General features: G+C 43.7%; 1 protein-coding gene across 1 annotated transcript; it reads right to left on the reverse strand.

Annotated features, from left to right (window-relative positions):
- Positions 1-15419: 15419 nt before the first annotated feature.
- ppp5c (protein phosphatase 5, catalytic subunit) lies at positions 15420-52208 on the reverse strand. The gene is made up of 13 exons (XM_078536698.1): positions 52039-52208; positions 46615-46856; positions 41824-41971; positions 37470-37591; positions 35344-35409; positions 34227-34325; positions 31503-31608; positions 27794-27936; positions 24480-24567; positions 23776-23816; positions 21712-21890; positions 19953-20034; positions 15420-19407 (listed from the first exon to the last, which is right to left on the reverse strand). Exons 1-13 carry the CDS (start codon positions 52121-52123, stop codon positions 19345-19347), a joined length of 1464 nt encoding a protein of 487 aa, XP_078392824.1. The 5' UTR covers positions 52124-52208; the 3' UTR covers positions 15420-19344.
- Between the last annotated feature and the right edge of the window lie 19881 nt (positions 52209-72089).

Genomic DNA, 72089 nt, shown 5'->3' on the forward strand with positions numbered 1-72089 from the left:
CCCAAAGTGCTTTGCAACCAATAAAATACTTCTCGGAATGTGGCGACTGTTGTAATACAGGAAATGCGGCAGCCAGTTGGCAATGCGACAATGTTTTGTTGATTGAGGGATAAATATTGGCCAGGACACTGGGGAGAACTCCACCTGCTCTCCTTCGAAATAATGCCATGGGATCTTTTACGTCCACCTGATAGGGAGTTTAATGTCACATCCGAAAGGCAGTGCAGCACACCCTCAGTGCTGGCACCGGATACAAAAAACACACATTACGCAGGCTGAAAAACAAAAATCACACCTAAGGAAAAACTTTCTTATCACACCTAAGACTAGGGTGACGGTTGCATGCTTCTAGTTATCCAACATCCATGGACTCTCAGCAAGGACAAACTGACACCCCGGTGAATCACTGTGACAAACATCACGGACAATGCTGGCCCCAGTCACTTCGAGGCAACACAGTGAGTCAGACACTGACTGCCTGCATGGCAGCTAACTCCAGCCAGAAGACTAAACACCATTAAACAAGGTAATAAAGAGCAACTTTCAGATAACGATACAGTTGGTCTCTATCGAGCATTTAGTATTGGGCAACACCGCAATGAAATGCACCCCACCTTTAAATTTATGTTACCCACGGTTTGGAATAGTCTGGAATGCTCATTTTCAAATAAGAGCTATCAGGATAGGATTACAGAGGGCATTCCGAAAAGGTTACTATCAGTCTGGGCCTTGACAGCTACATAAATGCTGATAACAGCCTTCCTGATAAACTGTGCATTCCTAAAAGAGGTTTATGCCTGAATTTGCCTGTGGCTGAGTTTGATACAGAATGGTTCCCTCCCACAGCCTTTTGGTCTCTATTTTCTAATCTATAACAATGCGGTCAACATGGTCCATTATGGTGTTGCCCAATACTAAAATGCTTGATGGAGACTCTGGCTGCATCATTATCCCACAGTCGCTCTTCATTACCTTATTTAATGGTGTTAGTCTGCTGGCTGGAGTTAGCTGGCGCGGACGTGGTCAGTGTCTGTGACTCACTGGCCTGAGTTTCCAGCTCGCCAGATGAGGGCAATCAGCGGGACAGGGAGTGGATGGGAAAGCCCGCTCTAGCTGCAAAACCTCTGGCTCACTCCGCCGGGCTGCCCTTGCCTGTCTTGTAGCGAAGAAATTTGTGTACTCTTTGGAGCGATGCATCTGTCACCAGCTTGATGCAGCTGTGCAGGGCGGATTGTGACACCCCGCAGGGATCTCCCACAGGCCCCTGGAATGAACCTGAGGCATAAAAATTCAGGGCCACTGGCATTGGCCACCTAAGCAGTTTGAGGCTATCTCGGGGCCGATCATGCCACAGATAGAGGTGACTGTTTCTCGGGGGGGTGGGGGCGGTTGGGCGGAGGCTTCTTCAGCACTGGACACTGTCGTGTCAAGGGAGCTAGATCTCAGCTTGTAGACTCTTCCACCGAGTATTGGTACCTTCTCCTGCCCCTTCTCCTTTGCAATGCCTGCTGGCCTTCGACCCCTTCAGGTTGTACCTCTCGGTCTTGAGGGCAGACTCTGTTACCCCACCTGTGGCCAACTGGTCTCCTCTCCCTTCTTGTCCTCTTCTTCCTCCTCATCTCAGTCCATCCCCCCCAGCAGAGTACAAGATGCCCCATCTCCAATCTTATGCTTGCAGAGATTTGACCTCAATTACGAAGGGTTGCGTCTGCAGAGATTTAAACCTCCTAACACACTGCCGGTGAACAAACCGCTTCGCGAAATGAACACACACTCGCACCTCAGTTTGAAACTCCTACCCCCTCACCCCTCTATTCTTTCTGGGCCTTATTATCCCGCCCTGGATCCAGAAAGTTGAAAAGACGTGAATCCCGCCTGCCCGATTGCTCCCCTGCATCAAGTGTAAAAGCGCACAGGCCTCTCAGAATTTGAATCAATTGGACATTTTAATGGCCTTAACTGGCCCTTTAATTGCCAGTGGGTGTGCTTCCTATATTTTCACTCGGCCGCCAACCAAACCATCGCAAGGTGGCACCCTCCCTCCCGTCGTCATCACGCGCCATTTTGCACCATGTTGGGACTGGCGCGCGCATGGGCCCACGTGGAATTCTGGACAGTGCTTTGTGGAATTGTGATTGGGAATTGGGTGGATTGAATGGGGAGCCAGCATTGTCCATTCTCGATGTTTGTCACTGTGACTCTTAGTGCCAATTAGTCCCCGATTGAGGGTCCATGGGTGTTGGGTGACCAGGAGAGTGGGCATGCAAATGCCACTCCTAATCTCAGGCGTATGTGATTTTTCTTTTTCACCTGTGCATCGTGCGTTGCCTGTATCCAGTGCAGTACTGAGGGAGACCCGCACTGTCGGAAGTGCTGTCTTTCAGGTGAGACACTAAGTGGAGGTGCCACGTATTCCCAAGCTTGAAAAGCACTTTCCTAAAGTCATCCCACATTTTACTCTAGTGTAAAGGGTTAATGGAAATAAACAATCTACATCATCAGTGATGTAAGATCACATGGCAACTGAATCTGTTGAGAGATGGTTTACGTGAACATACAGACATACATACTCTGATAATTATGGTTTTATTTAGTGTGTAACATTCCTTTCAGAATAATGCTTGTTAAGCAAGATCACATGATCTTTAGTACCCAATAGGAGAGTAGCGCGGGCTACCTCAATAGCCAGTAAGTTAGTTGTGTAGAGATAGAGTTTGAGTTGAAAGCACACATGTAGTTGCTGCTGAGTACCTTGTAAATAAACTTAAAGTTTCCATCTAAGAAGTGTCTGTTGATCAACTCTATCAATAGTACCAACTCGGTCACCACTCACAACACATACGAACATATGAATTAGGAGCAGGAGTAGGCCACTCGGCCCCTCGAGCCTGCTCTGCCACTCATGGCTGATCTGAATGTAACCTCAACCCTACCTCAACCTCAACCTCCTGCCTACCCCCGATAACCTTTCACCCGCTTGTTAATCAAGAATCTATCTAGCTCTGCCTTAAAAATATTCAGAGATTCTGTTCCACCACCTTTTGAGGAAGAGAGTTCCAAAGACACTCAACCCTCAGAGAAAAAATTCTCATCGCTGTCTTAAATGAGCGACCCCTTATTTTTAAACAGTGACCCCTAGTTCTAGATTCTCCCACAAGAGGAAACATCCTCTCCACACCACCCTGTCAAGACCCCTCAGGATCGTAAAGGCTTCAATTAAGTCGCCTCTTACTCTTCTAAATTCCAGTGTATATAAGCCTAACCTGTCCAGCCTTTCCTCATAAGACAACCTGCCCATTCCTGGTATTAAGTCTAGTAAACCTTCTCTGAACTGCTTCTAATGCATTTACATCTTTCTTTAAATAAGGAGACCAATACTGTGCACAATACTCCAGATGTGGTCTCACCCATGCCCTGTACATCTGAAGCATAACCTCCCTACGTTTGTAATCAATTCCCCTCACAATAACATTCTATTAGCTTTCCTCATTACTTGCTGTATCTGCATTCTAACCTTTTGTGAATCATGCACTAGGACCAGATCCCTCTGAATGTCAGAGTTCTGCAATCTCTCACCATTTAGGTAATAAGCTACTTTTTTATTCTTCCTGCCAAAATGAACAATTTCACATCTACCCACATTATACTCCATTTGTCAGATGATTGCCCGCTCACTTAACCTATCTATGTCACTTTGTAGCCTCCTTACATCCTCTTCACAATTTACTTTCCTACCTATCTTTGTGTCATCAGCAAATTTAGCCACCAATCCTTTGGTTCCTTCATCCAAGTCATTTATATAAGCTGTAAAAAGTTGAGTCCCCAGCACTGACCCCCCGTGACACACCACTCGTCACATCCTGCCAACCGGAAAAAGACCCATTTATGCCAACTCTCTGCTTCCTGTTAGCCAACCAATCTTCTATCCATGTCAAAATGTTACCCCCTACACCATGAGCTTTCATTTTCTGCAATAACCTTTGATGTGGCACCTTATCAAATGCCTTCTGGAAATCTAAGTACAGTACATCCACCGGTTCCCCTTTATCCACAGCACATGTGACTCCTTCAAAGAGCTCCAATAAATTGGTTAAACATGATTTCCCTTTTACAAAACCACCTGTCTGATTGTCTTGAATTTTTCTAAGTGCTCTGCTATAACATCTTTAATAACAGCTTCTAACACTTTCCCTATGACAGGTGTTAGACTAACTGGACTATAGTTTCCTGCTTTCTATCTCCCTCCCTTTTTGAACAAAGGAGTAACATTTGCTATTTTCCAACCTAATGGAATTCCCCAAATCTAGGGAATTTTGGAAAGTTAAAACCACTGCATCAACTATCTCACTAACCACTCCTTTCCACACCTTAGGGTGAAGTCCACCTGGACCTGGGGATTTGTCAGCCCACAGCCCCAACAATTTCCTCAATACCACTTCCCTGGTGATTGTAATTCTCCCCAGTTCCTCCCTTCCTTCCATTTCCTGATTTACAGCTATTTCTGGGATGTTACTTGTGTCCTCTGTAGTGAAGACTAAAGCAAAATACCTGTTTAATTCATCCACCATCTCCCTACTTTCCATTATCAATTCCCCAGATGCACTCTCTATAGAACTAACACTCACTTTGTTTTACTCTTTTCTTATTTAAATATTTAAATTACTATCTGTCTTTATATTACTAGCTAATTTTCTCTCATACTCTAACTTTTCCCTCTTTATAAATCTTTTTGTCATCCTTTCCTGTTCTTCATATTCTTTCCAATCTTCTGATCTGCCACCAGTCTTTGAGTAATTATATGCTTTTTCTTTAAGTTTGATACTGTCTTTAACGTTTTTAGTTAACATGGATGGTGGGCCCTTCCCTTGGAATTTTTCTTTCTCATTGGACTGTACCTCTTCTTTGTATTCTGAAATATCCCTTTAAATGTCTGCCACTGAATCTCTATTGACCTATCCCTTAACCTCATTTGCCAGTCCACTCTATCTAGCCCTACTTTCATGCCCTCATAATTGCCCTTATTTAAGTTTAAAATACTAGTCTTGGACGCACTAATTTCTCCCTCAAAATGAATGTAAAAGCCTTGTGCTAAGCCTTATCCTGTACATAGAAGGATGTTCAATAAAAGTTAAAGTTTACCCACATCCTCACCTCCAGCAGTCTCTCTCGATCCTGTCCAAGGACAGCATAAAGCTCAGGCCCACAACGATGATAACAGGTTTAACAGGCTGAAGTTTTAAGACCTGCTGCACCACCCCTTGTGAAGTTCCTTACCTCTCTCCGTCTCCCCCCTGTTGTAAGATCACCTGATTTCAAATTTCTAAATTAATCCCATCTTCACAAGCTATGGAAAAGCAGGGAAGCGATGCTAATGAAAACAGAAAATGCTGGAAAAACCCAGCAGGTCTGACAGCATCTGTGGGTTACTAGTCCAGCGACAATACCACTACGACGTCACCTCCCCCTCACAACAACCCTCACTGCATTGAAAAAATACTTGGATACGCACTTGAAATGCCGTACGCCACGGGGCTACAGACCTGAATCACAGAACCACAGAACTGTTACAGTGTAAAAGGAAGTCATTCGGCCCATCTGTACTGGCTCTCCAAATGAGCAATTCCTCTACTGCCATTTTTTAGCGATATTGGTTGAGGGATAAATATTGGCCAGGACACCGAAGAGAACTCCTTTGGTCTGCGCCAGGTAGTGCCATAGGGTTTTTAAAAAAAATCCACCTGAGAGGGCAAGCAGGTTTAACAAGTTAACAACTCACCCAACGAGGCAGCAACCTCTCGGTGCTGCACGGAGTATCAGACTGGTTTATGTATTCAAGTCTCTTGAGTGGGACCTTCTGACTTACTCTGGTGACTGCTGCACCACAGTTGAACCCTCTGTAACTCTTGAGCAAGAGCTGCATGTCAACAAAGCTATGTAAGCAGGCGTTACTTTTAAACCAACCTTAAAGGCCCACTGCACACAGTGAGCCCAGAGCAATCGGGCCTCCTGTGTGCAGAGCTGGGCAACACCAGGTTTGCGTTTTATAAGTTTATTAGTTGCAGGAAGCTTGAGGTAGATTGCGTTCTGCAGCTTGAGTGCCTAGGGGGCGGGGAGGGGCGGGGTAGGGTGAAGCGTGTAGGGGGAGTTAAGAGTTGCAGATTCGTGCAGATCAACTGAGCACATTCTTGTCCTGACGAAACGCCAGTTGTCGGGCAGAGGAGGGCAGGGTCCAGTCAGCATTTGACCTCCCGGATCCTGAAAGCTCAAGGCTGGAGCGCAACTCAGGTTCCAGAACGCATACCAAAAACAACCCACGTTCATGCTGAAAATCTGAACTGAAATCAGTAGGGGTGTGGTGAAATCTCTGCTGGCAATAAATAAAAGCAAGTCAGCCGCTGAGCGCAGAGACAGGTTAATGTTGCAACTGAGCACCTGGGGATGAAGAGTGGGGAGAGTTCTTGTCTTTTATTCATTTATGGGATGTGGGAGACTCTGGCTGGGCCAGCGTTTATGGCCCATCCCGAATTACCCTTGAGAAGGAGGTGGCGAGCTGCCCTCTTGAACCGCTGCAGCCCCTGTGGACTGCAGTTCAGTCAGGGCTCGTCACTTCTGATCACCGTTTAGGGACGTGCGGAGGAAATTTGTGCAGTTTGTCGGATTAGGACGAGATCAGGTGCTGATATGATTCCTGGCACAGTCGAATAGCTCATCCTTTTTGGTTGTCTCGCCTGGTACTGTTGTCTTAAGAAAGCAGACTCTTTAAGGGTCCAGTGATTATTGTAACCTGGCAGGAAGGGCCTTTGAGCAGCAGATCTCTCTCTTGATGAAATCTGCTCTCGAAGAATTTTGAGGCAAGTAAAGGATGTTGTGAATGATGAGAATCACCCCCTGTCTCAGTATTAGCGCTGGACGCGTTCAGGGAAAAGTATACAATAAGATGCAGGACAAATCGGTTCCTGAACTAGTTTGTGCCCTTCTCTATAAGAACTTTTAACAGGGAGTGTGATGTATCACAGAATCACGGATCACAGAATCGTTATGGTGTAGAAGGAGGCCATTCGGCCCATCATGTCTGCACCGGCCTGCTGAGCATTATAACTTAGTGCCAATCTCCTGCCTTTTCCCCGTAACCCTGCACATTGTCTCTATTTAATGCTCTCTGGAATGCCTCAATCGAACCTGTCTCCACCACACTTCCAGGCAGTGCATTCCAAACCCAAACTACCCGCTGTGTGATAAGGTTTCTTCAGTGTGGATGTCGATATGTACTCAGGGCAGGTCTCGCTGCCTGATTATTTTAATGCGTTGGAATGGCTTTTAATATATACTTAATTAAAGTTAAATCTTTGTGAAAGGATCGGATAGAGGAAACTGGGCCTCTATTCTCTAGAGTTTCGAAGAATAAGAGGTGATCTCATTGAAAGTTACAAAATTCTTACCGGGTGTGACAGGGTAGATGTGGATAGGATGTTTCCCCTGGCTGGGGGTACAGAACCAGGGGGTACAGTCTCAGGATAAGGGACGGGCCACTTAGGACTGAGGTGAGGAGGAATTTCTTCACTAAGAGTGTGGTGAGTCTTTGGAATCCTCTAACCCAGAGGGCTGTGGAGGCTCAGTCATTCAGCATGTCCAAGAGAGAAAGCGACAGGTTTCTGGAGACTAATGACATCAAGGGATATGGGGATAACACGGGAAAGTGGTGCTGAGGTAGATGATCAGCCATGATCCAATCGAATGGTGGTGTAGGATCGATGGGCCAAATGGTTCCTATGTTCCTAATTATTTTTTTCTTTTATTGTTATCATTCATTTATATCTATTATTTTGCAAATGAGCAATGTACCCAAAACAAATTTCCCATTTGGATAATTATAAAGTGAATTGGGAGGTGTGAACAACAGTTTCTTGGGCCTGGAGGATGGCACCTTGGGCAAGGCCAGAGGGCACCCAGTTGTACAATATTCCAGTTCGCATCTGTGCCACCAGGAAAGAAGATTTAAAATGATTAGGAAATGCCTTCACTCAATCCCACCAGTGGGAGAGGGGATTATTTGCTCAGGGTGGGGGAAGAAGGGTTGGGATAATGGGCGCTGGATGACTCTTTGAAAGAGCCAGGAGACTCAATGGGCCAAATGGCCTCCTACTGTTTTGCTGTATTCCATGAGCCTTTGAAATTTTGTTTCATAAATATAGACTGTACAGCACAGAGACAGGCCACTCAGTCCCAACTAGTCTGTACTGGTGTTTATATGCTACACAAGTCTCCTGTCAATCCATCTACCTCATCAGCTGTTCAACATATTTTTCTATCCCCTTTTCTCTCATGTACTCATCTAGTTCCAATGCATCAACTACTTCTCACGGTAGCTAATTCCTATTCCCGCTTTTAAGACGTGGCAGGTGATATGTGCCAGGTGGACCAAGTCCACAAGGGAAACTTGGCCACGGTATCACAATAGTTTTGCAATTTGTATTTATTACCAGAAAGCTTATGCACTGAATTCAGAAGAATTGAGTCCACGAACACCTTTAGAGATTTTAAAATTAAGTTAAAACATTTATTAACAAAAGGAAAAATAAACATACACAAGATTACGGTTATTACGGTTATTTAGTCTTAGCAATTCCCAGAATTCTTAATTAAACAGGCTCCCAAATATACACCCCCTTTAAGGCAACAGCCCAAAATAGATTTGAAATGATAAAATCAGCCCAGCAATGTTACCACAGCACCCACTCGACAGTGGAATTCCACAGACTCGTACGCAACTTTAGTTACTGGACACAACAGACTTCTGCTAAAAACAAAAAACTACTGCGGATGCTGGAAATCCAAAACAAAAACAGAATTACCTGGAAAAACTCAGCAGGTCTGGCAGCATCGGCGGAGAAGAAAAGAGTTGACAGCGTAGCTTTCGATCTCACACGGCCACACTCCCTAGATAGTCTTTCACCCCTCTTTATATATGTTTCTTTCTCTTTAATCTGTAAATTCCATCGTTCTACAGGCCTTCGGAAATTTACTTTTCCCCATAGACAAGAATTTTCCTTTCGGCGAGCGTCGGGCGGAACTCCCGACCTCACCCCGCGTCATTTGCATTTTCAGGTCGGCGGGGGCGCAGCCAAGTCAGCTGTGCGCCCGCCGACCTGTCAACGGCCTATTGAGGCCATTCAAAAAGCAATTAGTGGGCCTGCCCGTCCAGCCTTAAGGTTGGCGGGCAGGTCGGGGGCGCTGACAACCACCTGAAAAAGCATCACACCTCTTCCACGGGCGGGATGAGGGTTCATGACTGAATTTTAAAAATTAAGATTCGCTTTTACTTAAAGTTATGTCCATGTCCCAACTCATGTGACATTGTCTAAGGGGACGTGGATGGTAAGTGAAATTTTCGAAAGGATAACTTTTTCGCTTTGGGAGCCGATCTTCCTGAGGCAGCACTTAGTCTCCAGGAGATCGGAGCGCTCCCTCACGCATGCACTTCCGCATTTACCATTCCACCCCCCCACCCCACCACCCCCGCCCGCACAGGGAGCGCATAGCTCTTCCTGTCGGATGTCACATTAGGCCCGCCCACAAAAAATGGTGGCGCGCCCCCGATCGGGGGCACCGATCGGAGGGCCGCCCACCCACGCCCACTCCTGCACTAAAATTTTGCCCATAATATAAAAATCTTTCATGTTGTCAATTTCCTTCTGGGAAAAATAAAATTGACTTATTAGCATTTCAAATGCTTTTTTTACACCTAACTGCTTTTGTTCATTTCAACCTTGCAGTCTATCTGACTCTAATTCAATTAAATCAGTCATACTGACAGAACCATCCACATCCACACCCATAAGCCTACAATGAAAAACATCATAGTTTTGTGACACGATTAAATGAATAAAGAAATCTGTACCACTTGAGCGCTGCTGGGAAAAGAGACACGTTTGTTGAATCTTTTTGTCTTGTACTCATCAGGTCAGACCCAAGAATGCCAAGTTTCAAAGGGAGCAACAATTTACACTGCCTGAGAAAAGGATGCTGATTGGTTGGCAAGTCGACCCTGATTGGTCGAGGCGTTGCCATGGAGAATACACTAGAAAGCTATTGGCCCCCAAGCTTTTGTTTAATTCAAAAAAGGCGTAATGCCCGGACATGTTCCTTTTGCCTGCAGAGGGCAGGTTCCTGTGTGTAAAGATGTGGAGCTTCTAGCAGGTGTAAGTGAGCCACATTCTAAACCAATCGTAATAAACAGTTTTTGTCTGTCCTCACTTTTCTGATTGGTCATACATAAAGGTAACCTGAGCTTCTGTTCTCACATAAAAACATTTGTATGCGAAACAGTTTTAGTGATATTTTATTCCAACAGCCAAAAGCAAAAAGGGAGCAAATGCAGTCCCATGAACAGTTTTACACAATGGAGAGGTCTGGACTTAAACCATGAGAACCGGTGTCTATAAAGTTTGTGACAGGGTGTGATCTCAATTCCTTCATCCCTGCAGCTTAAAGGGTTTGTTTCCCACCTTCGCTTCTCCTAAGTGTTGATGTGTCATTCCGCAGTTCAAGAGCAGTCAAGTGACACAAGGTCAATATTGATTTTTGACTCAGCCTTTAGAAGTTTCTGATCCAAGTGACTCCCATTCTACTTTGTACTGCAGCCCCTGTGGAACAGGAAGGGCCTGTCTTCAACTGGGTACGAAAGGACCTGTCAGGTGGCAGTGGTCCTGATCAGGAGGAGCAGGGAAAGATCGTACAACATCCTCAAACGACTTTTTCACGACTTCCCAAAGCACTTCACAACCAATGAAGTTCTTTTGAAGAGTAGTCACTACTGTAATGTCAGGAAACTCAGCAGCCAGTTTGCACACAGCTCCCCCACCCCTCCCTCTCTGCTTGTAGCTGCTCCTACCAGGAGATCTGCTGTCATGGTTCACCACACCTGTCTGTCTCGCGCCTTCGTCACACATCCACTATAACTCTCCTGAAACCGCTCTGTGCCGTCCGTCATCCGACTACACCTAGGTCGACCCCTCCTTCTGCTGCCCTCCACTCTCCCTCCAGGAGAAATCTCCGTAACTTTTCAGCTCTGATTAAATGGACAAGATACGGACATTTTCCTTTCTGGATGTCGCTTTTTAACAGTTTTTTTTTTGCTCCTGCAATTTCAAGCACCTCTTCGTTTGTCTTATGGTCTGATATGGAATCTTTAGCAAACATCTTAGCATCCACATCTCAAAGGCCTCGGTTTTCTTCCACAGATCTTTATTGATTGTCCAGGTTTCTGAGGCAGACAGGAAGGTGCATAGAATGTAGCATGAGTTTTGTCCTTGTTACAAGTGCACAGCAAGCTCCCACAAACAGCAATGTCATACTGATCAAGTAATCTCTTTCTGTGACGTTAATTGATGGACAAATATCGGCCAGGACACCAGGGAGAATTCCCCCCCGCTCTTCGAAATAGTGACCATGGGATTTTTGCTGTCACTTGACAGGTCAGTGGTTTGACATTTCATTTGAGAGACAGCATTCCAACTGTTGGTTTACCGTCTCAGCCGAAAAATGGCATCTCCAGTTACTGCACTGGTGTGTCAGTCTGGAGTATGCACTCAGGTACCTAGGACAGAACCTGAACCCACAACCTCCTGAAGCATGAATACTATTTAGGATGGTTGATCTCAGTGGAGTGAAGGAAATGTAGAGGAAATTTGATGGGGGTGTATAAGATTATGACGGATAGAGCGAAGATGGAGAACAGTCACTCCCCATTAGCTGGTGGTGCAAGGACTTTGGGACACCGATTTGAAGGTTTGGGCAAGAGATGTTGGGGGAATGCGAGGAAGAATTTTTTTACGCAGTGAGTGGTAATGACCTGGAACTCGCTGACCACCAGGGTGGCAGAAGAGGAGATGATGAATGATTTTGAAATGAAATTGGATGGGCGCTTAAGGGAAATAAACTTTCACAGCTACAAGGATAGAACAGGGGGGAATGGCAACTGATTGAATTGCTCTACTGAGAGGTGGCATAGACTTGATGGACTGAATGGCCTCTTTCTGTGCCGTAATGACTATCAACTGAGCCACAGCTAACTCTCCTGAATGGTATTAGGGGCTTTCCCTTTTCTCCTTGGGATGATGGTTCCATTCATATTTTATTATGCTAAACACATTGCTGCAAAAAGAGACCTGCCTAAGCTTTTCGTCTTGCACTCACCAGGACACTTGCAAGAATACCAAAATAAGTGGCAGTCGTTTGCTGACTCGTTCCCCAGGGCAATGCCTTGACCAATCAGGGTCAAGCTGCCTGGTTTAAATTTCAAACAATGCTTGGCAGTTAATGGTCAGTCACCATCAGTGGTGCACTCTCCACAGCAATGGCACTTGCCAACTAATCAGCACTCTCTCCACATACAGTACAAATTGTTGTTTTCCCCTTATATTGGTATTCTTGCGAGTGTCCTGATGCTTAGACATGTCCATTAGTGCAGCAAAGCTCAAGTTCTGTACTACCAAGCAACAATATGCTTAAGGTACAAGTCTAGTCAATAAGCCAGTCAGCTCTGCAACCATGGGGGGCTGAACTTACATTCATTTGGCACCTTGACTTTCTGATAAAGTTCACTGGGTGGAAAGAACTCAAGCCAGTACCCACACCCCTCCCACCCCAAAAGTTGAGGGGTACTAAAACCAATATGGACATCTTATGGTGCAGTGGGTAGTTTTTAAAAAATTTGTTCATGGGATGTGGGCTTCACTGGCCCGTCCCTAGTTGCCCTTGAGAAGGTGGTGGTGAGCTGCCTCCTTGAACCGCTGCAGTCCATATGGTGTAGGTACACCCACAGTGCTGTTAGGGAGGGAGTTCCAGGATTTTGGCCCAGCGACAGTGAAGGAACGGTGATATATTTCCAAGTCAGGATGGTGAGTGGCTCGGAGGGGAACTTCCAGGTGGTGGTGTTCCCCATGTGTCTGCGCCAGAAGCTCTGAATTCGAGGGCCACTCCAGGACTTGATGGTCAAGGATGATGTTTTCATAACGTGGCCAAACAGGTTGAGTGTCAGCCTGCAAATCCTTCCAACACACACCAACGGCTGGTGCTAAGAGTGGGAGAGATTCTTGGTCAGCCGTGTGATGGAAAGAACATTGGAGCCTCTATCGTCACTATCCATAGCTCCAGACTGCAACATACATATAAAAGGGCTAGAATTTTTAGCTTGGCGGGCGCACGCCCAACCGGACCGAGCGTGAAATGACGCGCGACAATGTCGACCGAGCGTGCCTACATCACAGCGCAGCTGCGTGATGGTTCGGTCGCCCAGCCGGCAGCGCGCCCACCGACAATTAAAAGGCCATTAAGTTATCAATTGTAGTTAATTTTTCCACAGGTGACGGCCAAGCCGCTCCCTGCCTCAGGGAGATTATTAAGCGATCCCTCGCTCTCGAATGTGCGAAGTTCGCGCTAGGCCTGCTCTCTCCACCCCCACCACCCCCCAGCCCGCCCGTGTAGGCAGCACTACCGCTCGTGTATAACGCTGGGCGGGCCTTAATTGGCCTGCCAGCATGAAATCCGACCACCGCTGCCAATCCCACACGCCAAGGGCAACATTCTGCCCCATTAGTTTCTTTCCCCCCTCTTTTCAAGCATTTATCCAATTTCCCTTAGACAGTTAATATTGAATCTGTTTTCACCCTTTCAAGCAGCACATTCCAGATCACAATTTGGAGCGTTAAAAAACCACTCTCTTCTCCCACTGATTCTTTCAGCCAATTATCTTAAACCCACCTTCGCTGGTTACTGATCTTCCTGTCAGAGGGAAGTTTTTCCTCACTTGATCTCTCAAAATCACTCACAATTTTGCACATCTTTATCAAATCTCCCCTTAACAGTCCCAAATCTCTTCCAAGGAACCAAAGCACCTCATCCCTGGTATCATGTATCACTTGCCTGGATGAGTGCAGCTCCTACAATACTCAAGAACTCAACACCATCCAGGGCAAAGCAGGCCTCATGATCGACATCCCATCCACTCACCGTAAACATTCACTCCCTCCACCACCGATAGTAGCGGCAGTGTGTACCATCTACACAGTGCATTGCAGCAACTCACCAAGGCTCCTTCAATAGCACCGTCCAAACTCGCAACCTCTACAACCGAGAAGGACAAGGGCAGCAGATGGATGGGAACACCACCACCTGGAAGTTTTCCTCCAAGTCACTCACCATCCTGACTTGAAAATATATCGCCATTCCTTCATTGTCGCTGGGTCAAAATCCTGGAACTCCCTCCCTAACAGCACTGTGGGTGTACCTACACATGGACTGCAGCGGTTCAAGAAGGCAGCTCACCACCACCTTCTCAAGGGCAGTTAGGGATGAGCAATAAATGCTGGGCCCAGCCAGTGAATGTCAACATGTCAAGAAAGAGTGAAGAAAAATTAACCTATTTAATGGGTGATGATGTCTCCAAGCATACAGGATTTAAACATTTGGCTTCATAAGGGGGCTAGGTTAAAAATCCCTATCAATAAACTGGTTAAATGATTGGGGATAAACATGAGCATGTGTAATGGCTGGAGCATTTGAACTGTTCCCCCCTTGCCTTCAGCCAAGTGTAACAGCAATCAGCTGCTTTTATGTGGAGCATGATGCCACATCCCACTCCGGCTCCCTCAACACCAGCTCTGCCCCATAACCTTTCCCATTAGTAAGCTTCACGGAAGAACCATTTGGGGAGATCAGGCAGCACGAGGTTGCACCAGAGAGAGTCATTATCTTGTAGCAATGTATTTGGACACAAATCCCACACTGCTTGTATTTATATAGCACCTTTAACGCAGAAAAAAACACCCCAAAGAGTTTCACAGGAAAATTCCGGAACAAATTTGATCCCGAGCCACATGAGGAGATACTCGGACAGGGGACCAAAATCTTGGTCAAAGAGGTAGATTTTAAGGAACATCTTAAAGGAAAGAGGCAAAGAGGTTTAGGGAGGGAATTCTTGAGGTCGGGTCCTCTGGCTTGGCTGCCAACAGTGGAACAACTAAGATCAGGGAGGCTGAAAAGGCCAGAATCAGAGGAGTGCAAAAATCTTGGGAGGGTTGGAGGAGATTACAGAGGTAGGGAGGGAGGGGAGGCCATGGAGGGATTTGAAAACAAGGATGAGAATGTTAAAATCAAAGTGCTATTTAACCAGCGAGCACAGGGGTTAATGAGTGAATGAGTTTGATACGTGTTAGTACACAGGCAGCAGAGTTTCGGGTGACTCATGATTATGGAGGGGTACAATGTGGGAAGCCAGCCAGGAAGTGCGTTGGAATTGTCAAGCCAGGAGGGAGCAAAGGCATGGATGAGGACGGGAGCAGGTTGGCTCAGATAAGGAGAAGGGGTGGCACTCACCCACTGAAACTGCCCATTCCCTAAATGACTCAGCAAACGACAGGTTTCTTGCAATCTTTATTTTATTCAACATATTGCTGCCTCCTGGCAAATACAGTCTTCAGGAAGTTGCAAGCCTTCAAACACCACAATACACGTTGTCATTAAATATAATTCAGAATTCTAACATTTGAATAAATTTTTTTGACAGTGACATTTTGATGGCAAACACATACAATTATAAAACTCTTGTGCCTAAACTGAGCACCAGGTCGTCAAGTCTCCCCCTCCCCCCAACCATTTCAATTCAAACTCAAAAACCAAAATCAAAACGGATAGCAGGTTTTAAAGTCCACACGGCTCTTGCCTGCAGGTCACCACCTGGCCTTAGTACGAGGGGAGTGCCAAAAAATACCGAGCCAACGAGGAGGGGGCAGAGAAACCAAGAGAAATCCATCACACACTGCATCAGCCATTGCTCCCTCATCATTAGGAGAGGCTGTAACTGTGCTCTCATAGCGACCAAAGTGCTTCCCAGGCGTGTGGAAAATTTCAGGAGGAAAATGGTCATGTAATTAAAAAAAAAAACACGTTGTAGGACTTTCTAGAAGCTCTGAATGATTGTCACATTCCCCATGGGAGTAGGTCCCCCCCCCCTCAATTTGTATAGATGTCAATGAAACATGGGTGTGTCTCTGGAAGATCAGCTATATCCAGAAGGAATATCAAACAGTGGAAGGACTGGAGCGTTTTGGCAAAGATAACTTGGGAGGGGGTGAGAAATTTCCGATTGTCAACTGAAGATATTTTCACTCAGTTGATCCATGACAGGTTTCTTTGACACAACCTCCCAAATCAGTGACTTCTGCCCTGTGGAAGGACAAGGGCAGCAGGCACATGGGAACCACCAAGTTCCACAGCGTTCTTACTTGGGAGTACATCTTTATTGTCAACGTGTCAAAATCCTGGAACTCCCTCCCTGACTGTACTGTGGGTGTACCTACACCACAGGGGCTGCAGCGGTTCAAGTCAGCATCTCACCACCACCTTCTCATGGGGCAATTAGGGATGGGCAATAAATGCTGGCCTTAGCTGTGACACACACATCGTGTGAATAAACAAATAAACCCCTCCCCCCCCCGGCACCCACACCCTGAAACAGGGTTCTATCCAAGATCAGGGATTGCCCTGTGCTCGATGTGGTCTGAGTGTGCTCCCTCTGCCTACAGGGGCTGAAGTCAGATCCCCCAGACACTCCTCACCCTCCTGCCTCTGTCACTATTAAAGTTACTACATTTTCAAAAGGTGTTGCGAAGAAAGTGTTTCTCTCTGCCTAGTTTCAGATGGCAGAGTAACCGTAAAGGATGTAACACATCCTTCAGTTACTGGTGGAGACTGACGTGTGGGACACTCCCGGACTCCAAGGCCGGGCTTAGCTTGGCTGCATGGGAACAAACTGCCAGCACCAGCCAGTATACGACCTGTGATCTATACAAAACTCCTTCCTGTTGACCCCTGCTTATTTGGCTCCACTCTTCCCGAGGGTCCTGTGCACACCCGAGCAGGAAGGGCCATTGGGACTGTGCTGAAGTGTGAACCATGAAGAAGCCACTGTCAGTGCAAGGCAGTTTAAGCTTCCTTTGTTGGCAGTGCCTATTGTAGAGAATGTAAAGCTGCAGGGATCTTGATGTGCACGTGTTAAGATAACGTGCATTTGTATAGTGCCTTTCACAGCCTTGGGACGCGTTCCTTGACATTGAAGTGCAGTCTCGGCTGGGCGGGCAAAAGCCACAAGCTAATTTGCACAAAGCAAGATCCCAAAAACAACAACAGAACAAATGACCAGTTAAATGTTTTTTTTTTAAAAAAAGGTGATACTGGTTGAGGCATGAACGTTGACCAAGGAGAACTCCTAACCCTTTGGACCCTTCCATGAGATCTTGTATGCTCATCTGAACCAAGTCTGGTCATCTTGGTTTAACATCTCATCTGGAAAGCTTGATATTATGGGAACTGATCATTAAGCTGGAATGAAACATCTGCTCCACTGGACACAATTCTGTTGTGATGTCTAGGTTAGTCCTTTACTGAAATATATCGGGAACTAGAAGTATCAGCTGCAAACTTGGACTTGGGGCCGTGTGTTGAAGATTAAGAGGTCACACGCAAGTGGCCTTGGCTGTAACAACTCTCGGCAGGTTTCAATTACAGGAGCTCTACACAGCCAGGCAGGAATGCGTGTGGAGGGAAAGCCAGGAGGTTTCTAGCAGAGGGGCATCTTGGGTCTTAGGGCCTTGAATGAAGTACAAGGACGTCTGTTTGGTTGTAGTACAGAAGGCGGAGGGAGAAAGAGGAGGAAGTGGATAGAATAACGTTCTAAGATAATAATAGCTGACCTCCCACTTAAAAGCTAAACTGCAGAAATAGGTCAAATGAACAGAGGGGACATATTTAGGGGCTGGTGACCAGTTTACCCGAAACACTAATCTCCATCACTGGGGACAGGTGATTCAGTCCAGGTAGGAGTATATTCAAGGCTGAGATCGAATATTTATGGCGATAGGGTGGGAAGGTGAAGCTGAGGTGGAAGATCAGCCATGATATTACTCAATGGCGCAGCAGGCTCGAGGGGCCAAATGGCCTACTCCTGCTCCTATTTCTCCTGTTCTTAAATCATTGCTTTTTGTGCGAGCTTGCTGTGTGCAAATTGGTTGCCGCCATTTCCTACATTACAACAAGTGACGGCACTTCAAATCTTACTTCAGTGGCTGCGAAACACTTTGGGACATCCCGAGGTGGTGACAGGCGCTATAGAAACGCAAGACTTTCTTCCTAAGTTGGTCACGGTTCTGGAGGTAAATGCACGGGTTCTCTCCCAGATCCTTGTGTCCCTGCCTCACTCCCCAACCCCCATAAAACACAGTTCACCACTGGGTGAAACAAACTCTCTCCGGACCCCCGTGTCCGCCTTTCATGAATCGAGCTCTTTGGCTTCTCAAATAGCAAGTTCTACGTGGTGCACATAGGATTTAACCAGAGCAGGTGGGCCCCAAGGTGTTTTAAGCCTTGCTCTTGGCTGCTTGCGAGTGTAGCCCTGGACCCAGGACAGGCAGCTCCCCTGTCAACTTGCAATCACTCGCGAGTTGCTGATGGTTACGGGATCTGATTTTTGGGGTTCAGCGCGGCCAAGGACAGCCCTGAGCCCACGAAACTCAAAACGGCACAAACCAGCCAGAACGCAGGTGAGAAATCGGGGTGCCGGGGGCTCCGAGGGCCGTGTTGTCGGGAAATGTTGGGGGGAGTCACGGGCGCTAGTTTGAACGTCCCAGGGCTGAAAAGGGTACGTGCAGGAGTTACAACCCGAAATTCGGAGGCGAGAAGCGACTTCTACCAACAAGCTTCTTTCCCCTATGCAAACGTGCACTGCTTCGCAATTACATTAATACTTATATTTTTGGATCTTGCAATTTTACTGGTAGGTTGCTGAGGGCCTGGTTTTGGGGGATCAGAGGGGGACAGAGGAGATTCTGGGGGATCGACCAGCGAATCAGAGACTACGCATCAACTTTACCCCCCACCCCGCGTCTATTATGAAAGTAGGGGCTGAGAACAATCACTAGGTTGGTTAACTGTGGAAGGGTGGAGGGTGAAAGAGAAACTACAGTAGGCGAGGAATTCAAATTAATTTATTCTGCAGAGCCTAACCGATCTGGGTATTAAGAATTTGGCCTGAGACCATGCTTGCAAGGGCACGCGTGTTGGTACGCATGGAGACAGCGCTGGAGTCACGCGTGCTTGCCCGGGCTGAGTGTGTGATTTACACTCTATGCACTATGAGGACCCTGCACGTCATGGAGCCCAAGTCAGCGAGGGCCTGGGAAGGCGGGAGACTTGGTTTGGAGATGGCAGAGCGAGTGAGGAAGATTAAATTAAACCCTGATGCCCCATCCACCATGGGAGGGGATACTGTCCAAACCAAATGCTCGTATGCTACATCATCCCCATCTGCAGTAGTGAGTTCGCATACGCCATCGGCTTAACATTCGGGTGAGGCTGGAAGAGAAAGAAACAGGGTTATTACATGGTTAAAACTACACACTCCCCAACTTCTACCTATATGCACAGTATCTCCATCTTGTGCGCTCTCCCTCTCTCCACCTCATTGCTCCTTCTTCTACACAATTTGTTTCCAAGGAGGCTAAATGGTGCAACACCTCTGATGTTGGCGTAGTGGAAATGTCACTGGATTAGTAATTCACAGGCCCAGGGACATGGGTTCAAATCCCACCTTGGCAGCTAATTAAATTCAATTAATAAAATCTGGAATTGAAAGCTAGCCTCAGTAATGGTGACCATGAGACTATCATTGATTGTTGTAAGAACCCACCTTGTTCACTAATGCCCTATAGGGAAGGAAATCTGCCGTCCTTACTCCACGGCGCATGTGACTCCAGACCCACAGCAATGGGGTTGACTCTTAAATGCCCCTCTGAAATGGCTGAGCAGGACACTCAGTTCAAGGGCAGTTAGGGACGGGCAACAAAAGTTGGCCTTGCCAGTGACACCCACATCCCGTGAACGAATATAAAACAACTCACCACAGTTTTAAATTGATGGAAGATGGGTTTTAAATCAGAGCCTTTGAGGTGAATGTATGCTCCTTGGTTTCCCATTTGATCACTGGAAGAGAAGGAGCATTCATTAAGAGAAGGCTGCAGGCAGAAGCAGTTACTATACACTAGGACTGGAGGCCAGTATGCACTGGTGTGTACACTGCCCGCTGGCAAATTAGCAGTGCGACATTAGTTCACAGAAGGTTTCTTCATTGCCTCTCCCAGTGGATAACACAGCTGCGAAAGGGAGGGGAGGAGGAGGTGTTTAGTCACGATACCTCTGCCCAACATGGAACATGTTTGATGAATCAGCTCTTCTCCTACCCGGCCATTCCCATTACTCTTGATCTGTACCGAGTCCAATGGTTTTAGCCGAGGCAGAGTGCGGGTGCCCCTGGGTTTAAGGAGGGAAGCGATCAGACAAGATTCTCAAGGCTGATGAGGAGACGGTGGTGTAGTGGTAATGTCATTGGATAGTAATCCAGGTGCCCAGGCTAATACTAGCAAGCCACTCAATTCAAAGGCAATTAGGGATGGGCAACAAATGCTGGCCTTGCCAGCGACACCCACACCCCATGAAAGAATAAAGATCAAAATTCAGCGACGCTGGAAAGCAGCAGCATTTAGATGGTAAACTGCCAGAATTTCCTGTCACTGCTCGCTATCGAGACCGTTTGGGTGAGCTAGGGTGAAGCTACTCCAGCCAAGAGGATGACTAATTCCACAGTCTGGCAAATTTGAGATTGGGGGGTGGGGTGGGGTGGGGTGCTGCGTTTCACTAAATGAATTTGTCACTGAGTAAAGAGTCAAAATCCTGGGACCCCACCCCCCCACCCCGCCCCCCAACACCTAACAGCACTGTGGGTGTACCTACACCACATGGACTGCAGCGGTTCAAGGCGGCGGCTCAGCACCACCTTCTCAAGGGGCAATTAGGGATGGGCAAATAAATGCTGGCCCAGCCAGTGACGCCCACATTCCGTGAATGAATAAAAAATGTTTCTTTACTCAGGGAGCTGTTGGGAGTATGAAGTGCTTTATTGCGGGGACTGACTGAAGCAGAGAGCATTCATCTGTTCAAGGGGAAATAATAGCAAAAATACAGGAGGAGGCCACTTGGCCCATTGTGCAGAGTGCAGCTCTTTGAAATTTGTTCAATTATCTCCACTCCTCCTGCTCTTTTCTCACAGCCCTGCAATTATTTTCCCTTCAGGCAATCTGATCAGTTCCCCTACTGAAAGTTCCTATTGAATCTGCTTCCACCGCCCTTTCAGCCAGCGCATTTGCAGGTCACAACAACTCGCTGTGTAAAAAAAAAACTCTTCTCTCCCTCGCTGCTTCTTTTGCCAATTATCTTAAACCTGCATCCCTCTGGTTACTGACCCCCCTGCTGGTACAGATAGCCTCTCGCTATTTACTCAGAGAAAATCTTTCATGATATTGAATACCTTAATTAAATCCCCCCCCACCCTTAACCTTCTCTGCTGAAAGCTAGTTAAACACTCGGCGCAAAGGAGGATACGGCGTCGCGGGGAGAAAGCAGGGCAAGTGACATTAGTTTTGGATTGCCCCGATACAGAGCTGGCACCGGCAGGATGGGCTGAAGGGCCTCCTTCTGTGCACTCCACGGAGCTAGCACCTTCAGGAGAAAAACCGGGCGGAGGAACGCAAGGTCTCTGCCCATCCTGGGCAGAACAGGCTCCCTGTGCTCCAATGAGTCACTGGAACAGTGCAGAATACTCACCAATAGTTTGGTGCTGAGAACACAGTGATACATTTGCCATTATGTGTAACCTCGTAGCCCTCTGGTTTCACCTCGTGGCTCCTGATGATGTAATCCAGTTTATTCTCTTCTAGGAACCGGGTGGTGACGTCGGGCCCAAACTGGCAGCTGACGCCACGCTTGCTGACCGACCTTCCGTTCTGGAAAAGGTAATGGAGACGGGACGCTTTCACTCTTGGGCACCGGGCAAGATACGGGCGAAAACAAGAGCCACCCAACGACAGGCAACAGCCTGGTGCCCCAGGGCTTTATTGGTGGGAGCCAGCTGAGAAAATGCATCGTACGTGTGGCACCTCAGAAAGCCCAGGTTTGAACCCCCTCCCCATGCCCCCATCCCATTTGGTGATGTCAAATTGAGTAGAGGTTGGAGGTGCCACAATGGTTTATAGTGTGAGGAGCAGGAGTAGGCCATTCGGCCCCTTGAGCCTGCTCCGCCATTCAATAAGATCATGGCTGATCTCCGGTCTCAGCTCCATCTCCTGCACCATCCCCAACCCCAAATACCTTCTTTCCCTTTAGTGTCCAAAAATCTATCAATCAGAGTCTTGAATATACTCAACAAATGATCTCTGGGGTAGAGGATTCCAAAGATTTGCAATCCTCTGACTGAAGAAATCTCTCCCCATCTCAGTCCAAAATAGCCGATTCCTCGTCCTCAGACTATAGCCCATAGTTCTAGACTCTCCAGCTAGGAGGGGGGCAAACAGCCTCTCAGTATCTACCCTGTCAAGCCTCTCAGAGTACACTCCAATGAAATCCCCTCTTAGGGCTCCTAGTCTAGGGAAGGAAAGGTGGGGTTATTCAGCCTCTGACCACCTCCCTTGGAAAGGGCAGGCATGTGAACGAATCAAGGACAGGACTGAGCTTGGGTACGAGAGTCCTGTGGCTAAACTGAGCGCTGACACTCACTGCCTAGCTGTGTGTGGCTGAGTCTTAGGGAAGCACAACTTTGAAATCATGTTCCCTTAATGTCGTAGATACCTCCAGCTGCTCATACTAACAAATCTCAGTGTTCTGATTTTTATTCACTAAATGAGGCAGCCATGCTAACCACCCTTTACCAACGGCCAGGCCCACATAACTTAAACAGAACAGGAAAACTGTTAAAGCACATTGTGCAGATGGATGGCCTTCGATTACCAAGGTTTTGGGGCAGTTACATATGAATTAGGGGCCATTTGGCCCCGAGCCCACTCCAAATTCAATAGGGTTATGGCTGATCTGATTGTGGTCTCAACTCCACTCTCCTGCCCCTATAACGTTTGACTTCTGTGTCAATCAAGAATCTGCCGAACTCAGCCTTAAAAATGTTCAATGACCCAGCCTCCACCGCTCTCTGGAGAAGAGAATTCCACAAACTAACCCTCAGGAAAAACTTCTCCTCATCTCCGTCTTAAATGGGAGGCTCCTTATTTTAAGACTGTGTCCCGTAGTTCTAGTCTCTCCCACAAGGGGAAACATCCTTTCAGTATTCACTCTGTCAAGTCCCCTAAGGATCTTGTATGTTTCAATAAGATAATTCTTCTAAACTCCAATGGATACAGGTCCAACCTGTCCAGCCTTTCCTCAAAAGATGGCCCTTCAACTCAGGAATCAGTTGAGTAAACCTTCCCTGAACTGCTTCTCATGCATTTATATCCTTTCTTAAATAAGGAGACCAAAACTGTACCCAGTACGCCAGATGTGGTCTCACCAATATCCTGCATAACCATAGCAAAATATTCCTACTTTTATATTCCATTCCCCTTGTAATAAATGACAACATTCCATTTGCCTTCCTAATCACTTGCTCTATCTGCATAGTAACTTTTTGTGATTCATGTACCAGGACACCCAGATCCCTCTGTATCTGTGAGTTCTGCAGTATCTCTCCATTTAAATAACATTCTGCTTTTTTATTCTTACTGCCAAAGTGGACAAGTTCACATTTTCCCCACGTTATACTCCATTAATTCTGATCTAGGCTTACACATAGAAGGGCCGCCAAAGGTTTGAATGCAGCATGCCCAGATTCTGGACTCTTACCTGAGGCTGCGGGTCTGACCAGAGCAAGTCACACATTGGACCTGTGGCAAAAGAGCAAACGAAGCAAACAACAGGTTTAAAAATGTAGAGAGACACAATAGTCAGGAACAGAGAAACAGCAAGCCTGATAATGAAACACTTAGGTGAGAGAGAGGAGATGAGGGGGGAAGAGAGAAGATAAATGAGGCGGGGGGGAGAGGACAGGGTAAAACAGGGGAAAAAAGCGAAAAAGCAAAAAATAAGTTTGCCTGTTACTTGTGTGGCCAAGAAAAATTGTTATAAGGAACAAAAGTCTCTTTATTTGTAACCAAGCAATGTGTGTGTGTGACTGGTAGAAAGATAAATTCTACCTGAGTGAGTGGAATACGTTTGAGACTAAGGCACATTTCATTCTGCGTACATTCCTTGAGGGATTAAATCTGCCTCAAAACAGTGACGTCAAAGTTTGACCTCTGCCCGTAACCCCTCTTGCAGTGTAAACATACATGTTGAAGTTTACAAAAAAATAAAAATCTGGCTTAACAAACGAGCTTGAATTTCACGTTTCCACTGCCCCCCCCCATCACCGACACTGATCAAATTAATGACTTACGTCCCACTGTGGTAAAGACCCGGTCCTGGGTGCAGGCCACCAGTCATGGAAGCCCTGGGCATGTAAAGTGATTGCGAGTCCCGTCAGAGCACCGCAGGTTGGGATTTCATACCTGAATCTGGAGGTTGCCGGTTCCGATCAATCTTTTTGATGTCTTCGAGGGTTATGCCGTCTTCACTGAAGAGTCCACCATGCATAATCTATTGGACGGTGAATAAAATAATCTCGAATGAAAGGCTGTCTCAGTGAAACATACGTGATTCTGAAGCAGTTTGAGAGATTGTTTCCGCTGGTTGGGGAATCTAAAGCACATTGTGGGGGTGGGTCACAGGATAAGGGGCTGATCATTTAGGACTGAGATGAGGAGAATTTACTTCACTCAGAGGGTTGCGAATCTTTGGAATTCTCTACCCCAGAGGGTTGTGGATGCTCCATCGTTGAATACATTTAAGGCTGGGACAGACAGATTTTTTGGTCTCTCGGGGAATTCGAGGGATATGGGGAGTGGGCAGGAAAGTGGCGTCGAAGCCCGAGATCAGCCACGATCGTATTAAGTGGTGGAGCAGGCTCGAGGGGCCATGTGATCGACCCCTGCTCCTATTTCTTGTGAAGGCTGCATGGTCCAGCATCATCCAGAAGCCACCCCACCCAATGGGAACTAGTCGAGTGGCTTCTAAACTCAGCGGTTCAGTTTGTTTTTATACAATATTTATTCCTCAATCAACATCACGAAGGAAAAATGGATTACCTGGTCACAATAACATTGCTATTTGTGAGATTTAGGTTGACACTCCAGTGCTGTACTGAAGGAGTACCGCACTGTTAAACCAAGGTCCCGTTGTTCTCTCAAGTAGACATTATAGATACCTCAACACATTTCAAAGAAGAGCAGGGGAATTATCCTGGTGTCCTGGCCAATATTTATCCCTCAAATCAACATCACTAAGACAGAGAAGAAATCAGTTAACGTTTCGAGCCTTCATGGCCCTTCGGCAGAACTGGAGCATAGTTAGAAGAAGGGAGAAATATAAACTGGTTTAAGGTGGGTGGGGCGGAGGGGGGGGGGAGAGAGACATTGAGGGTGTGGTGATTGTGGAGATGAGCAGATAATCAAAAGATGTCACAGACAAAAGGGTCAAAGAGGTGTCGAAGGTGGTGATATTTGTCTGAGAAAAGTGCTAATTAAGAATGGAAGACAGGATATTCAAAGTACAGCTGTAGTGGGGGTGGGGTGGACAGACTAACAAGGTTTTAGTTTTAGATTTAAAAATAATGGAAATAGGTGGGGAAAGAAGAATCTATATAAATTATTGAAAAAAAGCGGGGGTGGGGGGTGAGAAACGGGGTGGGGATGGGGAGTTTAAGATCTAAAGTTGTTGATCTTAAACTTTAGATCTTAAACTCCCCCTCCCCCCATCTCTCCCCCCCCCCCGCTTTTTTTTCAATGATTTATATAGATTCTTCTTTCCCCACCTATTTCCATCATTTTTAAATCTAAAACTAAAACCTTGTTAGTCTGTCCACCCCACCCCCACTAGAGCTGTACTTTGAATATCCTGTCTTCCATTCTTAATTAGCACTTTTCTTAGACAAATATCACCACCTTCAACACCTCTTTGACCCTTTTGTCTGTGACATCTTTTGATTATCTGCTCATCTCCACAATCACCACACCCTCAATGTCTCTCCCCCACCCCCCCACCCCCCCTCCGCCCCACCCACCTTAAACCAGTTTATATTTCTCCCTTCTTCTAACTATGCTTCAGTTCTGCCGAAGGGCCATGAAGGCTCGAAACGTTAACTGATTTCTTCTCCACCGATGCTGCCAGACCTGCTGAGTTTTTCCAGGTAATTCTGTTTTTGTTTTGGATTTCCAGCATCCGCAGTAGCTTTTAGCTTTTTGTTTTTATCACTAAGACAGGCTATCTGGTCATTATCACATTTTGTTAGTGGGAGCTTGCTGTGCACAAATTGGCTGCTGCAGTTCTTACAATAGTGACTACACTTCAAAAGTACTTCATTGGCTGCAAAGCCCTTTGGGATGCCCTGAGGTCATGATAGGCACTATATAAATGCAAGTCTTTCTTTTTCTTTATATTCCACTGATCTCCTGATTGGCCTCCCACCCTTCACTCTCTGAAAACTTAAGTATATCCAAAACTCTGCGGCCTGCATCCTAACTCAGACCAAGTTCAGTTCATTTATCACCCCCCCTGCACCCATTGACCTACACTGCACCTCAATTGTAAAATTCTCATCTTTATGTACATCCTCCATGGTCTAACCTCTTCCTGTCTCTGTAATCCTCCCTAGCTCTACAATTCACCAAGATCTCTGCGCTCCTCCAATTCCGTACATACCTAATTTCCACTGCCTCACTTTTGGCGGCCGTGCCTTCAGCTGCCTTGGCCCTAAGCTCTGGAATTCCCTCCACAAATCTCCCCTCCAAGACCCTCCTCAAACCTACTTCTTTAAACAAACTTTTGGCCACTTGTCCTAATATCACTTACGTGGCTCGGTGTCAAATTTTGTTTGATAACCTTCCTGTGAAAGGTATTGGGAAGATTTTTTATTACACTAAAGGCGCTATAAAAATGCAAGCTGTTGAGGGGACCAGATCAGGAAGATCTGGCATACTCCAAGTTGGCCAAGTACTTGGTACTGCCAAGTAAGCCCTGCATAGGTGGGGAGGGTCTGGCTCAGCAGTAATGTCCCCCACCTCCTATAGTTGAAAAGCCTGGTGAGCTTAACTCTCTACACATATGAATAGCCACTTTGGCATGGTATCAAAGGGGAACCGGTGCCTGCAGAACTGGATCCCAGTGCCCTCCTGGCAGGCACTCCCCATGCAGGACTGAGGGAGTGCTGCAGTGTCAGAGGTGCAGTCTTTTGGGTGAGATGTTAAACCGAGACCCCCACTCACTCCATCTGCTTGCTCAGGCGGATGGAAACATCCCACCACGACTGTTCTGAAGAGGAAGGGAGTTCTCCTGGTGCCCTGGGCCCAATATATTATCCCTCGATCAACATCTCTTTGAAGAAAGTTATCAAGTCATCATCATATTGGTGTGCGTGGGATCTTGCAGTGTCACAAATTTACTGGCACATTTCATCCCACAGTGACTACACATCTGTTCCATAATTAATGACGTTATAACATTGCTGACCATTATCTCATTGCCCCTTGTGGGGACTGGCTGCATGAAAATTGGCTGCTGCATTTCCTACATTACAGTAATGACCACACTACAAAAGAAAAAAAAAGTACTTCACTGGTTGTAAAGCACTTTAGCATGGCCTGATTTTGTCAAAAAAAAAAGCACTGTAGGCATTTGTCTTTCTTTAGCGGCCTTTTCTTGAGAATCTAGACAGTCGAGAAACAAGCAGTCCGAACCCAATGAAGCAGACAGACCGAGGTTCACTCACCAATACTTTACTGTTAATGCACTGAGCTAGAGGCAGCCACTGGAAGACCTCGCTGAACAGCTCAAACATCTGTGACGTATATTTGGCTTTCACCTCACCCTCAAAGCCGTACATTTGGTTCATGTTGTCCGTTTCGTGGTTACCTACAAGGACCAAGAACAAACCTCCCATGAGCCGCGGATGCCGCTGTTTTATTGTGACACGCCACCGTCAACTTTGATTCCAGTCCCCTTGGCCTCTCAGAATTTATCCGCTCCTGCTTCCCTTCCTCCAGGTGTCACAAGCTATTTCTTGCTGGAGAGCTAAGCTTGCTCTTGGGCATCCTACCGGGGCTCAGCCAAGGAGAATACCGCAGTTCAACTGTGTGGGTGGGAGAGGGGAAGAAACAGTCAGGCAGCTTTCAAGCCGCTCCAGAATATTATTCAGTGACCCTTGCCGATCCCTAACCTAATCTAGAATTAGGGGTCACTGTTTAAAAATAAGGGCCGCCCATTTAAAACAGATGAGGAGAAATTTTTTCTCTTAGAGGATCATGAGTCTTTGGAATTCTCTTCCTTGAAAGGCAGTGAAAGCAGAGTCTTTGAATATTTTTTAAGGCAGATCTAGATAGATTCTTGATAAGCAAGGGGGTAAAAGGTTATCAGGGGTAGACAGGAATATGGATTTGAGGTTACAATCAGATCAGCCATGATCTTACTGAATGGCAGAGCAGGCTTGAGTGGCCTACTCCTGCTCCTAATTCGTATGCTCGTATATAACCTATACCAACATAGTGCAGAGTCACGACTGGGCTCAGCCGCAATCTCTCCCATGGTCAATCAGCAAAAACGCTAGATTTGCAAAGAATTTGCATTTCTATGGTGCTTTCACAACCACCAGATGTCACAAAGAGCTGTACAGCCAATGAAGTGTAGTCAGTGTTAATGCAGGAAGACAATGTGTGCACGGTAAGCTCCCACAAGCAGCAATGTAATAATGACCAGATAACCTGCTTTTTGTGATGTTGTTTGAGGGATCAATATTGGCCGTGGAATCTTTGAGGTCCACCTGAGAGGGCAGACGGGTTAACGTCTCATCTGAATGACGACACTGCCAACAGTGCAGCAGCTCTTCAGCACTGCACTGGAGCATCAGCCTGGATTTTTGTGCTCAAGTCTGAGGAGTGGGACTCGACCCCACAGCCACGTGGCTCAGAGGCAGGAGTGCCACCTTCTGAGCCATAGCTGACACTAAAGGCATTAAACGGCCGCCTGAGCAAGATACCGGGGTGGGGGGGGAAACGGTAGGAACGGAGTTCCTGTGGTATGATATCCCGGAGTTGGGAGGGGAGACAGAGGGGAAAGGCCGGGTGGGAAGAAAATAACACCAAAAATAGAACTGACCAACTCATCTCGACCCAGCTAATGCTCTTTCCTGTTAGCTCACTATCTGTCTAAATTTATTCCTCATTTATTTTTGCGCCCTATACTCCTTCCATAGCTCCCTTTTCTATTTTTGCTCACTTTTCTGCTATTCTTCTCCCGCAGCCTGTGTATCAGGGGTTCGCCCACTGGGATTAGATTTCATTACGTTACACTTGTCACCAGCCTGTGCTTGAGAGTTGTGACCCTGTGGAGAGTTGAGTGCTGAAACATGCTTTTGACTTCAAACACAACTCAATTTAGAATAGTTCAGTGGGTAGCACTTGCGCCCGGGTTAGAAGATCGTGGATTCAAGCGCCACTCCTGCCCCCTGCCTCATCCACTTGAACACATAATCCAGGCTGACCCTCCAGTGCAGTACTGAGGGAGTACAGCACAGTCGGAGTTATTATCTTTTGGACAAGAGATCAAATGGAGACTGCTTCTGCCCTCTCAAGGAAACATAAAAGCTCCCACTGCGCTATTTCAAAGTGCATATGGTCTCCAAGGTGTCCTGGCCAATATTTATTCTGTGTAACTGTTGTTTGAGGGACACAGTTTGTTTACATAACAACAGTGTGACTGCACACCTGAAATATTGGCGGTAAAAGTACTTTGGGGTGTTCTCCATTGAAATACTTCATGTAGCCACCCATCGGTTCCCAGTGGCAAGGGTGAGCTTAGACATGCTCAAAATGTTTTCATCTGCATTAACAACTACTCTCCAGGCTATATGGCAAGCTGCAGTGGAGCAGTCAAGTTGTCAGTCTCTTCTCTGTTATTGTTCTGATACTACTCCCTGCCTCTCAGCTTATAAAACCACCTCCCAAGTTGCCTTCCTCTGGTCTCTTTTCTAACTCGACGCCCACCAGCCCCGAAATTTTGCCTTTCCACATGTCCCAGTGTCCAGTTTCTGTCTTAAAACGCTCGCTGTCTGGAGTGGTAAACACTAACTAATTTAAACAAATAGAGAATTGCCAACATTTGAATTCCACGCCCCCCTCTTATTTCAAGTTACTACACATCCCCCCACCCTTTCAAGGATTTTAATTTTCCTTTTCTCCGTTTAATCTCTCTTATTTTCTCCCACTTTCAATTAATTCCCGTTGATGCCAATTTTCTGGTTGATGTGCTCCATTTTTGAAATGGGAAGTGATTTTTATTTTAATGAAGAGCTTTTATGCACCAAAACAGCTACACCGTCACACCAGCTCACTGGCACCTTTGTCCTATAGAATCAAAGGAGGCCATTCGGCCTGTTGTGCCTATGCTGGCCCGCTGCAAGGACATAAGAACTAGGAGCAGGAGTAGGCAATTCAGCCCCTCGAGCCTGTCCCGCCATTCAATACGATCATGGCTGATCTCATTTCGGCCTCAACTCCAATTTCCTGCCCTCTCCCCATAACCTTCCAACCCGTTGCAACTCACCTAGTCCCACTCCCCCACCTTCACCCTGTAGCCCTGCAAATTTCTTCTTTTCAGGTAGTTACCCAATTCCCTTTCCAAGGTCTCTGCTTGGCACATCAGGGCATGTACTCATGGCACGGCAAACCTCATTTAAAACATTCCTGGTTGGATGGGTCATTTTTCATCAAGGAGCAGGGGTGAAAGGGAAGCTGATTTGAGTTCATGTAGACTCTGCCCCAGAACCAGAAAGGACCCCATTCAAGATCAGAGGGTCAACATACACCTTAAAATAAAAACAGGTTAACCTGATCATTTATTTTTTATTGCTGTTTGTGGGATCTTGCTGTGCACAGTTTGGCTGTCGTGTTTCCTACATTACAATAGTGATTACACATTTAAAAAGTGCTTCATTGGCTGCAAAACGCTTTGGGGTGTCCTAAAGTGGTGAAAGGCTCCACAGGAATGCAAGTTTAGAGGAGGCGATGGGGTAGTGGTAATGTCACTGGACCAGTAATCCAGAGACCCAGGCTAATGCTCTGCGGGCACAGGTTCAAATCCCACCAGGGAAGCTGGGGGAATTTAAATTCAATTAATAAAAAGAGATGAATAGAAAGGTAGTCCAGTGATGGTGACCATGGCAATTGTGATAAAAGCTCATCTGGTTCACTGATGTCCCTTTAGGGAAGGAAATCTGCCATCCTTACCCGGTCTGGCCTACATGTGACTCCAGGTGCAGAGCAACGTGGTTGACTCCGAACTGCCCTCTGAAATGGCCGAGCAAGCCACCCAGTTCAAGGGCAATTAGGGATGGGGGCAATAATTGCTGGCCTTGCCAGTGATGACCACATTCCACAAAAGAAGAAAAGTTCTTACCACAGGACAAAAGGGAAAATAAATCTTACCTCGGAGAACATGGAAGTGGTTTGGCAAAAGTAGCTTGAACCCAAACAGGACTAATATAACCTCCACGGAGAATGACCCTCGGTCTACAAAATCTCCATTAAATAACTGAGCAACATACAGATTAAGGAGTAAATACTGGATTAACAACGGAGAACATTAGACATGAAACAGGACTTGGTTCTTGCATTATACAAGGGGTGAGGAGTAACGAAACACCTCGCTGGGTGTGGTGGATGCACGCAAGCACCCTCGGCTCCCAAACTAATTTAGGTTCTAGCCCTATTTCTAGTGGAAGACCTGGAATATAATTTAACAGGTTATAAATGTTTCCCAAGGCAAAAGCCAGAAGGGAGTGCCAGTGCTGTTGCCGCAATTTCCACATCGCTGGGTATTTTTGTATGTAGCAAAGGCCCAAGGCCCAAGCAGCCATTGTGTTGCTGTTGTTCTAAATTTTTTATATTTGGTCATGGGATGTGGGCGTCGCTGGCTGGGCCAGCATTTGTGCCCATCCATAGTTGCCCCTTGAGAAGGTGGTGGTGAGCCGCCTTCTTGAACCACTGCAGTCCATGTGGTGTAGGTACACCCACAGTGCTGTTAGGGAGGGCATTCCAGGATTTTGACCCAGTGACAGTGAAGGAACAGCGAAATATTTCCAAGTCAGGATGATGTGTGACTTGGAGGGGAACTTGCAGGTGGTGGTGTTCCCATGCGACTGCTGCCTTTGTCCTTCTAGGTGGTGGAGGTCGCGGGTTTGGAAGGTGCTGTCGAAGGAGCCTTGGTGACTTGCTGCAGTGCATCATGTAGATGGTACACACTGCTGCTACTGTGCGTCAGTGGTGGAGGGAGCGAATGTTTAAGGTGGTGGAAGGGTGCCAACCAAGCAGGATGCTTTGTCCTTGAGTTTCTTGAGTGGTGTTGGAGCTGCAATCACCCACGCAAGTGGAGAGTATTCCATCACACTCCTGAATTGTGCCTTGTAAGATGGTGGACAAGCTTTGGGAGTCAGGAGTTGGGTTACTCTCTGAATTCCAGCTTCTGTTCCCGTCTTCTACTCATGGATAGATAGGGAATATAGACTATTGTGCAAACTGTGCCACTAAAACCCACTCTCTGATACAAATGCTTCAAGCAAGGCTTACAAAGAGTAATAGAGCGGTATGTATAGAGAAGTGGCCAGCTTCTATCTCTAGTCGGTGTCAACATATCTCAACCAGGCTGCTAAATCTGGCCTCAGAACCCCTGATCTAAGAAATGAGAGTGGTTTGGGGGGGCGGAGAAGAGAAGGGAAACCAACTGGAATCCCTGCTTCTAATCACTATTTACTGAACTTGCCAGAAAGGGGGCTGTGGTGGATGGAGGTTGAGAAAGAGAATGGAATCAGCTGTGAAGCCACCCAAAGCCAAATAGTGTGCTGATGCTCAGATGATATGTGGTCAGTTGGTCAAAACATCAGAATGGTGACACTTATAGAACAGGACAACAGCAAGTGGTCAACACTGGTGGAGAAAACTAGCAAGGAGAAACAGAGAGCTGAGATGGGAGAGACACCATGACCTGGACACCAGCTTCTCATCAGCAATATGAGAGTCAGGCCCAAAGACATAACGCACTGTTATCCGTTAACCAGTATTACTGTGGAATATACCCACTTATTTCACTCATATGCACTCAGTGGTAACACTCTTAAGGCAATAGGTTTAAGCCTCATTCCAGGACTCGAGTACAAATCTTATACTGACACTCCAGTGCAGTGCTGAAGGATTGTTGCATCGTTAGAGGTGCTGTCCTTTAAGGGGAATGTTAAAGTGAAGTCCTGGCTGGATGTAGAAGTGCTGCAGATGCAAGGTCAGGCCCAGCCTGGATGTTAGAGAGGCTCACTCCCATAATACAGGGTGTTGGGGGTGCTGAAATCAGCAGACTGCCCACCAGATTTAAATAAATAATTAAGGGTCAATTGGCCCTGATAATACTCTGCCCAACGCCATAAAATGTTTGGTGTCGGCAGTCGGGCAGCCCAGTTTTTAAAAAAAAATTCCAAAAGGCAGGAAAGAAAGGGGAATACTATCTTTGGGGGGGGGCTGCCCTTTGCGGACCAGGGGGGCAGCCCCAGTAAGATGGAACCCCACCTTTCTTCCTACCCACATGCTGCATCAAGCGCACCACCTGCCCAAACCCTCCCTGCCCAAGACCCCAGACTTTCCTGTCTCCGGGATCCATTGGGACAGCTTCTTCCTCGTTGCATTCTGTCCCCCAACATCCACCCCGTAATATTCTGCCCAAGGCTTGTACGGACGGAGAGCTCGAAAACAGGATTCGGCTGGAGGGCACCTTGCTGGCCAGCACGGACACGAGGGGCCAAATGGCCTTCCATTTCCATGATTCTATGCCTGTTTGACATAAACATGCAGGGCTCGCCAAAGATTATAGGGGTGTGTCTCAACGTGCTGCTCTGCATTTATTTCTAAACCAACATCAACTGTTACAGGTTAATAGGTCAATTATCTTGTTGCTGTTTGTGGAACCTTGCAAATTGGCTGTTGCGTTTCCTACATAACACTAGTCAATGTACTTCACTAGCTGTGAAGCGGTTTAGGACATTCCGAGGATTTGAAAGGTCCTACATAAAGACAACTTATTTATTTTCTATCCCTCCCAGAATTACACTGGGGCCACTTATACCTCACTCACATTACCAGGGATTTCCCCCAAGGTGAAAAGGATACATAAGGATTAGATTCTGAAGGTAATCCGTTGAGTTCAAATATATTCAACAGGTCATAGTACTGCCCGTGAATGTCTCCGCAAATGGTAATGGACTCTTTCTGAAAGGGAACAACAACCAGATGAGTACAAGTAACAGACGCACAGATACAGGCAGATGAAACGCTGTCCTCCCAACAACTTAAAAAAAATCCATAGGAGTCTCTGAGGTCTCGAGGAGTTTATGCAGCAAGGATTGCAACCCAGCAATGTCTGACGACAAGATCATTGACCAGAAACGATAACTTTGTTTCGCTCTCCACAGATGCTCCCTGCCCTGCTGAGTATTTCCAGCATTTTCTCTTTTAAGGCCAGAGTGCTTCTTGGTGCCAGCATCCACTGTGTTGAACAGAGCGGCAGTTGGTTGGCATGGGGGTGGGTGCCTCACTGACTTCAGTATGTGTTGTCTGGGCTAAATCAGTCACAGTGGCCCCTGCTATAAAATGCGTGGCGACTACAGGGTTGGCTTTGGCTGTGATGTTGAGTCCTCGCATCAATGCCCAGGCACTCTCAGGAATGTGGGAATGTGGACGAGGCACAGGAGCGCTGCCACTGCCCAGGAATGGTTTCTGGGAAGAAGAAAACTGAGGGGAAAAGAATAGAATTGCACAAAGCGTGCGGCATGGGTTCAGGCCGTGCAGCACCACTGCTCCTCGGTTCAGCTCCGGAAGATTCCTCCGTCCTACTTCACTTAACCCCACCTGCATATCTTTCTATTCCTCAAATCGTGTCGAGTTGCTTTTGTGTTTGTTGTCAAATCAGCCTCGGTGGAATTTAAGCGCTTGCACAGGAAAATTGGGAGTATACATGTCAATTTACCCACCTCCTCTTGCACAAGAACAGATCTCAACACTGAGGTTGCTCTGACAGATCATTTTGAGTTACCGTTATTCTCTGTTTAGTAAAGACTCGATGATGCCAGAATCACATTGCACAGGGGGAATGCATTCGGTCCATTGGGCCCATGCTTTGAAAGAGCTATCCAATTAATCCCTTTCCCTATCATTACAGCGGCAGAGCCATTATTAGTCCCAACGCATTTGTTTGCATGGAGGGATTGTTACCCGGCATAGCCCTTACCTCACCCAGCGTGATCTCTACCAAGCTGGGTAGTTTCGACAGCACTTCTTTCACCTGGACCAGAATCTGTAAGGGAAGGAGAGATAAGTCAGCCACACGATGCAGGAAACGGGGTCAATGTTTCCACCTGAAAGGATCCATGCAGGCCACGTTCTGTGATAAATAATGCACGTGCGGGGTCGTACAAAAAACATAAAAGGCACATGCACGGAGAGAGAGAGAAGTAAAAAAACAAATCACATAAAATTTTAAAAGGAAAATTGGAAGGGGCTAAATATGAAAACAGGAGCCTTAATCAGAAACTCACAAGACATGGATATATGGGACCTGGGTAAATGTTACAAACACTAAATCATATCAGAATTTGACCTCCCATTTAGTGAAGGGAGTTGCGGGGGTGGGGGTGTGAGTGGTGTTAAGAACTCGAGAGCTGATGCATATTTTCATACTGACTCAGAACACAGGGAAACTCACTCAGAACACAGGGAAACTCACTCAGAACACAGGGAAACTCACTCAGAACACAGGGAAACTCACTCAGAACACAGGGAAACTCACTCAGAACACAGGGAAACTCACTCAGAACACAGGGAAACTCACTCAGAACACAGGGAAACTCACTGGCAAGTTTACAGGTGCCTGAAAGCAACTTTCCCAGTGATATGATGCAGTGGTATTTACCTTCTAAATATAGCTGCTCTAAAAAGAGTGCTTAAAGGTTTGAAGACAGTGGTTTGAAAACTTCCCATCAAAATTAAGTGGGAGCGGGAACATGAATCAATATATTAAACTTTAAAATTATGTGGGGTAGGGAGGGGAGAAGGAGAAGGATTAAAGGAGGGAAAATAAAATGGAAGAGGGGCAGAAAATTAAGAACTGGGTTACTAATTAATAAGCACATTTCTTGTAGCTTTACTGTTATAATGTTAGCGATTCAGGGTCACAATGTGTGAGCTGCAAATAAACCAATAAAACAGGCGTTAACTATGACAGCTTGTATTTGTTACAGTGCCTTCAATGTGGTAAAGCGTATCGGGCACTTTGCAAAAATGCAATCAGACAAAAGGAGAGAGCCTGCTGTTTCTACGATCCTGCCAGTACTGTGCTGGTTAAGACATGCTATTCGGGACTTGCCATCTTGTGCAGTTGCCACCCTGACATCTCCTGGTTACAATGTGCTACCGCAAGTCTTGGAAAAGGACTTAACAGCAGAATCATTCATCAGAGAGAATCCCCGAAACTTCTGGGCTGCCAGATGCTGCCCCTCGGGTGCAGGGTTCAATTCGAGTTTGAAATGGAATTTACAGCCATTCGGCCCCTCTGCTCCATGCTGGTGCTTCTGCTCCACACGAGCCTCCTCCCACCCCTCTTCATCTAACTCAATCTCTCTATCCTTCTCTTCCTTTCTTCCTCATGTGTTTATCTAGATTCCTCTTAAGTCAGCTATGCTATTTGTAATAGCCAGTTCCACATTCTTACCACTCTCTAGGTAAAGAAGTTTCTCCTGAATTCCCTAATGGATTTATTGATGACTATCTGATATTTATTGTCCCCTGGTTTTGGTCTCGCCCACAAGTGGAAACATCATCTTTAAGTCTACAGTAGCAGACCCTTCAGAAATTTAAAACCCTCTGGCCAGATCACCCCATAGCCTTCACTTTTCTAGAGTAAGGAGCCTCAGCCTGTTCAGTCATCCAGGTAGCCGGAGCCTCTCAGCTCACCCTAATGTGGAAAGCCGGCAAGGGTGACAAAATCCAGCAACACAAAGCTCAATGATGATCACCGTCTAGGAGGAACAGGCATTTGGGCAAGATGCCACAAGGCATCCAGTGCCCAGGGCATCGCTCCCCAGCCAAGGTGGGCAGAGGGGGGGGGGGGGGTGCAGAAAAGATTGCACGATGGTTTGACATTGAGAACATGCGAACACAAAGTGCAATATCGAGAGAAGTCAGCAACAGCCAAGAGACAATAATGAGAAACGGAAAGGAAAGGGACTAAAGCCAATTCGCAGGAGAACCTTACCCTAGGGCAAACTGGCCCCTCTGTCGATATCTACATCTGTCTTTCAGCGAATGTCCAGGTTATGTTGTTACCTACCCCAATAGCACAAAGCAAAAGCTCTTTACCTGATAAGCACATTTCCTGTGCAATTTCTTCTGGTCTTTAAACCACTGCATCAGGTCTTTCATGAACTGTAAAGTGACTTTCCCATCTTCCAGTTTGGGGCCAGTATAATCATCTTCGATTGCTAAATACAAAATAAAAGCCAGGAGACTGAGAGGCTGGAACAAGTACAAGATCAAAACATGAGTTAGGCAGAGTGGGAGGGTCGGCACAGTTTACCTATGATAATGCCTTCCTTCCTAACTTGTTGAGGGTTCTCAGCCATCGGGATAGGCTCATGGAATGGTTTTCTTTCATAGGGGAAACGTACAGAGAAAATATGATTTGAGCATTTTAAAATGCTGCAGGAACTAAGATTTTGTGCAGGTGGGTGGTTTTTTTTTTAACTCATTTGCCAGCATTTATTGCCCATCCCTAACTGCCTCTTGAGGTGGTGGTGGTGAGCCACCTCCAACTGCTACCGTCCACGTGGTGTAGGTACACCCACAGTGCTGTTAGAAAGGGAGTTCCAGGATTTTGACCTAGTCGCAGTGAAGGAACGGCGATATATTTCCAAGTCAGGATGATGCGTGGCTTGGAGGGGAATTTGCAGGCGATGGCGTTCCCTATCGGCTCTGCTGTCCTAATTCTTCTAGATGTTAGAGTTGCGGGTTTGGAAGGTGCTGCAGTGCATCTTGTAGATGGTACACTCTGCTGCCATGGTGCACCGGTGGTGGAGGGAGTGAATGTTTAAGGTGGTGGGTGGGGTGCTTTGTCCTGAATGGTGTCGAGCTTCTTGAGTGTTCTTAGGAGCTGCACTCATCCCGGCAAGTGGAAAACATTCCATCACACCCTTGGCTTGTGTCTTTCAATGGTGGAAAGACTTTGAGGAGTCACGAGGCTAATCACTCTCCACACAATTCCAGCCTTGATCTGTTCTCATAGCCACACTATTTAGGTGTCTGATCCAGTTAAGTTTTAAGTCGAGATGTTGATGGAGGAGGATTCGATAATGGTAATACCGTTGAATGTCAAGAAGAGGTGGTTAAATTCTGTTGTTATTTGAAGTCAATAGGAATTGGAGAACTCGAGGGCACAAGTATAAAGTACAAAAGCAGGGGGGGCAGTTTTGGTGGCACAAAGAGTTACCAAACATGCAGTATATCGGTAAATATGAATTCACTGCAGTCTTTCAAGAGTCACAGAGGGTCCTGAAAGCAAAAGTTACCTCAAGTTACTGAAAGTAGTAAGAGGTGGTGGGGACTTTTGATGAAAGTGATCCACAGACCCCTGGAGCTTAGCTGGATTGAACAGCTGCTGCTCCTCACAGGTCTAAACTTGTGTCTGTTTTCTCTGCCATTCAGGAGATTGCTAAACTGTGCTGAGGAATGGGAGCGGGGTTGGAGGTGAGGTATGGCGGGTCAGGAACGTGTACAGATCACCTGATCATTTCCTGTCCTTTCACAGGTTTGTGAATGTCACGCCCGCAAAGGTCACCACCTGGGATCACACGTGAAGGCCAACACAGTTTAAAAATAAGGGGTCTCCCATTTATGATGGAGATGAGGAGAAATTCTTTCTCTCAGGTGGGTCGTGGGTCTGTGCAACTCCGTTTCCCAGAGAGCAGTGGAGGCTGGGTCACTGAATATTTTTAAGGCTGAGCTAGATAGATTCTTGATTGACAAGGGAGTCAAAGGGCATGGAAGGTAGGCGGGAAAGTGGAGATGAGGCCACAATTAGATCAGCCATAATCTTATGGTCTTATGGACAGACCAGACTCAAGAGGCCGAATGGCCTACTCCTGCTCCTAATTCGTATGTTCATAGATAGCAGAGTAACCAGCACCTGTAGAACCAACAGTACAGGCGAGGGAATTAACAGAATTAGCAGGACAGATGAGAGACTGTGAAGATGAATCAAGCAGCCACAGCATTGCAAAAAATAAAAGCCTGTTGCTACAAGCCACCTTCACTCACCCCTGACTTAGGAGAAATAACAGAATAGGCACAATAGCATAGTGGTTATGTTAATGTACTTGGAGTCCAGTGGCCCAAGTTCAAATCCCACTTACAGTTGGGCAATTTAAATTCAGTCAACTGTATAAATCAGGAATAAAAAGGTAGTCTCAGTAACAGTGACCATGAAACTACAGTACCAGGCTGTTGTTACAAACCCCATCGGGCATCTTTCAGAAATCTGCCGTCCTTACCCGGTCTGGTCTATATGAGACTCCAGAGCCACAGCAACGTGGTTGCCTCTTTAACTGCCCTTGAAATGGCCCCAACAAGCCACTCAGTGGTTCAAGGTAGCAGTTCATCGCCAGCTTCTCATGGGTGATTAAGGATGAGCAATAAAAGGCTGGCTTTGCCAGCAACATCCTAATTCCCTGAATGAGTAAATTTTTATAAACTGCTTGGGGCTGGGGTGGGGAAGCCACTGTGGATTGTGTGGCATGTCATCTACTTTGGAACAGCTAATGAACCAGGAAAGATAATGCTCTGATCTCCAACGTGGCTAAATGTCATTTCTGAGGGGAAAATGGGAAGCTATTTATTCACCCAGTTATCCTTCCAGCTGCTCTCTTATAGCAGCCGGTAAGTATTCAGGCTCGTTTCTGAGGCAGGAGCTCTCAAGTCCCACACCTTTGGAGGTTATCCTGTGCACCTATCCCCGTTTATTTTTAGATGAGTTAAAGCTGCAAGCTTTACAACTTCTGATACAATGTCAACAACTCTCAGCAGCCATTGGAGGCACCAGCTGAGAGAGAGATTAGAGAGAGGGGGCAGCAGAAGTGCACGCAACCAAACACGGCGAGAGAAAAAGCCATAGAGAGAGGGAAAGAGAAAGGGAAAAGACAGGATGCAAAAAAAAAGAGACCTCAGTTACTTGTCTTGCCTAGAGTTACAGACAAGCACACAGGCACAGAGAACATGGTGGCCAAGATAGGGCTACAACACTGCAGTCCCTAATCTGACGACCCACACTTACTGGTAACGAGCCTCTGTCCTGGGATCTCAGACAGCAAAAAGGAAACTTTAATCGCTTGCACCGGAATTTAGATGGAAACTCCTGTCGCAATCACCACTCCAATCGGGCCTCGCCTGAAGGTGCTGACACCTGTTGGTTCCATGGATGTCACACACACACACGTTCGAGCAGTAACCACCAGACAGTGGTTTGGACACGCATGGACACAAACTGCACCCCCCCATGGTCTAGCCGCCTGAGGTTAGCTGCCACAGACTGTGGATAAAACCCTGAATTTTCTATGCATCGGGAGAAACACAGGGAAGGTCTCCTGTCAGATTATGCCACTGTCTGCATTAGAAAGGAGACCATTACCAATTCCCTGACGCTCCAATGCTCAAACCTTTTGGCTGAAAGGGGCCTTTTCAAATGGATTCATAATCATGAACACCCCCCACCCCCACATCAGTATAAGTTATAATACTAAATTCTAATAGTTGTTACTCCTGGACAAGCTTGCATTTTGGCATCCTTTCTTCCAGTTTTAGTATTTAAAACATTTCAAAAGCTTTCCTCTCCTACCACCAGCCTTGGGAACTGTGGGTCTAGCTGGTGATTTTCCTGTTGTTCACAGGAATTCTCCATATGAGGTGAGGCAGCTAGCCTACTCTTCGCTGCACATACGGCAGCTGCAGTCGGCTCCTGCCAAGCCCGCCACTGATTCACCGTAAGGCATCCCAGGCCCCTGTGCACTCCAGTTTGAGAAACAAAGCGGGCGAATAAGGCACACCACCTGACGTGCCACTCATGACAATCAGACGGGAAGTTCCCAGGTCCAATCCCAGGCCTGAACTGAGCTGAGTTTTGGAACAGGCAGGGTACATAAGCCTCGGGACCGGGAGGGAGAAGAAAATTAGCCAGGAGTTCACGTGGTGAAGCCTTCCATGGGCGAATACCTCAGCAGCATTTCTGCTAAAAAAACCCCAAAGAGCAAAACACAACTCGGGTGTGCTACATGAGGGTCCCTGGTGCTTGCACCCCACTCTGTGCTTTCAGGAAGCGTGGCAGAAGTACAGAAGGTGAGATGAGGAGGCTTTTGCTTTTACACAGTGAGTTGTTATGATCTGGAATGCGCCGCCATGGAAGCAAATTCAATAGCAACTTTCAAAAGGGAACTGGATAAATACTTGGGGAGTAAATATTTGCAGAGCAATGGCGGAAAGAGCAGGAGAGAGGGACTAATCGGATAGCTCTTTCAAAGGGCTGGCACAGGCATGGTGGGCTGAATGGCCACCGTGGGCCGTATGGTTTTAAGATCTGTGGAGAAAACAAGTGTGAGCTTCATTCAACCCCAGGTCCAGCGTGAAATGTGGAGTCGCATTTTTAAAGCTAACCGTCTTAAATACTTACTCATGCTCTCTATGTCTAAAGAGTCCACCACTGATCTCTTCAGCTCATCGTTTGCTATTGCACGCTCAAACGCTTTCTGTTTGACAATTTTGTTACATTCTTGGTATTTCATTTTAGCATCTTTATCATTTGGCTTCACCTTAACCACCTGCAATGGAACAGAGAGGGACAAAGGTTATATCCGACTGCATATCCTGTAGAGTTCAGGGTTCATTATGCAGCAACAGACCCTTCCCGAAAAGGCAAGTTAGCCCAACCCACCCATGCCATCACTCTCCAGAACAAAGTCTAGAGCGAGAAAGAGCCATTTTGCCCATCGAGGTTGCTCCTTCCAAAGTCACTACTTCCTGCACCACTGACCCCCCCCAACCCCCCCCACAAACCCGTTGATCCCATTGTCATCCCTTAACTGCAGTCAAGAGAGGTGAAATCCAGGGGTTAGGGAGCTGGCTTTGCAGTCAAGAGGTGACAATCTCAGCCGGATTTTTTTCTGTTGTTGTTTAAACTGGCTGGCGCCAACCGTGTGAGCAGCGACCCAACAACATACACCGAGACTCAAGTACAAGACCATCACACCTGCAGCTCAAAGCAAGTCCAGCTCATTCACATCTGAGCATTGTCAACGGGCTTATTTCAGGCGCTGGTATCGATCTGCTTCTGGAGATCATGCTTAACCCAGTGTATGATCCACTTTGTGCATGACTCTTAAACCATCTGAACTGGTTCCTACCACCAGGAGCAGAGCAATAAGCACCAGATAACCACCCGTGCCGTGCAGCTCAGATTGTTCCAGACTCAACCTCTGCCTAGAAGGACACAATCTGCAATTGGGTTGCTGGGGCATTCCCACAGTGCGAATAGACACCGTATGAAAATGGCATATAGTTATCGTTGCACTTTAAAAATACTTTATAAAAATATTCATCATTATGCTTCATTGACATTCTAGACCCAACTTTCCAGGTGGATTTTTTTTTTAAGGGTTAACTACCTCACTTGGGACTGTCCTGAGAGACAACCAAATGCCTGATTGGAAACGATCCGATTCTTTGAAATGCACAGCACCCCATTAACCACCAGCACTTAGGAGCTTAAAAAAACCCCAAAAACTTCGAATCAGACGGTCAACTGCAGAACTGTTCGAAGCCAACAAGCAAGAAAGCAAAGGTATATTTAGAACTCACCTTAAAACTAAAGGTATCAAAGATGGATGTGAGTTAGTGGCAATTTTGTGAGGTAGAGTGGAACTGACAAGCCTGCTGCTAAAATAAGTCACAAATACACTCAACTTGTATTTATAACAGCTGACTGTATGTGGAATGATTCTCTATTAAGCTTTTACTGAAGATTCATCACCCGCATAGCCCCACTATAAATACCCTGACAGTTCTGTGCATGCACCTGACTATGTGCGGCAGCAACTGTTAAAAGCTTTGCCAGCATTTCTAGAATTTGTTGGACGGCGCTACACTGAATATGCAAAACAAATCGTCACAAAGGACCAAGGTTGGGAGTCAGTCAAAAATGGAATAGTCTGGACTTACATCTCCTTTTTCGTTTTAATGAACTCACAGTGCAACAACAGGACTGTCTTACTGCACGGCTTCCCTCGCTTCGGAGCAGAGAGGTTGGTGTGGACAAGTGGGAGGCCATCTTGCTTAGACACTGAAGTCACGGCGTTTCCAAATAACAACTGCAGCCCATCCTACAGATCGCTTCCCCTCATACCGCTCTCTGTGTGGGTTTAGGGCTTCAAGTTCCACACATTTTTCTCTCCTGTTTAACTGGTCAAGCCCCTGCAAAGATTCAGTTGTTTATGGAAGCCTGTGGCTAGCCAGGGAATTATTAGCCAGGCACCCTGTGATTCACGTTCAAACTTGCAGAGGTTGGGGGGGGGGGGGGGGACCCGGTTGGGGGGTGGGGGAGGAGATGTGGTACAGGCAGACAGAAGTCAACACTCGTACTACGTCCCCTGCAGTCAAGCAACCGCACAGGACACAAAGATAGGCAGGAAAAGTATGTTGTGAAGAAGACATAAGGAGTTTGCAGACGGATATAGATAAGTTGAGCGAGTGGGCAAAAATCTGGCAGGTGGAGTATAACGTGGGGAAATGCAAAGTTGTTCACTTTGGCAGGAAGAATAAAAGAAGTAAAGTGTTACTTAAACAGAGAACGACTGCAGAATTCCCAGGTGCAGAGGGATCTAGGTGTTCTAGTGCACGAGTCACAAAAAGTTAGAACGCAGATGCAGCAAGTAATTAAGAAGGCTAATGGAATGCTATCCTTTATTACGAGAGGGATTGAACATAAAAGTTAAGGAAGTCATGCTTCACTTATACAGGGCACTGGTGAGACCGCACCTCGAATACTGTGTGCAGTTTTGGGCTCTTAATTAAGGAAAGGTTGGACAGACTGGGCTTGTTTCCACTGGAGTTTAGAAGAGTGAGGGGTGATTTGATTGAAGTATACAAGATCCTGAATGGCCTTGACAAGGTGGACATGGAAAGGATGCTACCTCTCGCGGGTGAGTCCAGAACTAGGGGAGGCACTGTTTTAAAATTAGGGGTCGTCTTTATAGGACAGAGATGAGAATTTTTTTCTCTCAGAGGGTTGTGTGACTCTGGAACTCTGTCTCAGAAGGCAATGGAAGTGGGGGTCACTGAATATTTTTAAGGCACAGATAGATTCTTGTTAAGCAAGGAAATCAAAGGTTATCGGGGGTAGATGGGAACGTAGAACTCAAAACACAAACAGGTCAGCCATGATCTTATTGAATGGCGGACCAGGCATGAGGGGCTAAATGGCCTACTTCTGCTCCTATTTCACAGGTTCGCGTGATCACCAATGATCACCTGATCCGGTTCTGTGGAACACAACTCCAACATGTTAGCATATTTAGGAAAAGAGAAAGTGAGAAATAGAACCAAGAAAAAAAAAACAAACTTGGGTTTCAGAGCTACAACAGAAAAATAACAAGGCGGAAGAAATGTGCACTCTCATATCATGCGATGAAGGGGTTATCATATGAGGAAAGGTTGGACAGGTTGGGCCTGTATCCATTGGAGTTTAGAAGAGTGAGAGGTGATCTTACTGAAACATATAAGATCCTGAGGGGACTTTACAGAGTGGATGCTGAGAGGATGTTTCTCCTTATGGGAGAGACTAGAACTAGGGGACACAGTTTAAAAATAAGGAGTCTCCCATTTGAGACGGAGGTGAGGAGAAATTTCTTCTCTCAGAGTGTCGTTAGTCTGTGGAATTCTCTTCCCCAGGCAGCAGTGGAGGCTGGGTCATTGAATACTTTAAGACTGAATTAGGCAGACTCTTGATTGACAAGGGAGTGAAAGGGTATTGGGGGTAGACAGGAAAGTACAGTTAGAGCCACAATCAGATCAGTCAGGGTCTTATTGAATGGCGGAACAAGCTTGAGGGGCCGAATGGCCCACTCCTGCTCCTAATTCGTGTGTTTGTATCGCCTATCGCATCCCCAGGATGGCCCAAAGCCTCATAGTCAATGAGCTACTTACGAAGTGCAGTCACTCACAGGGGCATGTAGTGTGCACAGCAAGGTCCCATAAACAGTAACAAGATAAATGACCAATTAGTTCGCACTGGTGATGTTTAAGGGTAAAGCTGGTGGTTTAAGGGTCAAAGTTAAACAGGACCCTGGGAGCCAACCCTGCTCTATTCTGGAAAAACGCCAGAAACTCTTTTATGTCCAGGGGTCTGAAGTAACCTCGCACCAGAAAGCTGACACTTCTGATAATGATAATGATAATGTAGCACACCCTCGGTGCTGTGCTGGGGTGGGGGGGGTCAATCGAGGTTAAATGCACCAGTCCCGCAGTGAAAGTTAAACCCACAACCCTCTGGTTCTGGAGGCGAGGGCGCTACCCATGGTGCTAAATGACTAACAAACAAACTTCCTCTTCTAAAATTCAAGATTTGAAACGACCCCGCTCCAGCCCTCAGTAAAATCTCTGTGGGGACTTAGATTCCCTGTCTTGTGGACTTCAGGGATTTATAATCTGACCTCACGTGCTCCCATTTTTAGCCCATGCAGAGAGTGGGGGGCACTTGGAGCTGTCCTGGTGTAACTGGACTTTGCCACATATCCAGCCTTGATTTTTTTAAAAAAATCTTAAGAAATGCTTTATTTTAAAACTGTAACAGACACCAGGAAACAACAAATTCAATGAAATGATAAATGATACACAGCTTGGAACATTAGTTGTGGGGAAGCCAGGCTGCTCAAACCCAGCAGAGCACTGAGGGAGAGGGAAATTCCCTAATTCTATTAACGTACGCAGGGCAGCTCTGCAGCATTTCCTTGTCCAGGTTTGTTACAGTAATCAGGAAGCAGAGCTTTCATTCGAAGGGCAGTGTCCAAGCATTTCTGAACAGTATAAAGAACTGACGCTTACAGGTCTAGTGATAGAGGTGTGAGCAACTTGAGGTGAACATATGAGCATGGAGCAGGAGTAGGCCATTCGGCCCCTCGAGCCTGCTCCGCCATTTAATAAGGTCATGGCTGATTTGATCATAACCTCAAATCTGCATTCCACTTACTCCCGATAACCTGTGACATCTTTTGGTTATCTGCTCCTATCACTGCTTGCTTGTCACTACAACCAATTCCAAAAGGTATTAAGGGATATGGGGCAGAGACAGGTGTATGAAGTTAGGGTACAGGTCAGCTATGATCTCACTGAATGGCGGGGCATGCCTGAGGGGTTAAATGGCCTCCTTCTGTATTCTTTATCCGAACAAAATCTGTAGATTTCCACTCACCGTATCGTAGTCTTTCAGCGCTGCCTTAAACTTGCCCAGTGCCATATTGGCTGTGGCCCTTCTGTAGTATCCCTTAATGTATTTCTTATCCAGTTCCACTGCCTTGGTGGCATCTGACAAGGCGTAGCCATAACATTCAGTCCGTAAGTATGCCAAGCTGCGGTTCCCGTAATAAATAGCATTCTCTGAGTTCAGCTCAATGGCCAGTGTATAATACTTAATGGCATTGTCGTAATCCTTATCTGCAGGGGCAACAAACAGGCTGGCTTTAGAAACTGACAACAGGCAATGCAGCTAACTAGAGTTTGCAGTGTTAACCAGGAATTATTCACAACTGGTGTCTAACATTGTGCACAGTAACTGTATTAGAAACTATCACTGTTGAATTAACTTCAGCTCAAAACCCAGGCTTGTTACAGATTGTGTATGAAGTGCAAGACAGAACCCAGGCCCAACAGCCTCAGCTGGACCTTCTAAACTGTAGCCCCCTGCCTATGTCCCCACCACCCAGCTTCAATTTTGCTCCCATCTTTTTGCAAGGTTGCAGAATCGCAGTGGGCTGCGGCACACACAAGCACCAGCCCTGGCTGCCCACCCTTCCTCTGCGACTTTGGAGCGCTTGCTGCCTGTTCCACCATGGACAACCTCACCATCCAGCTGCATTCTGCCCTCAGCCAGTGCTCACGTGCCCTTTCCAAGCTCGGACCACTGGCAGCTAATTAGGAATAGAAGACCCAATACTATACTGACAGGCAAGAGCGGAATTAGCCCATTACTGGGACATGGGACCCATCATTTTTAATTCACATTTCCACATTAAATGTGGCACAAACTGTTCAAGGAGCACACCCAGGGGAACGTAAGTGACTTTATTAATTAAATTGTGTCGTGTCTCTTCAGAATCACCCCCTTCTGGTGGGGGCCAGCGCTACTGACAGCATCCTTGCCTCATAACAGAAGGTTGTGAACCCTGGAATTCAGCATGTGTTGGGAACACAGGAATAGGAGTAGTCATTCCATCCCTTGGAGCCTGTTCATTCATTCTGAAGCCAGCTGGTGAAGTTGGAAACCGGATGCCAATCTTTTACTTAACACCAGCTTTATTTACAGAATCGATATCATAAAGGTCTGCTTCCTTCCGCACCAATACCCAATGGCCCAGTAGTTTCTCTTTACCCAGCTCACTCAGGGAGTCTAAGTTGCCAAGACAACATGCATTTTTACATGCATGTTGTAGTCTGGAGCTATGGATAGTGATGGTAGGGGCTCCAACTTTCTTTCCATCACATGGCTGACCAGGAATCTCTCCCACTCTTACTGCCTGCCATTGGCATGTGCTGGAAGGGTTTGCAGGTTAATGCTCAACCTGTTTGGCTGCCTTCCTTGGTTATTCAGTCCTGGATTGGGACTCAAACCCGGAGCTTCTGGCTCAGAGGCAGGGACGCTACCCACTGCACCATAAGTCTCACTTAATACTCTTGTGAGCAAACAATAATCAAACTAACAGGCCCTTAAAGGGCACTGTAACAAAAATAAAACTTGAAAGGAAACTTATTAAATTAAAATAATATTCTGTGTTCAAGGTGCTTAATTAATGTCCTCTACCTGCATATATTAATCTTAATAACTGAATTAACATACCAGTAATACAGCCACCACTCAATCAGACTGTGGCTGATCTCCAGACCACAACACCCAATTACCTGTCTATGCCCTAGCACTTGAGTACAGGGTGCTGCACTGTCAAAGGTGTCAGCTTTTGAACGAAACGTTAAAACAAGGGTCCATCTGTCTGTTCAGATGGATGTGAAATATCCTGTGGCATTACCTGCACAGAGTTCCTTCAACCTCCTGGCCAACACTGTCTCCCTCAACTAACATCATGAACAAGAGGGGAACCAATCATTCGTTTTTGTTAATCTGTGGGAAATGGCTGCACACAAACTGGCTCCCACTCTTGCCTAGTCACAAGGGCAGGCAGGAAAATGCAGCTAACACGTAATGGCGATGCACTCGCCAGAATATCATATTAATTCCAGAGGCTTTATCAGAATGGTAAGAAGGATAAGGAACTGCAGTGATGCAGAGAGATTGGAAAAGCTGGGATTATGAACATACGAATCAGGAGGAGTAGGCCACTCGAGCCTGTTCTACCATTCAATAAGACCATGGCTGATCTGAATGTAGCCCCAACCCCATATTCCTGCCTACCCCCAATAACCTTTCAGCCCCTTGTTAGTCAAGGATCTATCCAGCTCTGCCTTAAAAATATTCAAAGACTCTGCTTCCACCACCTTTTCAGGAAGAGAATTCCAAAGACTCAACCCCTTGACAGCAAAAATTTCACATCATCTCTGTCTTGAATGAGCGACCCCTTATTTTTAAACAGCGACCCCTAGTCTTAGATTCTCCCACAAGAGGAAACATCCTCTCCATATCCGCCCTGTCAAGACCCCTCAGGATCTTAAAGGTTTCAATCAAGTCGCCTCTTACTCTTCCAAACTCCAGTAGCTACAAGCCTAACCTGTCCAGCCTTTCCTCATAAGACAACCTGCTCATTCCTGGTATTAGTCTAGTAAACCTTCTCTGAACTGTTTCTAATGCATTTACATCTTTCCTTAAATAAGGAGACCTGTACTGCACACAGTACTCTAGATGTGGTCTCGCCAATACCCTGTACAACTGAAGCATAACTCCCCTATCTTTGTAATCAATTCCCCCCACAATAACATTCTATTAACTTTCCTAATTACCCGCTGTACCTGTATACTAACCTTTTGTGATTCATGCATTAGGACACCCAGGTCTCTCTGAATCTCAGAACTCTCTCACTACTTAGGTAATAAGCTTCCTTTTCATTCTTTCTGCCAAAATGAAAAATTTCACATCTGCCCACATTATACACCATTTGCCAGATCTTTGCCCACTCGCTTAACCTATCTATGTCACTTTGTAGCCTCCTTACATCCTCTTCACAATTTACTTTGCAACCTATCTTTGTGTCATCAGCAAATTTAGCAACCATTCCTTCGGTCCCTTCATCCAAGTCATTTAGATAAATTGTAAAAAGCCGAGACCCCAGCACTGACCCCCGTGACACACCATTCGTCACATCCTGCCAACCTGAAAAGGACCCATTTATGCCTACTCTCTGCTTCCTGTTAACCAACCAATCTTCTATCCAAGTCAAAATGTTACCCCCTACACCATGAGCTTTTATTTTCTGCAATAACCTTTGATGTGGCACTTTATCAAATGCCTTCTGGAAATCCAAGTACAGCACATCCACTGGTTCCCCCTTATCCACAGCACTCGTGGCTCCTTCAAAGAACTCCAATAATTTGGTTAAACATGATTTCCCTTTTACAAAACCACGTTGACTCTGCCCAATTGCCTTGAATGCTCGCGGATTGTTCCTCTTAGGGCAAAGAAGGTGCAGAGGAGATTTGATGGACACATTCAAAATCACAAACGGTTTTGCTAGACTGAGTAAAGAGGAACTGTTCCTCGTGGCAGAAGACAGGGATTTAAATGGCCCAGTGTGGAGGGATTGAGGTGTCCTAGTACGTCAATCACATAAAGTTAGTATACAGGTAGTCACTGTTGTAATGTAGGAAACTGCGTTGTGAGAATCTTTAACATGCAACTAACAGGGTAGACAATCCACCTGGTCCAACCTTATCAGAGCATTTTTCAAGCAGGTTGCAACAGGTAACTGGAGCTGCCCTAAATCAATAAGATGGAAGTACAATCTGTCTGTAAATTTCATCTGATCAATGACTGCCCCTTTACAAAAAAAGAAAACCACTTCTCAAAGTGCTGGCAACTTATACAGATTTGATATTGGTGTGCGTGTGAGTCTCACCATTTAAGACATGTCAGTGGCAGCATCGCTGTACCCTTGGGTAGCTCCCCACTGGTCAGTTAGTGCTAGTCATTCTGGTACCCTGTATTGGCTCAACATCCGACATCCAAACTCTCTCATAATAATGTACACTATGTGGCACCCAAACCTTCCACACTAACTAATAACTCACTATTTAGCAGCCCAATCTCCCTCACTGTAACCAATAGATCACCATTTAGCAGCCCAATCTCCCTCACTGTAACCAAAAGCTCACTATTTAGCAGCCAAATCTCCCTCACTGTAACTAATAGCTCACTATTTAGCAACCAAATCGCCCTCACTGCGAGCAATACCTCACTATTCAGCAGGCCAACATCCCTCGCTATGACCAATAACTCACTATTTAGCAGCCAAATCTCCCCCACTGAAACCAATTGCTCACTATTTCGCAACCAAATCCCTCACTGTAACCAATTGCTCACAATTTAGCAACCAAATCTCCCTCGCTGTAACCAACAACTCACTATTTAACAGCCCAATCTTCCTCACTGTAACTAATAGCTCACTATTTAGCAACCAAATCTCCCTCACTGTAACCAATAACTCACTATTTAGCAACCAAATCTCCCTCACTGTAACCAACTCACTTTTTAGCAACCAAATCTCCCTCACTATAACTAATAGATCACTATTTAGCAGCCAAATCCCCCTCACTGTAACCAATAGCTCACTATTTAGCAATCAAATCTCCCTCACTGTAACTAATAGCTCACTATTTAGCAGCCAAATCTCCCTCACTGTAACTAATAGCTCACTATTTAGCCATCAAATCTCCCTCACTGGAACCAATAGCTCACTATTTAGCAGCCAAATCTCCCTCACTGGACCAATAGCTCACTATTTAGCAACCAAATCTCCCTCACTGTAACTGATAGCTCACAATTTAACAATCAAATCTCCCTCACTGTAACTAATAGCTCACTATTTAGCAACCAAATCTCCCTCACTGGAATCAATAGCTCACTATTTAGCAGCCAAATCTCCTTCACTGGAACCAATAGCTCACTATTTAGCAACCAAATCTTCCTCACTGTAACCAATAGCTCACAATTTAGCAGCCAAATCTCCATCACTGTAACCAATAGCTCGCAATTTAGCAGCCAAATCTCCCTCACTGTAATTAATAGCTCACTATTCAGCAGGCCAACGTCCCTCGCTATGACCAATAGCTCACTATTTAGCAGCCAAATCTCCATCACTGTAATTAATAGCTCACTATTTAGCAGCCAAATCCCCACTGTAACTAATAGCTCACTATTTAGCAGCCAAATCCCCTCACTGTAACTAATAGCTCACTATTTAGCAGCCAAATCCCCACTGTAACTAATAGCTCACTATTTAGCAGCCAAATCCCCTCACTGTAATTAATAGCTCACTATTTAGCAGCGTGGCTATGAGGCCCTTTCCTCCTCCCCTCACACTCACACGAGGGGCCCAGGCCCCCAGTGAGGGTGACCCGGAGGGGAGGGCGGTTCCCCGGGCGGGCTCGGGACACGGGGCAGCCCCCGGCTCCTCACCTTTGAAGTAGTGGTTGGCTTTGGCCTTCATGCCCTCGGCCTGGTCCTGCTGTTCGCCGCCCGCCCCGTCCGCGCCCTCCGCCATTTTCCGACTCAGGCCGTAAACTCCCTCCGCCAAACCCCGGCCTTAGCAACCGGTCGCAAAACAAACAGCGGCCGCCGCCCCCCACCCCTCCCCTTCCGAAAGACCAGGCGATTGTCGTGAAAGAGGGAACGTCAAGCGGAGGACGCCGGGCCGGTGACGTCATACGCAGACACGCAAAAGGGTGACGTCACACGTAGCAGCCAGAGGGGATTTCCCCAGGGAGGGGAACCTGAAAAAGGGGATTTCCTCAAATACCCTCACAGGGGATAAAATATACCCTCACTGGGGGTAAAATATACCCTCACTGGGGGTAAAATATACCCTCACTGGGGGTAAAATATACTCTCACTGGGGGTAAAATATACTCTCACTGGGGGTAAAATATACCCTCACTAGGGGTAAAATATATCCTCACTGGGGGTAAAATATACCCTCACTGGGGGTAAAATATATCCTCACTGGGGGTAAAATATACCCTCACTGGGGGTAAAATATACTCTCACTGGGGGTAAAATATTCCCTCACTGGGGGTAAAATATACCCTCACTGGGGGTAAAATATACCCTCACTGGGGGTAAAATATATCTTCACTAGGGGTAAAATATACCCTCACTGGGGGTAAAATATACCCTCACTGGGGATAAAATATACCCTCACTGGGGGTAAAATATACCCTCACAGGGGATAAAATATACCCTCACTGGGGGTAAAATATACCCTCACAGGGGATAAAATATACCCTCACTGGGGGTAAAATATACCCTCACTGGGGATAAAATATACCCTCACTGGGGGTAAAATATACCCTCACTGGGGATAAAATATACCCTCACTGGGGATAAAATATACCCTCACTGGGGGTAAAATATACCCTCACTGGGGGTAAAATATACCCTCACTGGGGATAAAATATACCCTCACTGGGGGTAAAATATACCCTCACAGGGGATAAAATATACCCTCACTGGGGGTAAAATATACTCTCACTGGGGGTAAAATATATCCTCACTGGGGATAAAATATACTCTCACTGGGGGTAAAATATACCCTCACAGGGGGTAAAATATACACTCACTGGGGGTAAAATATTCCCTCACTGGGGGTAAAATATACCCTCACTGGGGGTAAAATATACCCTCACTGGGGGTAAAATATACCCTCACTGGGGGTAAAATATACCCTCACAGGGGATAAAATATACCCTCACAGGGGGTAAAATATTCCCTCACTGGGGGTAAAATATACCCTCACAGGGGATAAAATATACCCTCACAGGGGGTAAAATATTCCCTCACTGGGGGTAAAATATACCCTCACTGGGGGTAAAATATACCCTCACAGGGGATAAAATATACCCTCACTGGGGGTAAAATATACCCTCACTGGGGGTAAAATATACTCTCACTGGGGGTAAAATATATCCTCACTGGGGGTAAAATATACCCTCACAGGGGATAAAATATACCCTCACTGGGGGTAAAATATACCCTCACAGGGGATAAAATATACCCTCACTGGGGGTAAAATATACCCTCACTGGGGGTAAAATATATCCTCACTGGGGATAAAATATATCCTCACTGGGGATAAAATATATCCTCACTGGAGATAAAATATACCCTCACTGGGGGTAAAATATATCCTCACTGGGGATAAAATATACTCTCACTGGGGATAAAATATACCCTCACTGGGGGTAAAATATACCCTCACTGGGGATAAAATATACCCTCACTGGGGGTAAAATATACCCTCACTGGGGGTAAAATATACCCTCACAGGGGATAAAATATACCCTCACTGGGGGTAAAATATACCCTCACTGGGGATAAAATATACCCTCACTGGGGGTAAAATATACCCTCACTAGGGGTAAAATATACCCTCACTGGGGATAAAATATACTCTCTCTAGGGGTTATATACCCTCACTGGGGATAAAATATACCCTCACTGGGGATAAAATATACCCCCACTGGGAATAAAATATACCCCCACTGGGAATAAAATATACCCTCACTGGGGAAAAAATATAACCCCACAGGGGATAAAATATACTCTCACAGGGGATAAAATAAACCCTCACTGGGGATAAAATAAACCCCCACTGGGGATAAAATATGCCCCCAATGGGAATAAAATATACCCTGACTGGGGATAAAATATACTCCCACTGGGGATAAAAGATACCCTTACTGGGGATAAAATATACCCCCACAGGGGATAAAATATACTTTCACTGGGGATGAAGTATACCCCCACTGGAAATAAAATACACCCTCACTGGGGATAAAATATACCCCCACAGGGGATAAAATATACTTTCACTGGGGATGAAGTATACCACCACAGGGGATAAAATATACTTTGGGGATAAAATATACCTCCACTGAGAATAAAATATACCCTCACTGGGGATAAAATATACCCCCACAGGGGATAAAATATACCCTCACTGGGAATAAAATATACCCTCACTGGGGATAAAATATACTTTCACTGGGGATAAAGTATACCCCCACTGGGAATAAAATATACCCTCACTGGGGATAAAATATACTTTCACTGGGGATAAAATATACCCCCACTGGGAATAAAATATACCCTCACTGGGGATAAAATATACTTTCACTGGGGATAAAATATACCCCCACTGGGAATAAAATATACTTTCACTGGGAATAAAATATACCCTCACTGGGGATAAAATATACTTTCACTGGGGATAAAATATACCCCCACTGGGAATAAAATATACCCTCACTGGGGATAAAATATACCCCCACAGGGGATAAAATATACTCTCACAGGGGATAAAATATACCCCCACTGGGGATATAATATACCCCCACAGGGGATAAAATATACTTTCACTGGGGATAAAATATACCCTCATTGGGAATAAAATATACCCTCACTGTGGAGAAAATATACCCTCACTGGGGATAAAATATACTTTCACTGGGGATGAAGTATACCACCACAGGGGATAAAATATACTCCCACTGGGGATAAAATATACCCTTACTGGGGATAAAATATACCCTCACTGGGGATAAAATATACTTTCACTGGGGATAAAATATACCCCCACAGGGGATAAAATATACCCTCACTGGTCGATAAAATATACTCTCACTGGGAATAAAATATACCCCAAAGGGGATAAAATATAATTTCACTGGGGATAAAATATACCCTCATTGGGAATAAAATATTCCCTCACTGTGGAGAAAATATACCCTCACTGGGGATAAAATATACTTTCACTGGGGATGAAGTATACCACCACAGGGGATAAAATATACTTTCACTGGGGATAAAATATACCCTCACTGGGGATAAAATATACTTTCACTGGGAATAAAATATACCCCCACAGGGGATAAAATATGCCCTCACTGGGGATAAAATATACCCCCACAGGGGATAAAATATGCCCTCACTGGGGATAAAATATACCCCCACAGGGGATAAAATATACCCTCACTGGAAATAAACTATACCCTCACTGGGGATAAAATATACCCTTCACTGGGGATAAAATATACACCCACAGGGGATAAAATATGCCCTCACTGCGAATAAACTATACCCTCACTGGGGGATAAAATATACCCCCACAGGGGATAAAATATACCCTCACTGGGAATAAAGTATACCCTCACTGCTGTACAGGGAATAAAATATACACTCACTGGGAATAAAATATACACTCACTGCTGTACAAGAAATAAAATATACCCTCACTGCTGTACAGGAATTAAAATATACCCTCACTGCTGTACAGGATTAAAATATATCCTCACTGATGTACAGGGAATAAAATATACCCTCACCGCTGTACAGGAATTAAAATATACCCGCACTGCTGCACAGAATTAAAATATATCCTCACTGATGTACAGGGAATAAAATATACCCTCACTGCTGTACAGGAATTAAAGTATACCCTCACTGCTGTACAGGGAATAAAATATAACCTCACTGCTGTACAGGGAATAAAATATACCCTCACTGCTGTACAGGAATTAAAATATACCCTCACTGCTGTTCAGGGAATAAAATATACCCTAACTGCTATACAGGGAGTAAAATATACCCTAAATGTTATACAGGGAGTAAAATATACCCTCACTGCTGTACAGTAATTAACATATAACCTCAATCCTGTACAGGGAATAAAATATACCCTCACTGTTGTACATGGAATTAAAATATACCCACACCGCTGTACAAGGAATAGAATATACCCTCATTGCTGTACAGGGGATAAAACATAAACTCACTGGGAATAAAATATACCCAGACTGCTGTACAAGGAATAGAATATACCCTCACTGCTGTATAGTGAATAAAAATATACCCTCACTGCTGTACAGGGTTTAAAATATATCCTCACTGCTGTACAGGAATTAAAATATATCCTCACTGCTGTACAGGAATAAAATATATCCTCACTGCTGTACAGGGAATAAAATATACTCTCACTGGGAATAAAATAAACCCTCACTGCCGTACAGGGAATAAAATATACCCTCACTGCTGTACAGGGGATAAAATATATCCTCACTGCTGTACAGGAATAAAATATATCCTCACTGCTGTAAAGGGGATAAAATATAACCTCACTGGGAATAAAATATACCCTCACTGCTGTACAGGGAATAAAATATACCCTCACTGCTGTACAGGGAATAAAATATATTCTCACTGCTGTACAGGGGATAAAATATACCCTCACTGCTGTATAAGGAAAAGAATATACCTTCACGGGTGTACAGGGGTTAAAATATACCCTCACTGCTGCACAAGGAATAGAATATACCCTCACAGCTGTACAGGGAATAAAATATATCCTCACTGCTGTACAGGAATTAAAATATACCCTCACTGCTGTACAGGAATTAAAATATACCCTCACTGCTGTACAGGAATTGAAATATATCCTCACTGCTGTACAGGAATTAAAATATACCCTCACTGCTGCACAGGAATTGAAATATACCCTCAATGCGGTACAGGAATTAAAATATAGCCTCACTGCTGTACAGGAATTAAAATATGCACTCACTGCTGTACAGGAATTGAAATATACCCTCAATGCTGTACAGGAATTGAAATATACCCTCATTGATGCACAGGAATTGAAATATATCCTCACCGCTGTACAGGAATTGAAATATATCCTCACTGCTGTACAGGAATTAAAATATACCCTCACTGCTGTACAGGGTATAAAATATAACCACACTGCTGTACAGGGAATAAAATATATCCTCATTGCTGTACAGGAAATAAAATATACCCTCACTGCTGTACAGGGTATAAAATATAACCTCACTGCTGTACAGGGAATAAAATATATCCTCATTGCTGTACTGTAATTAAAATATATACTCACTGCTGTACAGGGAATAAAATATAACCTCACTGCTGTACAGCGTATAAAATATATCCTCACTGCTGTACAGGAATTAAAATATATCCTCACTGCTGTACAGGGTACAAAATATACCCTCACTGCTGTACAGGAAATAAAATATATCCTCACTGCTGTACAGGGAATAAAATATATCCTCACTGCTGTACAGGGAATAAAATATATCCTCACTGCTGTGCAGGAAATAAAATATATCCTCACTGCTGTACAGGGAATAAAATATATCCTCACTGCTGTACAGGAAATAAAATATATCCTCACTGCTGTACAGGGAATAAAATATACCCTCACTGCTGTACAGAAATTAAAATATATCCTCACTGCTGTACAGGGAATAAAATATAACCTCACTACTGTACAGGGAATAAAATATATCCTCTGCTGTACAGGGAATAAAATATATCCTCACTGCTGTACAGGAATTAAAATATATCCTCACTGCTGTACAGGGAATAAAATATATCCTCACTGCTGTACAGGGAATAAAATATATCCTCACTGCTGTACAGGGAATAAAATATACCCTCACTGCTGTACAGGGAATAAAATATACCCTCACTGCTGTACAGAAATTAAAATATACCCTAACTGCTGTACAGGGAATAAAATATACCCTCACTGCTGTACAGAAATTAAAATATGCCCTCACTGCTGTACAGGGGATAAAATATACCCTCACTGCTGTACAGAAATTAAAATATACCCTCACTGCTGTACAGGGAATAAAATATATCCTCACTGCTGTACAGGGAATAAAATATATCCTCACTGCTGTACAGGAATTAAAATATATCCTCACTGCTGTACAGGGAATAAAATATATCCTCACTGCTGTACAGAAATTAAAATATATCCTCACTGCTGTACAGGAATTAAAATATATCCTCACTGCTGTAGAGGGAATAAAATATATCCTCACTGCTGTACAGGGAATAAAATATATCCTCACTGCTGTACAGGGAATAAAATATACCCTCACTGCTGTACAGGGAATAAAATATACCCTCACTGCTGTACAGAAATTAAAATATACCCTCACTGCTGTACAGGGAATAAAATATACCCTCACTGCAGTACAGGGAATAAAATATACCCTCACTGCTGTACAGAAATTAAAATATATCCTGACTGCTGTACAGGAATTAAAATATACCCTCACTGCTGTACAGGGAATAAAATATACCCTCACTGCTGTACAGAAATTAAAATATATCCTCACTGCTGTACAGGGAATAGAATATACACTCACTGCTGTACAGAAATTAAAATATATCCTCACTGCTGTACAGGAATTAAAATATAACCTCACTGCTGTACAGGGAATAAAATATACCCTCACTGCTGTACAGAAATTAAAATATACCCTCACTGCTGTACAGGAATTAAAATATATCCTCACTGCTGTACAGGAATTAAAATATATCCTCACTGCTTTACAGGAATTAAAATATATCCTCACTGCTGTACAGGGAATAAAATATACCCTCACTGCTGTACAGGGTATAAAATATATCCTCACTGCGGTACAGGAAATAAAATATATCCTCACTGCTGTACAGGAATTAAAATATACCCTCACTGCTGTACAGGAATTAAAATATATCCTCACTGCTGTACAGGGAATAAAATATATCCTCACTGCTGTACAGGGAATAAAATATAACCTCACTGCTGTACAGGGAATAAAAAATATCCTCACTGCTGTACAGGAATTAAAATATATCCTCACTGCTGTACAGGGAATAAAATATATCCTCACTGCTGTACAGGAATTAAAATATATCCTCACTGCTGTAGAGGGAATAAAATATACCCTCACTGCTGTACAGGAATTAAAATATATCCTCACTGCTGTACAGGGAATAAAATATATCCTCACTGCTGTACAGGGAATAAAATATATCCTCACTGCTGTACAGGGAATAAAATATACCCTCACTGCTGTACAGGGAATAAAATATACCCTCACTGCTGTACAGAAATTAAAATATACCCTAACTGCTGTACAGGGAATAAAATATACCCTCACTGCTGTACAGAAATTAAAATATGCCCTCACTGCTGTACAGGGGATAAAATATACCCTCACTGCTGTACAGCAATTAAAATATATTCTCACTGCTGTACAGGGGATAAAATATACCCTCACTGCTGTACAGGGAATAAAATATACTCTCACTGCTGTACAGGGAATAAAATATATCCTCACTGCTGTACAGGGAATAAAATATAACCTCACTGCTGTACAGGGAATAAAATATACCCTCACTGCTGTACAGCAATTAAAATATATTCTCACTGCTATACAGGGGATAAAATATACCCTCACTGCTGTACCGGGAATAAAATATATCCTCACTGCTGTACAGCAATTAAAATATATCCTCACTGCTGTACAGGAATTAAAATATACCCCCATTGCTGTACAGCAATTAAAATATATCCTCACTGCTGTACAGAAATTAAAATATATCCTCACTGCTGTACAGGGAATAAAATATACCCTCACTGCTGTACAGGGAATAAAATATACCCTCACTGCTGTACAGGAAATAAAATATATCCTCACTGCTGTACAGGGAATAAAATATACCCTCACTGCTGTACAGGGAATAAAATATATCCTCACTGCTGTACAGGAATTAAAATATATCCTCACTGCTGTACAGGGAATAAAATATATCCTCACTGCTGTACAGGAAATAAAATATACCCTCACTGCTGTACAGGGAATAAAATATATCCTCACTGCTGTACAGGGAATAAAATATATCCTCACTGCTGTACAGGAAATAAAATATACCCTCACTGCTGTACAGGGAATAAAATATATCCTCACTGCTGTACAGGGAATAAAATATACCCTCACTGCTGTACAGGGAATAAAATATATCCTCACTGCTGTACAGGAAATAAAATATATCCTCACTGCTGTACAGGAAATAAAATATACCCTCACTGCTGTACAGGGAATAAAATGTACCCTCACTGCTGTACAGGGAATAAAATATATCCTCACTGCTGTACAGGGAATAAAATATACCCTCACTGCGGTACTAGAAATCTAATATACGCCCACTGCTGTACTAGAAATTAAATATACCCCCACTGCTGTACTAGAAATAAAATATACCCCCACTGCTGTACTAGAAACTAAATATACCCCCATTGCTGTACAGGAAATAAAATATAACCCCACTGCTGTACTAGAAATTAAATATACCCTCACTGCTGTACAGGAAATAAAATATACCCCCACTGCTGTACTAGAAATTAAATATATCCTCACTGCTGTACAGGAAATAAAATATACCACCATTGCTGTACTAGAAATAAAATATACCCTCACTGCTGTACTAGAAATAAAATATACCCCCATTGCTGTGCTAGAAATAAAATATACCCTCACTGCTGTACTAGAAATTAAATATACCCCCATTGCTGTGCTAGAAATAAAATATACCCTCACTGCTGTACTAGAAATAAAATATACCCCCATTGCTGTACTAGAAATAAAATAAACCCCCACTGCTGTACTAGAAATAAAATATACCCTCACTGCTATACAGGAAATAAAATATACCCCCACTCCTGTACTAGAAATAAAATATACCCCCACTGCTGTACTAGAAATAAAATATACCCCCATTGCTGTACTAGAAATAAAATATACCCCCACTGCTGTACTAGAAATAAAATATACCCCCATTGCTGTACTAGGAATAAAACATACCCCCATTGCTGTACTAGAAATAAAATATACCCTCACTGCTGTACTAGAAATAAAATATACCCCCACTGCTGTACTAGAAATAAAATATACCCCCATTGCTGTACAAGAAATAAAATATACCCTCACTGCTGTACTAGAAATAAAATATACCCTCACTGCTATACAGGAAATAAAATATACCCCCACTCCTGTACTAGAAATAAAATATACCCCCACTGCTGTACTAGAAATAAAATATACCCCCACTGCTGTACTAGAAATAAAATATACCCCCATTGCTGTACAAGAAATAAAATATACCCTCACTGCTGTACTAGAAATAAAATATACCCTCACTGCTGTACTAGAAATAAAATATACCCTCACTGCTGTACTAGAAATAAAATATACCCTCACTGCTATACAGGAAATAAAATATACCCTCACTCCTGTACTAGAAATAAAATATACCCCCACTGCTGTACTAGAAATAAAATATACCCCCACTCCTGTACTAGAAATAAAATATACCCCCACTGCTGTACTAGAAATAAAATATACCCCCACTCCTGTACTAGAAATAAAATATACCCCCACTGCTGTACTAGAAATAAAATATACCCCCATTGCAGTACTAGAAATAAAATATACCCCCACTGCTGTACTAGAAATAAAATATATCCCCACTGCTGTACTAGAAATAAAATATACCCCCACTGCTATACAGGAAATAAAATATACCCCCACTGCTATACAGGAAATTAAATATACCCTCAGTGCTGTACTAGAAATAAAATATACCCCCACTGCTATACAGGAAATTAAATATACCCTCAGTGCTGTACTAGAAATAAAATATACCCCCACTGCTGTACTAGAAATAAAATATACCCCCATTGCTGTACTAGAAATAAAATATACCCTCACTGCTGTTCTAGAAATAAAACATACCCCCACTGCTGTACTAGAAATTAAATATACCCTCACTGCTGTACAGGAAATAAAATATACCCCCATTGCTGTACTAGAAATTAAATATACCCCCACTGCTGTACTAGAAATAAAATATACCCCCACTGCTGTACTAGAAACTAAATATACCCTCACTGCTGTACTAGAAATTAAATATACCCCCATTGCTGTACAGGAAATAAAATATACCCCCACTGCTGTAATAGAAATTAAATATACCCTCACAGCTGTACAGGAAGTAAAATATACCCCCACTGCTGTACTAGAAATTAAATATATCCTCACTGCTGTACTAGAAATAAAATATACCCCCACAGCAGTACTAGAAATAAAATATACCCCCACTGCTGTACTAGAAATAAAATATACCCCCATTGCTGTACTAGAAATAAAATATACCCCCACTGCTGTACTAGAAATAAAATATACCCCCATTGCTGTACTAGAAATAAAATATACCCTCACTGCTATACTAGAAATAAAATATACCCCCACTGCTATACTAGAAATAAAATATACCCCCACTGTTGTACTAGAAATAAAATATACCCCCACTGCTGTACTAGAAATAAAATATACCCCCACTGCTGTACTAGAAATAAAATATACCCTCACTGTTGTACTAGAAATAATATATACCCCCATTGCTGTACTTGAAATAAAATATATCCTCACTGCTGTACTAGAAATAAAATACATCCTCACTGATGTACTAGAAATAAAATGTACCCCCATTGCTGTACTTGAAATAAAATATACCCCCACTGCTGTACTAGAAATAAAATATACCCCCATTGCTGTACTAGAAATAAAATATACCCCCACTGCTGTACAAGAAATAAAATATACCCTCACTGCTATACTAGGAATAAAATATACCACCACTGCTATACTAGAAATAAAATATACCCCCACTGCTGTACTAGAAATAAAATATACCCCCATTGCTGTACTAGAAATAAAATATACCCTCACTGCTATACTAGAAATAAAATATACCCCCACTGTTGTACTAGAAATTAACTATACCCCCACTGCTGTACTAGAAATAAAATATACCCTCACTGCTGTACTAGAAATAAAATATACCCTCACTGCTGTAATAGAAATAAAATATACCCTCACTGCTGTACTAGAAATAAAATATACCCTCACTGCTGTACTAGAAATAAAATATACCCTCACTGCTGTAATAGAAATAAAATATACCCTCACTGCTGTACTAGAAATAAAATATACCCTCACTGCTGTACTAGAAATAAAATATACCCTCACTGCTGTAATAGAAATAAAATATACCCTCACTGCTGTACTAGAAATAAAATATACCCTCACTGCTGTGCTAGAAATAAAATATACCCTCACTGCTGTACTAGAAATAAAATATACCCCCATTGCTGTACTAGAAATAAAATATACCCTCACTGCTGTACTAGAAATAAAATATACCCCCATTGCTGTACTAGAAATAAAATATACCCTCACTACTGTACTAGAAATAAAATATACCCCCATTGCTGTACTAGAAATAAAATATACCCCCATTGCTGTACTAGAAATAAAATATACCCCCACTGCTGTACTAGAAATAAAATATACCTCACTGCTGTACTAGAAATAAAATATACCCCCACTGCTGTACTAGAAATAAAATATACCCCCACTGCTGTACTAGAAATAAAATATACCCGCATTGCTGGACTATAAATAAAATATACCCTCACTGCTGTACTAGAAATAAAATATACCCCCATTGCTGTACTAGAAATAAAATATACCCCCACTGCTGTACTAGAAATAAAATATACCCCCATTGCTGTACTAGAAATAAAATATACCTCTCTGCTGTACTAGAAATTAAATATACCCTCAGTGCTGTACTAGAAAGAAAATATACCACCATTGCTGCACTAGAAATAAAATATACCCTCACTGCTGTACTAGAAATTAAATATACCCTCACTGCTGTTCAGGAAATAAAATATACCCCCACTGCTGTACTAGAAATTAAATATATCCTCACTGCTGTACTAGAAATAAAATATACCCCCACTGCTGTACTAGAAATTAAATATATCCTCACTGCTGTACTAGAAATAAAATATACCCCCATTGCTGTACTAGAAATGAAATATACCCCCATTGCTGTACTAGAAATAAAATATACCCCCATTGCTGTACTAGAAATAAAATATACCCTCACTGCTGTACTAGAAATAAAATATACCCCCATTGCTGTAGAAGAAATATTATATACCCCCACTGTTTTACAAGAAATAAAATATATCCTCACTGCTGTGCTGGAAATAAAATATACCCCCACTGCTGTACTAGAAATAAAATATATTCTCACTGCTAGACAGGAAATAAAATATACCCTCACTGCTGTACTAGAAATTAAATATACCCTCACTGCTGTACTAGAAATAAAATATACCCTCACTGCTGTACTAGAAATAAAATATACCTCCAATGCTGTACTTGAAATTAAATATACCTCACTGCTGTACTTGAAATAAAATATATCCTCACTGCTAGACAGGAAATAGAATATACCCCCACTGCTGTACTAGAAACTAAATATACCCTCACTGCTGTACTACAAATAAAATATACCCCCATTGCTGTACTAGAAATAAAATATACCCCCATTGCTGTACTCGAAATAAAATATACCCTCACTGCTGTACTAGAAATTAAATATACCCCCACTGCTGTACTAGAAATTAAATATACCCTCACTGCTGTACTAGAAATAAAATATACCCTCACTGCTGTACTAGAAATAAAATATACCCTCACTGCTGTACAGGAAATTAAATATAGCCCCACTGCTGTACTAGAAATAAAATATACCTCCAATGCTGTACTTGAAATTAAATATACCTCACTGCTGTACTTGAAATAAAATATATCCTCACTGCTAGACAGGAAATAGAATATACCCCCACTGCTGTACTAGAAACTAAATATACCCTCACTGCTGTACTACAAATAAAATATACCCCCATTGCTGTACTAGAAATAAAATATACCCCCATTGCTGTACTCGAAATAAAATATACCCTCACTGCTGTACTAGAAATTAAATATACCCCCACTGCTGTACTAGAAATTAAATATACCCCCACTGCTGTACTAGAAATAAAATATACCCTCACTGCTGTACAGGGAATAAAATATACCCTCACTGCTGTACAGAAATTAAAATATACCCTCACTGCTGTACAGGAATTAAAATATATCCTCCCTGCTGTACAGGAATTAAAATATACCCCCACTGCTGTACAGGAATTAAAATATACCCTCACTGCTGTAGAGGAATTATAATATACCCTCACTGCTGTAGAGGAATTAAAATATATCCTCACTGCTTTACAGGAATTAAAATATATCCTCACTGCTGTACAGGGAATAAAATATACCCTCACTGCTGTACAGGGTATAAAATATATCCTCACTGCTGTACAGGGAATAAAATATACCCTCACTGCTGTACAAGAAATAAAATAAATCCTCACTGCTGTACAGGAATTAAAATATACCCTCACTGCTGTACAGGAATTAAAATATATCCTCACTGCTGTACAGGGAATAAAATATATCCTCACTGCTGTACAGGGAATAAAATATAACCTCACTGCTGTACAGGGAATAAAATATATCCTCACTGCTCTACAGGAATTAAAATATATCCTCACTGCTGTACAGGGAGTAAAATATACCCTCACTGCTGTACAGGAAATAAAATATATCCTCACTGCTGTACAGGAATTAAAATATACCCTCACTGCTGTACAGGAATTAAAATATATCCTCACTGCTGTACAGGGAATAAAACATATCCTCACTGCTGTACAGGGAATAAAATATACCCTCACTGCTGTACAGGAAATAAAATATACCCTCACTGCTGTACAGGAATAAAATATATCCTCACTGCTGTACAGGAATAAAATATATCCTCACTGCTGTACAGGGTATAAAATATATCCTCACTGCTGTACAGGAATTAAAATATATCCTCACCGCTGTAAAGGATTAAAATATATCGTCACTTCTGTACAGGGAATAAAATATACCCTCACTGCTGTACAGCAATTAAAATATATTCTCACTGCTGTAGAGGGGATAAAATATACCCTCACTGCTGTACAGGGAATAAAATATATCCTCACTGCTGTACAGCAATTAAAATATATCCTCACTGCTGTACAGGAATTAAAATATACCCCCATTGCTCTACAGAAATTAAAATATATCCTCACTGCTGTACAGGGAATGAAATATATCCTCACTGCTGTACAGCAATTAAAATATACCCTCACTGCTGTACAGGGAATAAAATATATCCTCACTGCTGTACAGGGAATAAAATATACCCTCACTGCTGTACAGGGAATAATATATACCCTCACTGCTGCACAGGGAATAAAATATATCCTCACTGATGTACAGGGAATGAAATATACCCTCACTGCTCTACAGGGAATAAAATATATCCTCACTGCTGTACAGGAAATAAAATATATCCTCACTGCTGTGCAGGGAATAAAATATATCTTCACTGCTGTACAGGGAATAAAATATACCCTCACTGCTGTACAGAGAAGAAAATATATCCTCACTCCTGTACAGGAATTAAAATATATCCTCACTGCTGTACAGGAGATAACATATCCTCACTGTTGTACAGGAGATAAAATATACCCTCACTGCTGTACTAGAAATAAAATATACCCCCATTGCTGTACTAGAAATAAAATATACCCCCATTGCTGTACTAGAAATAAAATATACCCCCATCGCTGCACTAGAAATAAAATATACCCTCACTGCTGTACAGGAAATAAAATATACCCCCACTGCTGTACAAGAAATAAAATATATCCTCACTGCTTTACAAGAAATAAAATATATCCCCACTCCTGTACTAGAAATAAAATATACCCCCGCTGCTGTACTAGAAATAAAATATACCCCCATTGCTGTACTAGAAATAAAATATACCCCCACTGCTGTACTAGAAATAAAATATACCCTCACTGCTGTACAAGAAATAAAATATACCCCCACTGCTGTACTAGAAATTAAATATACCCCCACTGCTGTACTAGAAATAAAATATACCCCCGCTGCTGTACTAGAAATAAAATATACCCCCATCGCTGCACTAGAAATAAAATATACCCTCACTGCTGTACAGGAAATAAAATATACCCCCACTGCTGTACAAGAAATAAAATATATCCTCACTGCTTTATAAGAAATAAAATATATCCCCACTCCTGTACTAGAAATAAAATATACCCCCGCTGCTGTACTAGAAATAAAATATACCCCCATTGCTGTACTAGAAATAAAATATACCCCCACTGCTGTACTAGAAATAAAATATACCCCCACTGCTGTACAAGAAATAAAATATACCCCCACTGCTGTACTAGAAATAAAATATACCCCCACTGCTGTACTAGAAATAAAATATACCCCCGCTGCTGTACTAGAAATAAAATATACCCCCACTGCTGTACAAGAAATAAAATATACCCCCACTGCTGTACTAGAAATTAAATATACCCCCATTGCTGTACTAGAAATAAAATATACCCCCACTGCTGTAGTAGAAATTAAATATACTTTCACTGCTGTACTAGAAATTAAATATACCCTCACTGCCGTACAGGAAATAAAATATATCCTCACTGCTGTACTAGAAATTAAATATACCCTCACTGCTGTACAGGAAATAAAATTTACCCTCACTGCTGTACAGGAAAATAAATATAGCCTCACTGCTGTACTAGAAATAAAATATACCTCCAATGCTGTACTAGAAATTAAATATACCCTCACTGCTGTACTAGAAATAAAATATACCCCCACTGCTGTACTAGAAATTAAATATACCCTCACTGCTGTACAGGAAATAAAATATACCCTCAATGCTGTACAGGAAATTAAATATAGCCTCACTGCTGTACTAGAAATAAAATATAACCCCCACTGCTGTACTAGAAATAAAATATACTCCCATTGCTGTACTAGAAATAAAATATACCCCCATTGCTGTACTAGAAATAAAATATACCCCCACTGCTGTACTAGAAATAAAATATACCCCCACTGCTGTACTGGAAATAAAATATACCCCCATTGCTGTACTAGAAATAAAATATACCCCCACTGCTGTAGTAGAAATTAAATATACTTTCACTGCTGTACTAGAAATTAAATATACCCTCACTGCCGTACAGGAAATAAAATATATCCTCACTGCTGTACTAGAAATTAAATATACCCTCACTGCTGTACAGGAAATAAAATATACCCTCACTGCTATACAGGAAATAAAATATACCCCCACTGCTGTACAGAAATTAAAATATACCCCCACTGCTGTACTAGAAATAAAATATACCCCCATTGCTGTACTAGAAATAAAATATACCATCAGTGCTGTACTAGAAATTAAATATACCCCCATTGCTGTACTAGAAATAAAATATACCCTCACTGCTGTATTAGAAATAAAATATACCCCCATTGCTGTACTAGAAATAAAATATATCCTCACTGCTGTATTAGAAATAAAATATACCCTCACTGCTGTACTAGAAATAAAATATACCCCCGTTGCTGTACTAGAAATAAAATATACTCCCATTGCTGTACTAGAAATAAAATATACCCCCATTGCTGTACTAGAAATAAAATATACCCCCACTGCTGTACTAGAAATAAAATATACCCCCACTGCTGTACTGGAAATAAAATATACCCCCATTGCTGTACTAGAAATAAAATATACCCCCACTGCTGTAGTAGAAATTAAATATACTTTCACTGCTGTACTAGAAATTAAATATACCCTCACTGCCGTACAGGAAATAAAATATATCCTCACTGCTGTACTAGAAATTAAATATACCCTCACTGCTGTACAGGAAATAAAATATACCCTCACTGCTGTACAGGAAATTAAATATAGCCTCACTGCTGTACTAGAAATAAAATATACCCCCACTGCTGTGCTAGAAATAAAATATACCCTCACTGCTATACAGGAAATAAAATATACCCCCACTGCTGTACAGAAATTAAAATATACCCTCACTGCTATACAGGAAATAAAATATACCCCCACTGCTGTACAGAAATTAAAATATACCCCCACTGCTGTACTAGAAATAAAATATACCCCCACTGCTGTGCTAGAAATAAAATATACCCTCACTGCTATACAGGAAATAAAATATACCCCCACTGCTGTACAGAAATTAAAATATACCCCCACTGCTGTACTAGAAATAAAATATACCCCCATTGCTGTACTAGAAATAAAATATACCCCCACTGCTGTACTAGAAATAAAATATACCCCCATTGCTGTACTAGAAATAAAATATACCCCCATTGCTGTACTAGAAATAAAATATACCCCCATTGCTGTACTAGAAATAAAATATACCCCCATTGCTGTACTAGAAATAAAATATACCCTCACTGCTGTACTAGAAATAAAATATACCCCCACTGCTATACTAGAATTAAAATATACCCCCATTGCTGTACTAGAAATAAAATATACCCTCACTGCTGTACTAGAAATAAAATATACCCCCACTGCTGTACTAGAAATAAAATATACCCCCATTGCTGTAGAAGAAATATTATATACCCCCACTGTTTTACAAGAAATAAAATATATCCTCACTGCTGTGCTGGAAATAAAATATAGCCCCACTGCTGTACTAGAAATAAAATATATTCTCACTGCTAGACAGGAAATAAAATATACCCTCACTGCTGTACTAGAAATTAAATATACCCTCACTGCTGTACTAGAAATAAAATATACCCTCACTGCTGTACTAGAAATAAAATATACCCTCACTGCTGTTCAGGAAATTAAATATAGCCCCACTGCTGTACTAGAAATAAAATATACCTCCAATGCTGTACTTGAAATTAAATATACCTCACTGCTGTACTAGAAATAAAATACATCCTCACTGATGTACTAGAAATAAAATATACCCCCATTGCTGTACTTGAAATAAAATATACCCCCATTGCTGTACTAGAAATAAAATATACGCCCACTGCTGTACTAGAAATAAAATATACCCTCACTGCTGTACTAGAAATAAAATATACCCTCACTGCTGTACTAGAAATAAAATATACCCTCACTGCTGTACAGGAAATAAAATATACCCCCATTGCTGTACTTGAAATAAAATATACCCCCATTGCTGTACTAGAAATAAAATATACCCCCGCTGCTGTACTAGAAATAAAATATACCCTCACTGCTGTACTAGAAATAAAATATACCCTCACTGCTGTACTAGAAATAAAATATACCCTCACTGCTGTACTAGAAATAAAATATATCCTCACTGCTGTACTAGAAATAAATTATACCCCCATTGCTGTACTTGAAATAAAATATATCCTCACTGCTGTACTAGAAATAAAATACATCCTCACTGATGTACTAGAAATAAAATATACCCCCATTGCTGTACTTGAAATAAAATATACCCCCATTGCTGTACTAGAAATAAAATATAACCCCACTGCTGTACTGGAAATAAAATATACCCGCATTGCTGTACTTGAAATAAAATATATCCTCACTGCTGTACTAGAAATAAAATACATCCTCACTGATGTACTAGAAATAAAATATACCCCCATTGCTGTACTTGAAATAAAATATACCCGCACTGATGTACTAGAAATAAAATATACCCCCATTTCTGTACTTGAAATAAAATATACCCCCACTGCTTTACTGGAAATAAAATATACCCCCACTGCTGTACTAGAAATAAAATATACCCTCACTGATGTACTAGAAATAAAATATACCCCCATTTCTGTACTTGAAATAAAATATACCCCCACTGCTTTACTGGAAATAAAATATACCCCCACTGCTGTACTAGAAATAAAATATACCCTCACTGCTGTACTAGAATTAAAATATACCCCCACTGCTGTACTAGATATAAAATATACTCTCACTGCTGTACTAGAAATAAAATATACCCCCACTGCTGTGCTAGAAATAAAATATACCCTCACTGCTATACAGGAAATAATATATACCCCCATCGCTGTACAAGAAATAAAATATACCCCACTGTTGTACTAGAAATTAAATATACCCTCATTGCTGTCCTAGAAATTAAATATACCCCCATCGCTGTACAAGAAATAAAATATACCCCACTGCTGTACTAGAAATTAAATATACCCTCATTGCTGTACAAGAAATAAAATATACCCCACTGTTGTACTAGAAATTAAATATACCCTCATTGCTGTACTAGAAATAAAATATACCGCCATTGCTGTACAAGAAATAAAATATACCCCACTGTTGTACTAGAAATTAAATATACCCTCACTGCTGTACAAGAAATAAAATATACCCCCATTGCTGTACTAGAAATAAAATATATCCTCACTGCTGTACTAGAAATAAAATATACCCCCATTGCTGTACTTGAAATAAAATATATCCTCACTGCTGTACTAGAAATAAAATACATCCTCACTGATGTACTAGAAATAAAATGTACCCCCATTGCTGTACTTGAAATAAAATATACCCCCATTGCTGTACTTGAAATAAAATATATCCTCACTGCTGTACTAGAAATAAAATACATCCTCACTGATGTACTAGAAATAAAATATACCCCCATTGCTGTACTAGAAATAAAATCTACCCCCACTGCTGTACTGGAAATAAAATATACCCCCACTGCTGTACTAGAAATGAAATATACCCCCACTGCTGTACTAGAAATGAAATATACCCCC

This window comes from Cetorhinus maximus, unplaced genomic scaffold (assembly GCF_964194155.1).
Source record: "Cetorhinus maximus unplaced genomic scaffold, sCetMax3.hap1.1 HAP1_SCAFFOLD_1428, whole genome shotgun sequence".
Lineage (NCBI taxonomy): Eukaryota > Metazoa > Chordata > Chondrichthyes > Lamniformes > Cetorhinidae > Cetorhinus > Cetorhinus maximus.

Bases quoted from the DNA above. Each gene is read 5' to 3' on its own strand.
- ppp5c (XM_078536698.1), bottom strand. From the start codon at position 52,123: ATGGCGGAGGGCGCGGACGGGGCGGGCGGCGAACAGCAGGACCAGGCC. The intron at 41,972-46,614 runs GTGAGTGGAAAT...GTTCCATTGCAG, and splicing joins CGCTGAAAGACTACGATACG to GTGGTTAAGGTGAAGCCAAA. The intron at 31,609-34,226 runs GTATCCTTTTCA...TATGTTGCTCAG, and splicing joins CTTCAGAATCTAATCCTTAT to TTATTTAATGGAGATTTTGT.